Source organism: Serinus canaria, chromosome 1 (assembly GCF_022539315.1).
Source record: "Serinus canaria isolate serCan28SL12 chromosome 1, serCan2020, whole genome shotgun sequence".
Taxonomy (NCBI): domain Eukaryota; kingdom Metazoa; phylum Chordata; class Aves; order Passeriformes; family Fringillidae; genus Serinus; species Serinus canaria.
In genome coordinates this window covers 54,102,298-54,174,106 of record NC_066313.1, presented here as the reverse complement: position 1 = coordinate 54,174,106, position 71,809 = coordinate 54,102,298, and the positions used below count along the sequence as shown (strand labels likewise).

The 71,809-nt window shown below is 42.5% G+C and overlaps 2 protein-coding genes and 1 long non-coding RNA gene across 3 annotated transcripts in view; 2 read left to right on the top strand and 1 right to left on the bottom strand.

Annotated features, from left to right (window-relative positions):
- Window positions 1-12,635, top strand: part of LOC127060216 (uncharacterized) — a 16,924-nt gene extending 4,289 nt beyond the window's left edge. The window contains exons 2-3 of the long non-coding RNA XR_007778967.1: window positions 3,700-3,791; window positions 12,531-12,635. This is a non-coding gene — a long non-coding RNA (uncharacterized LOC127060216). The remainder of the gene's footprint in view (window positions 1-3,699; window positions 3,792-12,530) is intronic.
- Window positions 12,636-33,624: 20,989 nt separating this feature from the next.
- Window positions 33,625-54,879, bottom strand: NUFIP1 (nuclear FMR1 interacting protein 1). The gene is given in 12 exon segments (XM_050971997.1): window positions 33,625-35,759; window positions 38,307-38,539; window positions 39,414-39,542; window positions 41,044-41,306; window positions 44,954-45,046; window positions 51,480-51,556; window positions 51,891-51,953; window positions 52,584-52,688; window positions 53,823-53,911; window positions 54,217-54,715; window positions 54,718-54,761; window positions 54,764-54,879. Coding segments are annotated over 12 exon segments (2,019 nt in total). The 5' UTR covers window positions 54,849-54,879; the 3' UTR covers window positions 33,625-35,420.
- On the top strand, window positions 54,850-71,597 carry GPALPP1 (GPALPP motifs containing 1). Its single transcript, XM_009102963.4, has 8 exons — window positions 54,850-55,015; window positions 60,441-60,585; window positions 61,598-61,693; window positions 65,533-65,641; window positions 68,144-68,278; window positions 68,505-68,669; window positions 69,091-69,189; window positions 71,267-71,597. Exons 1-8 carry the CDS (start codon window positions 54,931-54,933, stop codon window positions 71,483-71,485), a joined length of 1,053 nt encoding a protein of 350 aa, XP_009101211.2. The 5' UTR covers window positions 54,850-54,930; the 3' UTR covers window positions 71,486-71,597.
- The last annotated feature ends 212 nt before the right edge of the window (window positions 71,598-71,809 follow it).

Sequence of the window (71,809 nt, the reverse complement as noted above, 5' to 3'; positions counted from 1 at the left end):
TACTGGTGGAGCCCCAGATCAAGTGCAAAAACAGCTGCTGTGGACGTGTTGGGGGGAAAACAAATGGACTCCAGCAGTTCAGGGAGGTGCATGAAGACAGTCCCATTGGAGGCATCTTCAGGAGGGTGCCACAGACAGTGAGGCCTGGTTTTGTGGATCTTTTTTCCCTAAAAACCCCATTCATGCAGAAAAAGTGCTGACATTGTCACTTTGTTTGTTGGTACGCAGATGCAGAATAGAAAGGAAGGGCAGGTAGCAAAGCAGAGGGGAGACATAGCCCAGGGCTATAAAAAAAGAGAGAAAAAAAAAAAGAAAATAAGACTAATTTTTAACAAGCAGTGCTATTTCTGTGTTGCACAAGTCATGCTGAGCCTTCCATGATTGGTATGCGTATGTTTAGACCAGTGTTTGGGGAGAGGGCAAGAGAGAGTCCCAGGACTGTGGGAGACCTTCTACTTATAGCAATGAATTAATTCTAATTAGCCCTGGAAATGGGTCTCTCCGGCTCTTTGTTCTCTGAAATTGTGCTTTTCAGATGTGCACTTCTCAATTAGCAGCTAATTATGATGGTCTTGCCTCCTTGAGGCTAGATGGGGTATAAAAAACCACACACACCCCCGAGAGCTGTTGGAGTTTTGCCTCCAGCTTGAGCAGCAGAATTATGGATATCAATTTCAAGGGTCTTCCACTCTTGTCCAAAATCCCTCAGCTGAAACATTGCTATTTGTGACACTACTGAGAATTATTTGTTGCTGTGGAAAATACATCACATTTCCAGCCCTCACCAAATGTAGTGAAAACAAAAATAGGCAATATGTGTGTCCAGCAGTCTGTCCCTCCTCTGCTCTCCTGGAGCACAGGAAACAAGGAATCCATATGCAAACCTCAGCAGCTTTTGAGGAATAACTAGGTGTTCCTAGGCTGTTTTGCTATCACAAACCTTTCTCTTGAACTATTGTTAGATAAGGGTCTAGAGGTCTAACCTGGATACAGATCAAGTTTTCCTTATGCCGAGGACCCCAATTATTCATTTCCCCATTGGCTAGTTCCAGTTCTGTAGAATATTGCAAGCTCAGCAAAGAGCCTTTTTGCCCTTGTGACAGTGGTTTTGGCTCTGGAGTCACCGGCAGGGCAGATAGTTAGGGAGGAGAGGGACATGAGTGTCAAACTCGTGCTGCTGGGCCAAGGTCGATGGCTCACCTTGCCCCACCTGCTGCCTCTGTTGATGCTGGCAGGACATGCTGCACAGGGAGTTGAGTGAGTACAACTCTGCTTTTTCCCTTTATGGACCTGTTGTCCATGAATTTACCCAAGGGCTTCTTGAACTAGCTGGTAGTACCAGTGCTCACCATCCTCTGCATTAATAAATCCCAGAAGTCCATAGCTCATTGTGTAAGAAACAGACTTTCTTTCATCTGTTTTAAGATGACCTCCTAGTTCAAGCATCTTTTTTTTCAGTGTTACCCCTCATTTTAGGCAGCATATATTTTCTTCTACATGCAGGGGAGAAAATGTTTCATTTGTTCTTTAATCTCTTTCTTTGCACAAGGGTCTGTACAAAATGCATCTGCTGAAGGACGTGACAGGATCATAAAAGCATCACAATTTTCAACTTCTTGTGGATGCACAGTTGTTCTCAGATAACAGGAAGTACAATCTGCTCAGCAGTTCTCACGTTCTTCTTGCATGACGATTTCACTTCAGATCTCCATGGAATAGTTATGGTCTGATACTTACTTGGTAATACCAAGGGGGATTAGCAATACTGAAGGGACCCTGTGAAAGTAAAGTTTTAAGATAAAATTTCTTTGCAGTAAAACCAGAGATAAGACAAAGTCCCTCTGAAACTGGTCAGAGGCTTTCCACATCTGGGTAAGAACTTCATGCAGATGCTCATTATTTCTGTGCTACAGTAGACAGGCTCCCCAGACCTGGACCAATTTCAGCTCCAACCAAATCACACATCCTCAGCCTAGAGCGCGTCTCTGGGAAAGGAAGAAAGCCTTACACCAATAGCTACTTAATATCCCTCCTTATACACATATAAAACGCAGCTATGAAAAGTTGTTTCCTTGTTGCAGACAGAAAAGCTGTGTATGCAATGCTATTGTAATAGCTCTTGGCTGTAGTTTTTCTCTCAATGCAAAAATCTGGCTCCTGAAGGGGAAACAATCATCTTTAAATTAGATTACAGAACAGTTGTGTTATCAAATATTCTCTATGAAGATTTCTAGCATTTCTCTTTCCTACAGAAAATTGAAAGGATCACAGCAGCAAATGAATGTAGTTCGGCTGGTTTGGGCTAAATTGTGTATTAACTTGTCCTCAGCTACGTATTTCAGATCAGATGGAGTGGTCAAATGCAGGAAAGTACACAGGAAAGTTGTCTGGAGAGCTGGGAGTTTGCAGCAATGCAGGACTTCAAAAGCAAGTTAAGCAAACACCAGCCAAAAAGGGCAGGGATGCATTTGATCCTGCCCTGAGCACAGAAAGGAACCAGATAACTTCCTCAGGTCCCCTTCCGGGCTAATTTGTGTGATGACATGAAATAACAACAAACTAAGAAAGCAGAAGTCTCTGCTTCCATTTCACATAGCACTTGTCGAGTGTGCCTTGTCTGCAAAGCAAACTTGCCGAGCCTGCTGCCTGCCTAGATGGCATGCTGGAAGCAAAAGGATAAATTACTTCAACGGGACAGCACAGACAGAAGCACTGCTGTGAACAAAAACCTTCCCAATGATTGCAACATCCAAATGCTCATCCTCAGCCACATAATTCAAACTGTGACAACAGTGGAAAAACAGCCACAAAGGAGAAAAAGGAGGAAGGGAGGGAGGAAGGTGGCAAGGAAGGCAGAGGAAGCAGGAACCTGGAGCACACCCCACACTTAGCAGAACCAGGAAGGCTCCACTCCAACAGCTACTGCTTATCAGAGTAAGAGGAAGAGGGCAGCTCATTGAATGCAGAAACTGCAACAGCCATCACTGATGGCAAAGAGCAACAATTGGAGAGCACTGTGTGGGTGTGAGCCAAAAAGAATAATTTACTGGAAAACACTAGAAAAAAGAGATACTCTTAAAGCAAGTGTATGTGCAGTTGTGAGAGAAATGTGTACAGTGCTCTATAGAGTTCTTAATGCTCTGTTTTTTAAATCACCATATTACAAGCCTTCCCAAACAAAAACCTACTGAGATCTTTTATAAAAGTCAGAGCTATTGCATTTCCAATACACTTGTATAGAGCCCCTTTCTACTGACACAAGCCTGTGAAGTAACATATGCATTTAGGTCTGTTTTCTGCTCCTCCTCCCTTGTCAGCCCCATTTTATGATTATTCCCTGACATAACAGTGCCAGTGTTATTGCTGAGCCCTAAAGAACAAGTTTCCATCCCCTAGAAGTCACTTCTCCATCAGCTGAGCTGTAATCATTGACCCTGCATAAGCATTTGGGCTGCCTCCTGCAAACTAAAACCCAAGTATTTAAGTGAGGCCATTTCATCTGGCAATTGAGGCAGGCTGAGCACACACATGGTTAATTAGCATGGTTCAGCCAGCAGGCAATAACTCATTAAGCTACAGTAACTCAACTATGTTTGATCATGTGCTTTATGCCCCCAGGCACTTCATAAGTAAAGCAGTAAAGTCAACTTATCTACCATCTCAATTCCTCTCTCCCTCTCTGTTTTTTTCTAACCACAGAAAACCGTGGCTAAACCACAGAGGATAATTTCTGGACAGAGAACAGCTCACCACCTTCCTCCTTTTGGCAGACTGACTGCTCTTGAACACTGGTATTGTGTCTCAGTTTTGTTTCAGCTTTGCTTACCCTAGGCTAAATACAAAGCCTTTCACTCTCCTCTCTGGAGCCTTGCTCTCCTTGGGACTTCCAGTCTTGCCTTTCCCAAGGTGGAATGCCAGAAACCAGTCCCAGTGATCCAGCTAAAGGTTTTATCCCCCACATCCAACGTGCAACATCCCCATCTGTCCACCCCAGCCCAATGTTCCTTCCTTCCTTCCACAGCTGAGTCATTGCTCCATCAGGGCCTCCTTTGCAGCACAGCCTTATCTGGCTTCTCGCTCCCACCGTGTGCCTGTGGAGCTGATTATTTCAACAGAGGTGCAGATTTGTGCTTGTCTTCACTAAATTGCATCCTGTTCCTTTCCAGACCATTCCTCTAATTACTGAGATCTCCTGAGCACTAATCCCCTCCTCCCTGGTGTCTCTCGCTCTTAGCTGAAACTCTAACAAAAGGGCTCTCTACCCTTTCATCCAAATTATTAATGAAAATACTAAATAGGTCTGAACCCAGGCCTAGGGATATCCCATGGGAGCCAGCTCAATAAATCTTTCCCATTTGACAGTGTTCACCTGGTAACTGCTCTCTGAGTACTCTGCCATTCCATCTGAACCTTTTCGCTTTGATTTTCATAGAAGAATGCTGTATTTCTAAAAGCAAGATACTGCAGCTACAGCTTCTCCCTATTATATGGGCAGTAAGGAAATTTTTATTTTTAATGGTGAATGCTAAGAAAGCATGCAGAGGGGAAACTAACATCCATGTGTCAGAGCTGATTCAGCTGGCTGCTGTCTGTGGAGGATTAGGATGTGACCAAATGTCCCAGTTTGCCAGTTGCAAACCCATTCCAGCATTCACCAAAAGCATCTGCTGGTGATCTCCTCTGCACTAAATAGGATGATGGACTAAATGGATTTGGGAATAATTTAGTGTACCAGTTGCTAAACCGTGGGCATTCTGATTTCCATGAGATTTGGATCAGGCCTGTATGAGCCCAAATTCACTTTCCAGAATCAAGTATAAGGGATTCTACCAGCAATCTCCATTCCCGCACAGGTAAAAATTGCAGAGCTTCAAACTTCACATCAGAGTGGAATGTTTGTTTTATACAGCGGGGAAGGAAATCATCTAATTCATTCCCTAGTGCTCTAGTAATTTTGTGATTTGCATAATGAAATATAGAAAGATATGGTAACAAATCCACATATACAAAGAACTTCTTGGTTTTGCTTTTCACATCCTACTGGAGAGCAGGTGAATGCATGAAGGCAGAATAAAACCCTAAGCACGTATAACACTGTATGGTATGGTAATAAAATACTGCTTGCTAAAGCAAGAGCCTTTGAACTGCTCATTAGAGAAGCCCTTCCCTCTCCACTGGTTTTTAGAGGCAGCCTAGGGAGATTATGTGCTTAAGTTAGTCATTTAAATTTAGATACCCAGAACAAACATTGCAGACTGCCCTCCTCCCTTCCCAGAGCAAACTCTTCATGATGACACAAGAATCATTCTCTTTTTAAAATAGAACTGGTACCACAAAAAAAGAGTTGATGAGAAAAGAAGAAGTATTTAACTCGCTTTTTAATGTGGAGGTTGTTTGTTTGTTCTTCTCACGTCAATGGTGCCTAATAACTGGACAGGAACCGATGCAAATTAAGCAAGGGCATTTCTGATCACTGGCTGAGCATTCACTTTGTGCTAACAAGAAACTGAACTGTAAAATCAAGTCAAAATATTTTTTCTGTCATTCCCAGTGGAAGTCAAAGCTAACACACACTTGTACTTCCGCTTGCTCTGCAGGCGCCTTGGCGCCCCTTTCACTGACATTGAGTCCTGCCAGAAAAGTCCATCAGGTCTTTCAGGTTCCCACTGGCAGGAAAAGTGCCCCTCTCACTGCACCAACATTTGGAAAACAGAGAATGTGCTGAGTCTCAATGTCCTTCAAGCCTCCATAAATCACTCATAGAAAAGAGCGGAGATTAGCTGGGCAGCACTTTGTATGCTCAAAAATCAGAGCTGAAGCTGGACCTCCAGAGTCGCTATAGAGGGATTTCATCACGAGGGAGGGAGGCTGAGCAAACAGCAAGGATGCCTTGTCACAACAACATCCTGTCCTTGCAAAAAGGAGAAAGGCTTTTGAGGGAATGACAGAGCTTTGGATCTCAGCTCCCTGAGGCAAGTTCAGGCAAGTTCAGACTCATTACTTTTGTGCAATGGATGGTTTGGGTTTATTATTAGATCGAACGCAAAAGAGCCTTGCCAAGTCTGAAAGTTCATGATGTTTCAAGCGAAGAAAGGAAACGTCTTTACCTCGTGGAGAGGCTAGTCTCTCCATTATGGAGCAGGCCAGGAGTTACTTAGCTCTCATTCCAGAAGATGAATGGAAGTTGACTGAAGAATAGTCTGCTGGAAACCAGAAGCAGTTCTGCCCTTCAAAGCTTGTGAGTGAGGGCACCGCAGCGTTCTGACTCCGACTGAAATTCCCATTTCCCAGTTTTGCATTTTCTGCTGTGAATGAGATAAACATTGATATAGCACAGAGCAAACAGAGTCCGCTGTGAGGCTCATCAAGGAATTGCTGGCTATCAAACAGAAGAGAGGGTGGGAATTAAATGTACAACTTCAAGTCTTGCCCCCTTGCTTACAGTTCTTTCTTGCCCTCCTCAAAATCCATCTTCATGACAACTGGGAATTTGCTTCTGTCTGAAGGCTGGGGGTGTCCCAGAGCCTCACTGCTCTCAGGCTGGAGACATCCTCTCATCTCCAGCCTTAGCTAACAGCAGATACTTCAGACACATTTGCTTTCGTGTAGACCATCTTAAATAATTTGTATCCCTCCTTTGGGGTTACCTGCATTATTTCAATAGACAGCAACCACAACTATTCACAGCCCCAGTTTGGCTAAGGAAAACAGACCAAATATTTTATTTACCTTTCACCAATTCAGTATTTTTTCTTCCATTAGCCCAGTTTATGTCCTTATCTGCACTTCATTTCAGTAAAATATCTCTCTCAGGAAAGTGAGTTGTGTAAGTCAAGACTTGCCAGCATCTTTATTAGGGCTGACTATGTCCTTCCTCCACGTTGGCTTTTGTACTATTAGGTCTGCTTTGCATTTTCACAGACACCTTGCATTTGTTCTCCACAGTCAGGTCCAGTGCTCAGGTCTGTCCAGGCCAGATGCCTTTCAATGGACAAATTTCTCAGAGCACAGCACCAAATGTCCTTTGTGCATCACTTTGCAGTTCTGTGCTGCCCTGTCTCATCCTGCACATACTAACCTGCTCTGCAAACTCTGACAGTTCTTCACCAAAACCTCCCTGATCCTGCTCTGTCATGACAGTGCAATAAAGAAGGGTTCACCAGGGTGCTCCCACTTGTTTGTGCCAAAAGCAGTCCTGTGAGTATTGCAGAAAAGCAAATCCAGGACCAATATGTAAGGAATGCCACTGGCAGGTTCCCTCCAGCTTGATGCTCTGTTAAAACACAAAAGCTGTTTCTCACTGTGAGCCATACCTTCACCTATCTCATCTTTTTTACACTAATGCCTGTCTTCTTTAGCTTCCCTGGTAATTGTCCAGCTATCTACAAACCAAAGTCATCTCTTGAAATTCAGCTGTATTGGATCCATTTAATCTCTCCTGTGTAGAAAATGAACTATCATTACCAATTATCTGCCCATCTATTGTTTATCATTCAGACTAGTCTGGCTTGAGCTGCCTCTGCTAAACCTGAATTTCATGGGTGGAGGGTTTTTTTCACCCTGAACACCCTCTTATTTTTATTTGCCCTTCAAATTTTGTTCTGGGCCTTTCCTAACATCCAGGCCACAGTGGCCAACTGGCTAGGAATAATTTCCCATTTTCTAAATCTGGCTTAGCACCTCTGACTGAATAGGCCTAAAGAAAAAATAGTTAACATTCAATTAGAGATTTCATGCAAACTAGTGAATGAGGCTTTAGGGGTTCTGGCAGGGAGATGATCTTACCTCTGTGGTAAGGTGCACTGACTGGCTTTGTTTTTATCTATGCTGTTGCCCCTTGAATTTTCAGGCCCTAATTCCTAAGAGCTTCTCTGGTTTTACCCTGAGTATTTAACATCTGCTGATAGAAAACTGAATAATGGTGGGTTTTTAACTTGATACACTATCTGAACATCTCCTGCCTCTTTCATCACTGCCACATTGCTTGCCTCTTCTTTCTGTTTATACCACACCACAGAGAGAACTTGGCTTCTTGCTGTGCTTGCAGGGTCTAACTCAGCTTGATTTACAGCAATTTATTTTCTAAATCAGCCCATGGAGACTCCCTTGATTTTCCCAATTTGTTTTTGGTCCTTCTTCTTCACCAGCATCCCTCTGTTGCTTGTCCAGGTAGGTCTGAAGTCTTCCTTTGCAAAGCCCATTCCAGTTGAAAACTGGAATGAGTGACACACAGCTTTTGGCATGTCTTGTTTTACAAAAGCAGTGACAATGTCAGCCCCAGCCCAGGGGTGGAGGGAGGGTCTGAGAGGCTGAGCACACAGCCTCTCCCCAGGTGGGGAGGTGCCACCTCCTCCTGCACAGCTCTGTGACACCTGTCCTAGCACAGGAACAGCCTACACCCCTGTGCTCCCCCAAATTTCTGGCTTTTCTGGTTCTCCAGCATCTCTGGCTCATCTTAACCACAGAGCAGCCTCAGAGCAGGCATTAAAGCAAAGTGTGGAATTTATTTCCCTGCTTGACACTTCCAGGTTTACTTGCTCAACAAGGTGCATCCTTCTCTGGAATGGCTCTTGGTTCCCACAGGCTCCCAGACTTGGCTGAAGGAAAGGGGAGCAGGTGTGTGTGTCCTTAGCACAGGGAAGTGAAAGTTGCTTTTCCTTGTTGTTTTGACAGCCCTTACCAGTGGCAGCAGAATTCTTAGAGAGCTGGAGGCTTGGAACAAGGGTCTGCTAGAGAAGGCTGAAAAAGTCAAATCCTCTTGTTGCAAATTGGGATGCTCAGAACAGCCAACAGAGCCTGACGCAAGGCTGTGCTGTACTTTTTGGGGAGATTTTTTCTCATCTTCTCTTTTTAGGAAGTTCAGACCTAAAATGCCTTCTGAATGATCTAGGCCTGATTCAAATAATGCAAGGTTTTACACAGAAAAGCTTGTGCCACTGCCATCCTTCTATCTCAGCTGCAGCTGCCCCTCCCTTTTTTCAGTGGCTGCTCCTGCAAATTGCAAAGGTTTTTTTTTTTTCTTTTCTGAGGACCCCTTTCCATCAGCTGTCCTGCATCTGGGGAGAGTTCCTGCCTAGAGCATCCTTCCCTGTGGTGCTGTATCTGCAGCACTGTCCCACAGTAGTGTCCTGTTCTGGGGGGGCTGAGCAGCAGCTGGGTCTCTGCTGGTGTCTCTTTTCTGGCATGCTAACTCTGAATAACGATGTGGTAACAGCACTGATGTTACATGCCAGACCAAATGAATGGGAAAGAAATATTTTCATTATTTTGAAATGCCAGATTGATTTCACATCCAGCTGGCACTACTTATCTATCCTCCTGTTTCCCCCACCTCTTTTTTTTAAAAAATACTGCCCTGATTTCCCAGGCAGTGATTGTTTCTGCAGCCCCTTCTCAGGCCAGTGCTCTTTTGAGAGAAAGAAGAAAACCGACATGCCTTGGGTTTTTTCCTGCGCTGACATCATTAGCTGCCCATCACTTTCACAATGAATGTGCTAGTGCTGTCATAAGGCATATGCTGTCAGTGGGGCTTTCTTCCCACCCCTGCTCTTTAAACAGAGCAGAAGTTCCCCTTTTTCTGTAATGAGAAGCTGAAAAAAAGCCAGCCAGAACCAGCACCAGCACAGGCACCAGATCTGTCCCCACTCGATAAGAAGTGAGCAAGCAGGCTCAGATAAGCTCAAACCCTCAGAAATCAGACCTTGGCTGTCCTTACTTGGTGCATCCGTCTGTCCCATGTCCACACCAGGGTTGATTTTGGGTTTATTAAGTGGTTATCTTGGCCCCAGTTCCTTCCTGTGAAATGCAGTGGGCGCCCTGCCAGCCTGCTGTGTCCCCTGGGAACAGGAGAGGCTGAAGACAATGGAGATGTGCTGGCAAGGGAAGCAGATCACCAGATACCAGGCTGGGGCCCTCAGACCCTCACCTTCCTCAGTGCCACCACGCTGCCAACACTGTACTTCAGGAGAGTCTATTTCATCTTGCCTTGAAGACACCTCCTGTTGGAATCTTAATTACCTGCTAGGCAGAGGCTCTGTTGTCTGATGTCCTTCTGGTGGGCATTTTTTCCATGCAATGTGAAGTCAGGTGGGCTTCAGTTACTTCTTCCTCTTTCTCTGTTTGTGGTAGCCAGCATTAGAAGTTGTTTTTTAATTCCACTCAGGTGTTGCCCACCCAGTACCCCAGTGTATCAATGTGGGGGGGAAATTGAATTTGTAATTGCTGTTTTACAGGCTTTTGCAGCTGCACGTCTTTTATTCAAACAAGAAACTTCCAAGTTTCAAAACTGTAGGAAGGACTGCCTATGAAAATGGAGATAAGACTTTCAAATCTGTAAAGGCAGGAGGTTTTGGATATGTGGACAACAGCCTGCAAAACAAAGTGCACTCACATACTTTCAGAAACTATTCAACACCCATCCCAATGTGACACAAGCTGAAATGTCTGAAAAAAATTACTAGAGGAAAACAGAGTAGAAAGAGAACATGAAATATCTCTTCTTTCTCAATTCCTGAGGTTTCAAGATAATGCTGTTAGAGACCTTAAAAGTAAGCAGGAATGCCCTAAAATTAATAGGAAATTTTATGATTAACCAATGAAGAGATTTCAAAGCCAAAGTAATCTGATTAAATTATCTGAATCCAGCTGGCATCCTCCCATATCACTCTGCATCAGCTACAATTTCTTAATAGCATAAGCTATGAGGTACAAAAATAATACACCACAATGGCACACAGTTCTCTGAAATACAATTAGACTTTCATTAGTCAAATTATCTCATAAGAATAATAACTTTTGGATGAACACAGTCATATTCCTTAGTGGTTTTTATAAGTCTGATCTAAAATATCTTACATGGTAAAAAAAAAATTATAGGCAGAGCTAGAAAACCCCCAAATACAATGGTTATGAAAATCAGAATTTTCTTGAGGATGTGAGAAGGGGAAGGGAAATTACCTAAAAAATGTGTTTGGAAATTCAGCACCTTGGCTTCAGATTGGGTGGTTTAAGCCATCAGAGAAGCAAAACAGTGGCTCACTTGCCTTTCTTTTCTTCTCCCCTTTTCCTTTTTTTTTTTTTTTTTTTTTTTATAGTTTTGATAAAAACCTGCTCTGTTTAAAGGGAATGAGCACTCCTACGTGCTGGTGTACTGGAACCTGTGACGTGAGAACAGAACTGTTTTCATAGCTCAGGCCTGGTCTCTCCACGTCCCCCTGATCCTAACCAGAGGGTGTTTGCTGAGGACGTTACTTGGCTTGTCAGAACCTGGCATCTGGCACAGCAGAAACCAAATCTTCCTCTGAAATCTCCAGCCACGGGCTTCCCACTGCAGGAGGCAGCTCCCCTTTTGCTCCTGTAGGAAGGGCAGAGCTCAGAGCATCCTGCCACAAGATAGGAGTGGTGGGGGGCGGGGTTCAGCTCCAGCCAGCCTGCTCCTCTTTCATGGCTTTAATAAATCCCAATAAACTAGATTTGCCCTGGAACTTGGAAGTTTTACTTATTTTTGGATGCTTTACATAGTTTCAGCAGCAGCAGCTGAAGGCACCTGCCATGAATGGATTGCACAGACTCTTTCATGGTATTGATGCACTGATCCTCACAGAAAAATATATAGGAACAAACACACCATGCCACAGAACAAAATTAAAAAAAAAAATAAGGGTGTCTAGGCTTGGTGTGGGAAAACATCAGGAATGAAATGCTGAACCACACCAGGTGTTTGTGAGTGCTGTAGAAGCAGCAACATGCTCAGGGGAGCTAGGGAACAATTTACTCATCCAGGGTATTTCCTGCCACATTTCAGGACCTGAAACACATTCTTAGGTCAGCAATAAGGGAAATAGTGGAGGTAGTACTTGTGGGAGAACTATTTTTTTCCAGCCCAAGCCGTTGGGGTGGAATTGGGGTGCCCCTCAGTGCATCCAGCTGTGCTGGAGGCAGCCGTGAGATTCCTCCTTGCCTACACACCTGAAAAGACCCATGGATCCTCCATTTGCAATATTTATTCAGCCATGAAGGGGTTTTTTCCTCTCCCAAGGCTACTATCTGCTCTCCTTTTTTTGTGACCAGCTGCAGTCCCTTAGAAGTACATGACAGATGTGTGCAAGGCAGGCAAGAAAAGGTCTGAGCCTGGCCCCAGTCCCGTGGCCCTGGACACCCAGAATCCACTGGACTGATCAGAACCTTTCAGGAGCTGCCTAACCCCCAGAGCACCCAACATGCCCTGTCTGCCTTCAAGAAACCTGGCATCCTACTCCTCTTGCATGTGACTCCAAGGAGCCCCACTGTAAGCAAGTCAGGGCTTAGCTCCACCTAAGCAGGAGGGGAGTTCAGCTTTGCCACAGCTTCCAGGGCTGCTCTAGCATTTCCTGTTGAACATTCCTATTCTGCCTGCAAAATACTTCTGGCACATTTCTGTATGGATAGGAAAGATAGTTGCTTTAATGGAATATCAAAGGTCCTATTATTTTGCAATGCACAGAAAATTCAAAATATCCAAGATCTAAAACATTGTTTTTGCCTCCTGACAGAGGCAGAGTACCATGGACTTCAGGACTACAGCATTAACTCTGGTAGCTAACAACTGCTCAATGTCACTTCCACAAACCCTCCTGGAACAAATCACACACAGTTTTGTAAGTATTTGGGAGAAAAAAAGGAGATTATTAGCAGCCAGCATGCATCAAGCAGATCTAATTGTATCGAGTTCTGTCAGACCAATCTAAATGTTTCTTTCATTACAAGTTAGTGGGAGAAACAGTAAATGTCATATATCTCAACTTTTCACATTTGGGAAAGTATTGTGTAGATTAAATAATTTGGGGTGGTTGTAGAAGTGTCTGGGAAATCGTAGCTGGAGAGCAGTTCTCAGTGCCATAGTCTCATCTCACAGGCTGAAGGGATGCTCAGACAGTAGCCTGTGGTCTGTTCCAAGTCTGATGGCACTTCACATTTTCAGTAACAATCTGGGAACAGAAAAGAAGGGATTTTTGCTAGTGACATATGAAGCTAGAAGAGGTTGCATTTAGGTTAATGCATAGACTAAGAATTTTTTAGAAGTAATAATATAAGAAATATCCTGGCTCACATTTGACTGGTCAAATACAAAATTCTGCATTGCTCAGCAAAAACACCTTTGCACAAACCCACCAGGGAATTATCAGGTCAGGAGGAGTTTTGGGGAAGTGGGCTACAGGTTGAACACAACTCAAGAATATCTTGTTGCTCTAAAAAAAGTAAATCTTGTACTGGATATATAAACATGTGTCCCAGTGTGGAAACACAAGGTAATTCTGTACTGCTCCACTTGATGGTCTTCTCCCAAGCCATCAGTGGGACTGAACTGCCCAGTGTGGGAAGAGTACTACAAAGACAAGCTGTAGGATGGATGGGCAAAAGGGCAGTCAGAGAAGGGCAGTCAGGTCTAGTAGGAAAGTATTTAATGGTAAAATTGAGAAATTAGACCAAAGGAATAGAAGGTTTTTAAAAGGGAATATAAGGAAACACTGGAGAAGACCAAGAAAGCTGTGGTTTCTCCATCACTGAAGGTCCCCACTGATGCCAGGGGGGCAGACACCTGCCAGGAATGATGTTGCCTTCGTGCAGAAGATGGACCAGAGATCCTTCCCCTGCAGAGCAGGTGCATGCCCTGGGAAAGGCAGCGTTTCGGAGAGGTCACAGCATGAAGCCACAGTCTGGGTTCAAGGGAACCAGAATGCCAGTCTTAAAAATGTGGTAGAAGCTCTCCACCCCTGCCTTCAGATGTGCTGCAGATGCAGCCTGCTGCAGCTGTGTGCTCCATAGACAGCAGATGGACCAGCTCTGGAAGATAACTGCTGCTGGAGAAGAAGGGCTGTCAGCAGGACAAAGAAAAGCAGTGGGTAATCTCCAGGGAAGCAGATAATTGGTTCACCTCCCCCAGCATGTAAAGTTGGGCAGGACTGTAATGTCCCACAGAGCTGTGTCAACAGTGACTCTGAAGTTCTGCCCTGGCAGCAAGAAGGCTGGCTGGTTCAACTACAGACCAGATGCACCACAAGAGTTTGGTGATGCCAAATCTGACAATGCAGAGTAGGGCTGAGGCTCCCCAGGCAGGGATAAAACAAGGGTTGATGTCTCTCCCACTCAGCTGCAGAGCTGCTGGGCAATGATTTTCACCATGACAAGGTTTCTATTGTGTGGCTAACCACTGCATTTCACCACTTCTCAGCATACACCCAGGGGCAATGTCTGCAGGCCAGTGAAGATAGGATTGGCTCTGGATTGGGAATGGTCACCTGCAGCCACCTCTGTGCTCAGACAACACGGCCCTTGTCTCTGAGCCCATCCTCCTCCATCCCTCCTGTTAGGCAGATGTGTTTTCTGGCTCAGACTTCAGACCAGGTACCCCTTGTCCCAAAACACCCTTTGAGGATCACTTGTCACACGAGGTGGTGTTGTCCAGGTAGAGCTCCTGCCCTTGCAGGGAGCTCTGGTGAGACTTCCTAAAAATAATGTGTATCCTTGTGGTCTTTGCAATTCAAGCTGCAACAAGTGCAAGAGGACACAGGTGGGCAGAGATGGACAGAAACATTTTTTTAGCCTTCTTTAGTAAGCACATTAGGAGAGATGCAGAGAAACCCACATGTCTGCATCAAGACATATTTTTTTCATCCTGAAGGAAAAAATGAAGCTGGTTCCAGTTTGGGAGGTGAAAATCATGTGGTAGCTAGCTGAAGAGTGCATGTGATTAATAATTTAGGAACTGAAGCCTTTACACAGATGATAGCAGGAAGGAGTTAAAGGGAGCCATGAAAGCTGCTCTGGGGGATAATGCTTTGCCTAGGTCAGAGGGGGAAATGATTTACAGCTGTTTAAAGCTGGAATACTGAGTTTGGAAGGAGTATCAAACCTTGCTAACTACCATCATTCATCTCTTCCATCTCCAATTTTAAGTCAGTTTGTTTTAAAAGCCATCATTAGGTTTTCGATCTCCAAACCCTTCCATTTCTCTGGAGAACCAAACAAGGAAAGAAACCCCAACTTTTCAGAGCCCATGAGGAAATGATGGGTTTAGTGTGATCATTTCCTTCTAGGAGGTGGGTAGGGAAAGGATTTCCAAGAACAGACTCAAATCAGCTGTGCTTTGTGCTCAGCAGTATTGCTGGGGAATTTACACACCTGTCACCCGGTTGCCACTTCCTTTGTAAAACAAAATGACAAGCTCAAGGCACTTACTTTTATTGTGGGGTTGGCTTTTTTTTTAATTTATAGCAAAGTGCTCTACACCCTTTTGGAAAGAAACAGCAGATTTCCTGCATGCTTTGGGATTCAGCACAGGCTGCACTTTTCAAGATGTAAGTAGAGTGAGTTTCCTTTGGTATCAGACAGTGCAATGTATTATTAAAATCCAATTTAAACTTCCTAGTCTCAGGTGCCAGATGGCCAAACTATGTTTGCAGTCCTGGAGGAAAGCTAGGGTGGGCCTCTCACATGCCTCTGCCATTGTCACATCTATCTAAATAGATATTTCTAATGCTACTTTGGTTTTTAAATAGTTGGAAGCGTGTTCATTTCAGCTTTAGCACATATAAATGCTCTGAGTGTCTCCATCACAAGGCACAAACATTCCCGAGATTGTAGAGGTCCTGCTTACTTCTTGCAAAACTGAGGTTGTCCTTAGCCAAATGGAGGCACCATTAATATTTGTACATCAATATTAATTTGTATATTGCACTGGATCCTAATATTTGTATCTTGTTCCATTGCAAAGCCATGAGAAAACAGAGGCTCAACATACACAAAGAGAAAACAGACACTCAACATACACATTTCCAAGGTCTGAGCAGCTTGAGACCAAACATGAGGGTGGAGACTGCTTGTTAAACAATAAAAAGAGAGAGAAGTGAAGGAGAGAAATTTCTTACACCTCCAGGGTTCAAAAGGTTTCTCCCAGGAAAGTTTCCTTATTTTTTCATCTGAACGTTTTTCTCACTGGTGTTGTCCATGCTCCATTACATTTCTCATTGCCTTGTAACTGAAGTTTTTCGAAGATGAGAAAAGTTTGAAGCTGGCAGGGAAACAAGGAGTAGATAATTTTATAAGACATGGCTTGGATGGAATTTAGCCCAATGACATCCTGGCTGCATCAGAGCCTCTTCCCCAAAAAACAAAACAAACAAACAAACAAAACCACTGCATCCAGATATCCAGATCACAATGGAGCTGGGCACCCTCTCTGGAGAACTGTCCTGTGCTGTCCCTGGGACAAATGGGATGGGGCAGACGCAGCTGCAAGGTGATTACAGGGAAGGTGGGCATGGTCCCACAGTCCTGTGGCTGGAGCTCCTTCTCTGTGCTCAGCTGTACTCCTGCTCTACTGCTATGGGCCCATAAAGAGCACACAGGCTCTTCACCACTGAGGGCTCCATTGCCTCTGAGTACTGTCTGCATCTTCATCAGAGAAGGGGGCAAAAAAATCTGCCTCATGGGGATGTTTCATGAAGTCTCCTGCAGGTTTTCTCCACGTATTACTCTCAGAAAAAAAAAAAACCTACAGTTCAAACTGGATTTCTCATCTGTAGTCGGGGGAAAGGCAATTCCCCATGGGAGGGAGAAATAAGAACTGCAATCTTACATGGGGATCATCGTGTGAGGATTGGGAAGCCCTCAAACTGTTTGGAGGCACAACCTGCCCCTCTCACAGCTAGCTCAGCGTGCTCAGCAGCACACTAATACCACATGGAGGGATTAACCACCAGCAAGCAGGCAACAATAATGGGCTCATTGAAATTCAGGGAGAGCTCTGTTTAAGCACACTGAAATACCCCTTCTCCATTTCCAGCTTCTCTCCCCACTGCAGGAGTAGGTGCCCTGCCTGCATGGCACAGACCAGTGCCCCATTATGTGCCAGGCGTCACCTGCATCACGCCTGTACAGCACGCTGCCACACTAGAGAAGTCACAGAGCGATGTGGGACAGTGGGACAATGGCAGGGGAGTCCCCAAGCCATCACGAAGTTGGGGCAGGAAAAGGAGAGCGGGAGAAAGTGTGAAACTGGCAGCAGGTGGCAAACTGGGATGCAATTCTCAGAAGAGAAGAGTCTGAGGGACGCAGTGCTGAGAGGGGATTTATCCCCTCCTCCTCCTCCCTGCAGGCCCCAGAATAAGTTAAACAAGGCGTCAGATGTTTCTATTTTAAGAATAACCAGGAAGGCTGGCAACTACAAAAGGAAAAGGAGGGGAGGGCAGAAGTTGTCTAGTAAAATTAGCAACACGTTTTCCTGCCTGCCTTCCAGAGAGCGTGCCCCCTTCCAGCAAGCCAGGGTCTGCACAGCATAAATTATTGCTGTCTAAATTTGAGCCTCTGCTGTTGTTTCTGCCAAGTGTTTACTCCTGAATGCTATATTTTTTCAGCCGCAGATGACACTGGGTGACATGTGTCATCACAGTACATGCCCCTGAAAAACAGGCGCTGTGAAATTGCTCTGACATTCTCCAGGAAGGGCTGCTCACGTGTGTGGACACAGGAGTCAGAAGGTCTTGGTGAAGAGACGAGTCTGTCTCTGAGGCAAAACCAGACAATGGGCTGGGGAAGATCCCTGCTGCACGTGGCACCGAGTTCGTGGGTCACCACTGAACTCTGCTTGTAAGAAGATGAGAATTCTGGGCTCCTTCTGCTTCAGATAGCTCTGCACTGCTGCTTCCCCCGTGAATGAGACCTGTCCTCCTCATGGCAGTGAGTAAAGCCACAGCTTCATCACCTGCCACAGCTCCATAATAACCAGAAGCTGCATCAGGCATGGCACAGTGATTGTGCACCACTAGCAGTGGCTGCAAGGATGAAAGAGGTGCTGGATAAATATTTGACAACTATTTTCTTTCTCCTGAGACCATGTTACCATTAATCCTTTTTGGCCATGTCACCTACCAGCAGCAAGCCCAGAGCTCTTCGAACAGATTGGATGATCCCTTTTTGGTCAGATTCAGACTGCTGAAAGCCCAGATCTGTGCAGTGTGATTGACAAACCAAACCAGTCAAACAGTCAGTTTTTGTTGTGGCAGGCAATAGACTCTTATGGCTGTGGATGCAGTGGCTGTATTCTGCCATTGAAACAAAGAGCTCTGGGCTTGGCACGCTCACCTGGTTCCTAATCAGCTCTGGCCTTCACTTACAGGTTTCTGTTCAACCTAAAGCACACAGATTAAAATAAACCACACATTTAAAGAGAAGGCTTTATAACCCCAATTAGGAAAAAATGTTTTATGTTGGTATCTTAAGCCCTGGCATGTCAAGGTTAGAAATGTTCTTGTTTCATTGCTCTGACAACACATGGCCAAAGTCAACAAGAGGCTGATGTAAGAGTTTGATATTTGGCAGCCCAGAATGATCTCATCATTGGCAGGTCATGGGATCAGAGCATGAAACAGTCAGATATGATCAACGTTAGGTACTGTATCTGTGTGAAGATGTACGGGTCTGTCACTGTGATTATGGATAGAAAGCCAAAGCAGGAGGAAGGTCAGGCTGTTCGGACAGCCAAACCTGTGACATCCTGCCCTGTGTGGTGCCACTGGTAGAGCAGAGCCACTTGTCCCCAAATGCCTCTCACTGCCATCAGCATTGCTGTGCTGTGCAGCTCAGGTTCACCCAGCACACCTGTCTGCTCTGAGAGCATGCAGCAAATGGAGCAGGACATCTGTGCCAGGGAACTGGCTTCTGCCATCCTCTGCTATTTTTACATGGTGGCTGTGAAAGCTTCCAAAACGAGACGCATTGCCACAATTAAACCCAGAGCGTTTAATAGCAAACTCAATCACAAATTGCAGAGTGAAGCCACTTCATATTTCCATGGGGCTTCCTAGAAAAATAGCTCCAATTAATGAAGCACATTGTAGACTTGTTTATATTCAGCTGACTCTGTTTAAGCACCAAATTATCTGTGTGTGATTATGAGGCCAAATTCACCCTGTAATTTTTCATTTAGTGTTATTTTATTTCCTGGCCTGTTCTGCTGAGCTGAGGAGTTACTCGTGGAGCAAAACCTCCCTGTCCTCACTCCCAAGCTTCTGGGGACTTTACAGGTGTTGTACAAAGTCACAACCTCCTGTAAATAGCCACCACTTGGTAGTATCATCTTCCAGGCTCAGAGTTAGCAGGCAGAGGGCTAGGTCACCCTTCTGGCTTGATTGGCTTCTCCCTGGACTCCGTAACCAGAAACTAATCTGGAGTCAGCTTGGATTGGTAAAATTAATTTCACAAGCATGAAGCAGCTCCAGGCAGAATTTGGGCTTTGACATTTGGAGGGAAGGGCCTGATTTGCTTTATCACCTGCCCCATGGCATTCATGGAGCAGCACATTCCCAGTATTCCCAGGCCATCCAGGTCCCAGTGCTGTAAGTGAAACCACCATGCCATGAAAAGCAGCAGAGGCTACATTTCACCCCTAATCTGGCAGTGCTGTTCACAGCAACAAGTTGCATTCCCAGTGAGAGAGGCGCAGGGAAATTTTTGTGTGCCCTTTGTACAGCCACATGGGAGGAGCTCTGGGCAGAAGCTTGTCCAGTCTTGAGTATTTTGGGGCAATTCAGGCCTTGTGATGATGTTTCACTGCACTTTTTAGAACAGGCCATGTCCCAGCCACTCATTGCCATGGGCACACTGGGATTTCTGTGCAAGCCATGATGGAGCAAGGATGAAGAGAGACAGAATAGCCCTGTATTGCAATTCCAAATCAGGACAATGTCTCCAGCCCTTATATAGTGCCTTCACTTGTGCCACACAAGCATCACCAACCTCAAAGCATCAAGCTTCTCTTTTCCCTCCTCTAAGCTGCTGGAAGGCAGATCCATCCATGAGAACACCTGCATCCTGTGCTTACCAGGGGTGCCAAGCACAGGGACAGGGACCCCTGACAATTGCACAGGCCAGATATTAATAGCCTCCCACAACTGTCCTGAAGAGGAAAAGATCACATAAAAGTGCCAACCACAGGCTGCATCTGTGTGACTCCACTTGTTGCTCAGATGCCTTTTATTTTTGGTGCCTGTCCTAGCAAGCAATCTCCCCCTATCCTATTTCTACCCCAACCCTTCAGGCACAAACTGACAGGACAGAGTCAGGCTATGAGTACAAACAAGCCTGTACTTATAATCTGAGATGTGAGTGAGGCCAGGCCACTGGAGCAGGCTACACTTTCCTGAAAAACGAAAAGATACCTCAGTGGTCCCTGGGACAATCAGGAATGGCCTGTACAGTCCTGCAGGGCTGGGTCTGCAGGTTTGCACCTCACTCAAGGGCTGGGTGGGGAGACACTTGGTGGCTTCACTGCCACTGGGCACACCTCAGCCCCTCCTTGGGCAAGCCTGGGCCTCTCAGCAGGGCTCAGCAGGGGAAAGGCAACCCTGCCTAGTGCTAAATTTAGGTCAGATCTCGAGTCTTTGCTGTTTCATCTCTTTTGAGTATAGTGGAAACACCCCATTTTGCTATACTGGTAAAATCATGTCAGATAACATTCATCATTATTACTTCCACAGGATTAAAACATGGGTACTTTTTGTTATCTAAGATTTCCCCCTGTATCACAATTTGTATTGTTTAACCATTCCTCTGCAGCAGTAAAGTAAAACACAGGCAGACATTAGCAAGTCATACCAGGAGCAAACTTTCTCAGGAGCATTTCTGCAGGCAAAGCACACCCAAGTGCCTCCTTTGTTTTTAATGTCCAGAGACGTTTTAATGTGTGGGAAAAAATCCACCTCTTAATCTCTTATGTTCCACAGATTCTGTCCATTTTTCTCTTGGAGCCATAATCCTTTCCAGTGGCAACTAGTTGGGATGTTACAAATAAAGGATTATACCCTTCAGGTGAGGCAGAGCTTCTTATGAGCTTACTGCTTAGCCATTAGAGATCCTGTTCTCATGCAGAAATTGCACACACATAAGGACATGTGCATTATTTAAGATGGAGCAGCAAGACTGCAGATGGATGGGTCTCCTAGCTGAGGAAATTCTAATTATTGTTCCTCTCATGTAGCCATCCAGAGCTGAGGTGGGGGAAATGATGCATGGGGCATTAGATGGTCTCACAGACACACTTCTAAAGCTCACTGTTCAGCAGGGAAGCAGAAGTTACTATCAGGATATGTTTCTCATAGTCAAGTGGCCAATGCCGGGTTTGGGTTGATGTTTTGACAGGTTGCAGTTGTTAACCCCACAGTCAGGTTATTCCATTTGGATATTTCTGGCGTGCTGCAAGATTTCAGGAAGAAAGTGCACTTACATTTTTAATGTGCATCCTGCTGACACACCACCTTTCCCTGGGGGAGAAGCAGTGCTTGAGGAGGGAAGGCTAAGAAAGAAGATAAGTAATTTCACTCACTAGGATAACTCATTGATTTCATGTGCACAAGGTTAAAAAAAAAATTTGAAGTCGTTATTGTAATGTGTTTATTATTTCAGTGAGTAGAAAATGTCATTCTAAAAATAATATCAATTTACCATGGGAAGTCACATAATTTTTATCAGGATAATTGATAAATCAGACCTCTATCTAATGCTTCCCCTCACAGAAAATTACAGCCTTGGAGCAGAACATTTATTGCAGAGAAAGAGTGCACACTGAAAAGCTGACAGCCCAGGCTGGAGACTGAGATTGCTTTTCATGGACAAAACAATATTTTACCAGTGCTAAACTGATTTGGACTGCATGAAAATCAAAGTAACAACATCTGAGAGCTCAATCTGCCCTGCAACCCAAAGAGTTACAAGAAGATTGCCCTTTCACCACACTTATCATTGAAACACATAATATAAATCAGAATACAAACTTAGAGGAAGCCTCCAATGATCTGTTGCTTTCCATCCTCTCTCCCCTGGATAAGAAGGATCTGGATAAGAAGGATCTTCATCTGACAGCAGATGAAGCCATTCCTGGCTCTTGTTTTCTTGCACCACCTGGGCAGAAAGCTTGCTGTGGCTGGTCTGCAACTGCTTCTGACAGCCTCAGTCAGGGCTCCTTTTTCCATTTCCTCTCTCCAAGAGGGAAGACAGACAGCTGTTTAGGGAGCCTTGAAAAAAATCTTGTGCAAGAATTTAAAAGAAGAAGGAGCCTGTGAGAGTGTGTGCATGTGTGTGTATCCAGGTGCTGGCCCATCTCCAGCTGGCTGATGGTATGGCTTTCTTCTTTGTTTCCAAGATGCAACAATAACCATAAAAACCTCGAAACTTAAATAATGCATTAATGGTTTGATTAATTTAACTTTTGTTTGTGTATCCCAATGCGTGTGCAGCCTCAGAGACATTTTACTGTGGAACTCTAAATAAAGGAGTTCTGTAATTGTGGACGATTACAGAAGCCTTGGTGTGAGTTCAAAATAGCAAATAACCCAAATAACACGCTACTCTTCTATACCTACAGCATGTAAAAAAGAAAAAAAAGATATTTCATTTCAGGGAGAATTTACTGTTCTCTGAGTTTTTTTCCTAAGTGCTGAGAACAAAATAAAATACAAATAAGCATTTCTAGGAAGACCTGAGAAAATCTGCATGTGCTGCCTTGGATTCCCAAGCACACTCCTGTTTCTTCATGGCCCTGGGTGCTACACAGTAGAGGAAAAGATGGATTTGTACTGTTCCTGATGATCTTAGGATGATCATTCTGAAGGCCAGGACAGGTTTTGAGAAACTATTTTCATAAAAAAGTGTCCCAAGGAAGGCAGTATTTTGTTTTGCTCCATTGCTTAGCTGAATTCTGGTTAATATTTAAAAAGATCAATCCAGAATCACTCAAAATTAATGTCGCTGTTCAGCTCTTCAGAAGGCAGCATGAATGTTGCATCTTGTCCTTGACCTGCCACTTTGTAAATTCCCCATAAATTTACAAAACTAAACTAAATTTAATTCAGTTGAGCTCTGTGTCCAGCAGAACACACACAAGCATGCACACGGCATTTTCAGGGACACAAGGAGCCACTGCCTCAACTGATAGGCACCACAGGCAAATATCTTTCCATGATGCTTTCATTTCTTCTGCTTGCAAATGATTGCTTCTCACAATGCATTCCCCAGATCTTACTCTTATCCTGTCACCAAGCTGCAAGAAGTCATCTGTCTTCTCTCAGAAGAAATCTGCAAAGAAAGACAGACAACCTAAATCCTGACTCTGGTCCTCTCACAGAGGGTAGCTGTGTTAAAGAAGTGTGGTTTGACATAGCCTACCATCCAGCTGTATTTTGTGCTTTGCTGGCTCTATCGGTAGTGAAATGTCCGTGCAAAGCTCAAGCACCCTCCCAAGCACTTTATTTGCTTTGCTGTGAGTTTTTATTCTGCAGAAGACCAAAGGTAGAGCAATGCTAGATGAGCCACTCAGTCTTTCTCCAGACATATTCCTAGTGCTTTTGCTTTCAGAGTCCACCAGAGCAGCGTGATGCCCTTGCCTTTTAATTAGTTTAAGCCAGAGGGAGCAGAGATCTGAGGTCTGGGGCTATAACAGAGAGAATGAAGAGCTGAGGCAGAGCTGCTGCCACCTGCCATAACCCCCCCTCACCATCAATGTGAAAATCAATGTGTTAACTTCCCATCAGTGTGTGAAATCAGAACCTTTGTGCAATTTTTATCAACAACTACTTGATAAAAGTAGTTGTTGATAAAAACTACTGTTGATCACCCTATTTTTGTGCAGGTCTGGTGATTGTAGTGCTGTCAGGGAATGGGTGAGAGGCTGGAAGGGATCAACCTACTGCTTAAAACCAGAGTGTAACAGCTAGAAGAACTGCATTTTTTGCAGACAGCATTTTTTTATTCACGGACTAAAATTGCTTCGCATTAAACAAGCCAGGCTAATAGATGTGGCAAATTAAATGCCAAGTCAAGCCTGCCTTGACCAGCCACTGCAGCTGTGAATCTGATTTTTGCAGCCACCAGCTTGCTGGGCAGCATGAACACAGTTTGCTGGATGCTCTCATGGCTGGTGGTGCAATGTAAGCACAACACTTGGAATACAATCCACCAGTGTCTCCACGCCAGATCCCAAAACCTACTTCCTAGGCCTGCTGCCAGTGTTGTGCTATGAGTCACGAAGAGAAACAAACACAAGGAATGTCAAATTAAATAGGACGCAATGCTTTCGCAGGATTTAAAAGCAGAGCAGTTGGGCTGTGGAGTACAAACCTCCCTGGACTCCTCTTGGACTGCTTCTCATCTTGGTAATAAGAAACATCCCTTTAATTAGTTCCACCTAATGAAATTCATAAGTCAGGGAGTGGGAGTTTTGCTCCTGGGTAGAAACCGAAAACTTCTCTTCACTTGATCTGCCCATTTTCTGCAGCAGTCATTAGCAAATTTTATCAAATCTCTGCATTAAACAGTAACAACTATTGTTCACTCAGAACACAAGTCCATTTATGAGCTGCAATATGACACATCTTGGAAACCCCAGACTGAAAGGCACTTCTGAAAAAGAAAAAAAAAAAGATTAGGACTGGCAAGGAAAAATAGTTTCAAATTGTCAAGAAGAAATAATAGAGAAACTTCTACCTGATCTTTCTGGCTGCTGAGATCAGAGAAGTTCCTTTACCTTTCTGGGTTTGGGTAAAATAATTTACAGAATTTATTTGTATTTCCTTACAATTAAGGGGTACCCATTACCTCTCCAACTGAAACTCTGGGTACTTCATTCTCCTTGCATTCGGGACAAGTAAAATAATACGAGGAAACCTCAAGCTGTGCATTTGCTCCTATGGAAATATTGACCCACAAACATCTGTTTGAATTCATTTTGGTTATGTGTCTCTCAAGACAAAGAGATATCCATGGCAACAAACAATTTCACAGCAGAAGAGGGAGCACATCCAGAAGGAGCGTGTAATCGCTCTGTTTATCGAGGACTAAAAGCCTAAAACCACAAAGTTTGGGATCTCAGGCACAACACCAATACTCTGCAGCAGGCCTGGGCCTTTATCAGGACCCTTTTGCAAATGTCTGTCACAGAGGACATAGAGGGAAACTGAAGCCTTGCCTGCTGTTTTATTTTCCAATCTTTTTTTGCAAAGAGATGTTTCACTGTGCAGTTGTTGCTGCAATTGCACTTTGAGAACTTTTACAGAGGAGAATGGGACAGAGGAAGATGATGTTCTCCTACATTTGGAGGCAGCAAAAGCACAAATCACCACTAAGACCAACTGTTAGGACAGTCTGGGGTTTGGCACAAACTGTTTTCAGCACCTACAGGGGCCCCTTGGTGTATCTGCATGCTTCCCTCAAAGCGGCTGCTGACCAATCCATCCATCCCGCTACTCCACACTGGGCCCCATAATTACAGAGCTGATTTGCAGGGCTGGTTATAGCTGCTATTATGGGAAGGTACAATGTTGGACACAACTGCAGTGCTGATGGGGGAAGGAAGGAGGAAGGTGGCACGTGGCAGCTCTTGCATGAATGCTTGCTGACTGGAAAGTGTCAGCAGAGAAAAAGGAGGAGGAAGCCACAGCGCTCCTAGGGTCGTCCCAAGAATCCTTCACACTTATAAAAGCTCTCTTTGATTTGGGCTGCATGGAGCAATTTTCTAGTTTAACACTCAGGGGCAAGAGCCTGAACTGCTTCTGCTGTCAGGGTATCCTAGAGAAAGGCTTTGGTGCAGAGTGCACCCTGCTACGGCCCTGCAGGAGCTGATGGACTGCTTTGCAGGCTCATGCATTCTAAACCAGGAATGTCTTTCCTTGCCCTGAATCCCTTCCCCTCCAAACCTGGCTGCCTGATAGCATTTGCTCTGCTCTCCAGCCTCCACTACCTTGAGACAAAAAACTCCCACCATCATTGATCAAGGTCTTCAAGAAAATTTCCTGAATTTTTGGGATCTTGCTGCCTGCAAACCAGACCCAGCACTCAGTTATAGCCTTAAACATCTGTGGAGGGCAATATGAGCTTGCCTGACAGACACTGCTGGGGAGACACCCAGAAAGAGACCCAAGGACAGATTTTTCAAGCAATGTCTCAGCGCCATAACCCATGTAAACACTACACAGCCACTTGCAAATGATGTGATTGATTACAAATTACATCAACACCATCCCATCAGACCTTCTTGCCCACAGTGGTGCTGACAGAGCACTCACCAGCTTAATTTCTGGGAACTTATAAATGCAAGAACTCTAAGGTCAAAACACTCACAGGCAAAAGAAGGAACCCTTGTTTTGAGAGCCAAAGCAGCCCTATTAGGAATTCAAGGTCAATGTCCTCAAAGGGGCACACACTGTCCCCTGAAGGTGTATCCAAGCTGAGCATACCTCCCACAGAAAACACAAAGTGTGACCCTTGCTTTGTCAGGGAGGAAGGACCAGGTTAATGTTGTACTGCACTGAAGGTTTCTTTCAGGGACTTGGCTTCTTACTCTGTGGTTTCCTGTCCCAAAGAGAAACAGACCCTACTTTCTGGAGGCCAAACCTCATCCATTGAGGACAGCAAATTATTTGAAGATCAATACTGAATTTAGTGTCAGGAGACGATTTAGAGATTAGCTTCACTTGAGTGAAAAAATTGCAGAGACACTGCCTCCCCACAGCTGACCCTCCCATATCTCCTTCCCTCCCTCCCACCACCAGCCCTGGGAGAAGCCCTGTCACTGCAGGGGTTTCATTTCAGCTGCAGTAGAGGGTGGCCTCTCTCTCTGCAGCAGCAGTGATGTATTACCCACACAGGTACTGACCAGGCTCCTCACATCAGCTTATCTGCCAAGGTCTGCTTCCATGACCCTTTGTCCCTGTTTGCCTGCTGAATTTATGCCCCTCCTCTGATGTACTGCTACATGCAGCTGGAGCAATGATGAAGGGGGTGCAGCTAAAACCATGGAGAAAAAAGCTAAACTGTCTCACTTCATCAGGCTCAGGTGGGATGCAACCTTACTCTCTTTTTTGGAATGGAGCAAATATCAGTTGATCAAAATGGCTTCAGGTACAGCATTTTTGACACAAATTGGAAAAAGCTATAAGAAAACATCCACGCTGTCTTGGGAGGATGCTGGCCTGAATTTAAAGAGACCTCCAAGTGAAATGAACTCAACTACATGGGCTGGAGTGAAACTCTCTCTTTCAGTGACTCTCAGTGGAAAGATACAGTGCCAAGCTAGGGGTTTATTATAGTTAACCCTTTTGATGCTTACTGCTGGAGTTAGGGATTCAGATGCATATTTAGATGCTGCTGGTGTAAACAGCATCTTCTTGAGTCCAGAAACTGATGGCTGGTCTCACAACTGTCTCTTGGGTCTTTTCTTCCCAGATATAGTGGGTATTTATAAGTCACTGCTCTCTCAGTAACTTGCCCTTAATAGGGCAGTGCATTCCCAAAGCCATCTATCAGAGCTGGGCTGGCCCTGGAGACTGTGCCATCTCCTGATTTTCCCTCCCCTCCTCTTTCACATCATCCCCTATAATGCTTCTCTTAGAGGTGGCCAAGATGCTGCTGAAGGTGACCGAATTGCAGACTACTCAGCAATCCCAGCTCCCAGAGGAGCATGAGATGCAGGCTGGAGAATCCTCTTCTGTCATTACTCCCTGGAGCTGCTAACAGCCAAGGAGTGTTTTTGCTGGATCTCAGCTCATCTCCAGTTACATCCCCACCATCCGTGACCCTAAGCAGAAATCCTAGGCTTTTAAAGTTAAACAGGCCTTTCCCATGAGTCACCCTGGGACTCCATGCTTGGATGGGATCAGGGAAAAGAGCAGAGACACATCTGCTCTGGGAGCAGTGCAGAAAAAGCAGTGTACAAATACAGGCTCCAAGACTCCCTAGTCCCAGTTTTTCTCATAGCTGCAAGTCAAACTGGACACAGATATAGCACAGTAACCTATTGAACCAGATCTCGTTAGCTAACTACAGAGAAGTCTAGCAGACCATTAAAATTAAACTAAATATAGGCAGACATCAAAAAGCCCCAGTGACTCTAAAGCTCTGTGCCTAATTCATCAGGGAGCAGAAAATCCCAGCGCATGGGATGTTCTTCAGACGCTGCAACTGCCGCTCTAGTGAGACAGGAAGCTTTAACCAGATCTCCCCAGAAGCACAGGGAGGATGCTGAGCCTCTGCTTTGCTGCCAAGAAGACCCAGCTTCCTGCATGCCTGGTTATTTTCTACACTCGGCCATGTGTAAGTTCACACAGCATCCTAGGGATGTGCTACCCTCTCCAGCCTCTGGAGGCTCACTCCTGCTTTCATGGCTGCTCCGGCTGGGTAGCCCGAAGGACAGAACTGTTCATTTCCCTCGAGACCAGGAGTGTTGGTGGCAGTCAGTGATGAGCAGGACAGGCAGCTGTGGACACCTTTTGAACAGCTGGTGTCACCAGGACAACCTCCTGGTCTAACCCTGTGAAGCCACTGATGTCACTCCTGCTTTTGTCTCTCACTGAGGCAGTAATGACACCCGACTAACAGTGCAAAGAAGGCATCTTTTAACTGAGAGACTCTTGTGCAGTGGGCTACGCACAGAGCTTGGCAGCAAGAACTGTCCCTACCTACAGCCTTTGGTTTTTATCAGGTTCTCATGGGGGCAGAATGAAGGAAGGAGACCGAGGAGAGACTCAACCAGAAATAAAGCAGGACCTTCACAGTAGTCCCACGAGGTTAAATTAGTTTGTGTGGAGACTTCAGAATCACAAATAATCTCCTGGTTCAAATCCCCAACATTACGTGAGACATAGTGCTTTGACAAGGCTGAATTACTCCAGGAAACTTCAAAGCCATCAAAGAACTTGTGCTGGGTGACATTTGTGTGCAGTGCTTTGAGTGAGTTTTCTCCGCTTTCCCCAGTCACCGTGCAACAGTCAATTAAAAGCGCTGCTCTCTTTGTAGCCTCCTCTGCAGTACCAGGTTTATTGTCCTATTTATCACCATTGACTGCCTTGGGCTGAATTATTTATAGCACTGGAGCAGATGAATTAAGTAGTAAATTCAAAGTGGGTCAGAGGGATGTTGACTTTGCCTTGAGACACAGACGGGTCAGTGGGCTGGTTTCTTGGCCTGCCTTGCTTAATGGGATGGAGCATCATCACCTGCACTCCCACCAAAACCTTGAGCTGCCTGCTTGCAGCCAGTGCTCCTGAACCACAGTGGCAGGAGGCAGGTAGCAGTAGCCTGCATTTTCCTCCACAGGTGACTTGCCCCCATTTTATCTATGCATGCTGTGGTACCTCAATTAAGAACAATTTGCAGCACCCTCATCAAAAAACTCCAATACAGAGCTGCATTTTTAGCACTTGATGTGGCACACCAGTACCTCACACTGGCATTGACGTGATGCAGGGTGAGCCAAAACACCCCAAAAGTTCAGAAAGTGGCGCACTAGCCTGAGGATTTTAGTTTTTAGTGTAGCAACAAAACAGCTACTCAAGCACAGGGCTTTTTAAAGGAAATCCAGCATGTATTTCCATCTCTAAATCCCAACAGAATCTTGTAATCCTCCACCAAGAACAGTCTGTGCTCCACATTGCCTCTAACTTTAATGATGAAAATAAATCAGTTGTTTCCCAAAGAGAAGACTCACTTTTCACATTACTGCTGGTTTTATGCCACACCTGACTGCATAGCAGAGCAAGATGCTTATGCCAGGGTTGCCCCAATATTTTCCATGACAGAAAGTGAAGAGCACTCCTGCAGGCAAAGGGGATGGGGGTTCCTGCCTGGCATGGCCCTGGAACCACCAATATGAGGATATTAATCTCATAAATATTGAAAATTTACATTATTTTACTGATATATATGTTCAAATACGATACACAAACACTATTTATATCCACTTTAAAAAATAAGTACATACAGGAAGCAGAAGACTGCTCCTTCCACACACCGTTGTTCTTGGAGAGCACCAGCTTTGATTCTGGTCATCTTGGGGTTTTCTCAGGGGGTGTCACAGAAGCTCAGACACCAGCTCTGAGCTCCCATGTGTGGGTGGAAATCAAGGGCTCACAGACACCAAGTTCTCTGAAAGGGTCATCTGAAACTGAGATGGAAATTGTGCTCCTGGCCATGAAACAAAAGGTCAATAAAAGAAGATTCTTTTTCCTGTATTGTTATTTTCTCTCGATGGTGCAAGGGAGACAAATTTTATTCTCTCTTGTGAGAAAATGTCTATCAACAGTATCACCTAATAACACAAAAGATCAGACAGACACCAAAATTCAGAATGAATTTTAGAAGGGTGGGGAGAACAGATCTACTTTCGGAAATCTGCAATAACATTTTGTTGCTATATGATGCAATCAGCTTCTCTCCAATGTTGCCTGGTACAATACTGACATCTTGCCCTTGAAAGTCAAAATCTCTTTGCTAAGGGACCAAAAGAAAATAAAGAGGGTTTAGATTTAAGCACAGCAGTATTAAGAGTTTTACAAACCGCGAATTTGCTGAGAAATGTGTTTTTAAGTAATCCCACTGCTATTTTCCAATTCAGGTTGGGTTTACTTAGTAGCTCCAGCAAATGAGAAAGTGTGGACTACACTTCCCATCCCTGCCAGAGGAGGAGCAGGAGGAGGAGGAGGAGGTGAGGAAGCAGACAGCTTTGATTAACAAGAAAATTAATAAAATACTTGCTCAGGAGACAGGCATCCCAACAGCATGAAGCGTCCATGTGTCCCTGACCGGGAATACTCCAAACATCACCTTGACTCTCTCCAGCATCCTCTGGCTTTGTTTAAGTTCCATTTTGCAGAGGTTTAGCCTCCCAGGCAAGAGATGCAGCCCCTCAGCAAAGCATCCTGGTACTCTCCATCAGGAGACAAACATTGTGGCCAAGTGGAGCCGCGGAGAGGCAGGAGATGGGATCAGCCAGCTCTGCATGCTCCAAGGGGGCCACTCCAAGCAGCCCTCTCTTGGGAGCCTGGGAGTGGGGAGTCACCTTCTCCTGTGCTGAGAAAGATCTGCTCTGGTTTCCTCATTTCTGTTTTAACAGAAAAAAAATGCTTTTGTCCCAAGTGAAATGAAAGGTTTCAGCAACCTAAAACCAATGTTCCACAAAAGTAACACTCTGGACAAACACAAGAAAGATTTCTCTTCTGGAATCATTATAAACAGGTGTACTTTGGCATGTTTCAGGCCATTTCTGGAACTAGAAAAATACCCTTTTTGCCCAGATCCATCTATAAGTCAGTCCAGTGGGAAATCTAGTTATTTCACCCCAACTGTTTGCCAAGGAAACAGAGTTCAAAAGGGACCCAGCTCTGAACCTATATGCACTAGTCAAGAGAGGATGGATCAGTACAGACAAATATTGGTGCAATTTTCTTTCAGCTTCCCCAATGCCAATTATATACTTATACCATTTAAGCACATCAGCCCGTGCTTACAAAGCAAGATGGTGAGACTGGAGGGGGGGAAGCAGGTTTAACAACTCAGTACATGGCTTTCTGTGACAAATAGAATACAAACTTGTTGTTTCCCTCCAACTACACATTGCACTTGTTCCAATTTCTTGTTTCTCTTTCCCCAACAAGTACCCATATCAGTGTTTTCATTAAGAATTTAGTCAACCTGAAAGAAAATTAAATCCACTCTGGATTTCCACTCACCCAAAACAATTGCTCCTATGACCACTTAGGGGTTTTGATATGTCAGATACTCCTCAGCACACAAGGTTTTATTTTTCTGAACTAATATTGTTTTCATACAAGAGCCCATGCTCATACATAGTCTATAAGCTTCCTTTATGTATACAAAAATGATGGAAAAATTATGCCCTGCCAAGAAAGCTGCCTTGCCAAACAAGAGCCACCCCCTGAAGGGTATATTTAGAAATCAGAGGACAATTTAGGAAGAGAGTCACACAACATAAGCCAGAAGAGTAATGAAGAGTAGGGCGAGTGGGAGTTTCTTTCAGGTATTGAGCACTCCCAGACTACTCCAGTGAATACCCAGACCAACACAACTCTTTTTCACCTCACCAAGTAACAGCAAAACCCAACACTTACACAGCATTTTTCATTCATCCATCTCAAATTGCACTGCAGGGAGAGTTAAAGTGTTGGATTTAGCATCCCTCTCTGCAAATTGATGCATGGAGCTGAAGTTCAAGGTTGCACAAGGACAAACACTGGGGACAAATGCAGGCCATGCAGTCGTGTCAGCTGTCGCGGGTGCTGAGCTTGGACCTTCTCTTCAATACTTGATGCAGTCCATCAGCCTTGTGCAGGCAGGGCAGCCCATGGGATGTGTCTGCTCTGTCATTTCATTAGGGACAGTGCCTCACAGCAAGTGTTTTGCACCAACAAGCAAATCTGAGCAGGACATCCACTTCAGCCTGCAGAGTGCCAGCAGAGCTGAGGCTGGTGAGCACCTCTGCAGGTCATCCCTTCCAGCTCTCACCCACAGCAATCTGCTCAGGGCTGCATCCTGTCAGGTTTTGAATACCCCCAAGGATGGACATGCCACAACATCTCTGGGCAATCTGTGTCAGTGTTTCAGCCCTCTCCCAGTAAAAACATGTCTTCAGATATTTAAAAGAAATTTCCTGCATTTCCTTCCATTAGGGGTGCTTTTGTCAAGTCTTGTCCATGGGCACTTACAGAGGAAATCCTGGCTACTCTTTTACTTTCAGTGCAAGGACTGCAACATCATCATGTAAAATCAGCTGCAAAAGCCCTCACTGACCAAGGAGTCACACAGATTAGAAATGCACCCACCACTTGTTTCCCTCACCCTCCCAGGAGCAGCTGTGCTGTAGCGCAAAGGATTCTGCTCACAGTCTAAATTGCCTAAGCTGCACCTCCACAAATGAGTAGTCTTGATTTTTTTCTTCCCTCTCTCCACTCTTCTAGCTCAGTAGGTGAGATGGGTTTAAAACAAACAAAAATCAGCAAAGCCCAAGGGAACTGAATTTAAACTAGACGCCTACAACTACATTTTCAGTAGCTAAGTTATAAAAGAAGAAAGATAAAAAATAAAATTTCAGAAGTGTGAAGGTTGTCACTGGAATATTTTTATCTTAAGTGAGTCACAAAGACTAAACAGTAGGATTCTTTTTTTCTTAATAACACTGCAAAAAAAAACTTTAAGAAACTACCACCCCAAATCAAGAGAATGAGAAAGCTAAAAGCTACACAAACCACTGGCTCCAGCAGCATGCCGGAGACAACAGTCTCTTCTTACAGACACAGAGAGGTATTTTATTTGAGTGAACAAAACCCACCTCTGCTAACCCAAAGCAGATAAAACTGCAGGGATCAGAAAAGCCTGCAGGCATTTGAGAGTACCAGAGAAGGTCATTATAGCACCTTCCCTCTACAAAGGCTGAATCCAAAGTACTAAGAAAGCACAATCTTGATGAGCAGGAAGGGGTCTGTGAAGTCTGAACATAGTCTGGAAGAACACAAAAAGAAAAGTAGGGGAAGAGGAAAGGACAGAGACCTCCTACCATTGACCAAGACTGCGATTCAGGGTTTGACATCACTGCAGTGTCTGTCTCCACATGGCTGCTATACATGTTGGCAGAAATGGCTTGTTATAAGAAAAATAGCAGTTCTTCGTGTATGTAACCAGTCCTAGGTTAAAACTTCTATCTATATGAAACAGCTTTTTAAAAAGATTCTTTTTCTGACAAAGTTTTTGGTTTTGTGTGAAAGTTTAATATTCCTAAGTCATAGTGACAACAGTATAAAGAATTCTTGGTAAAGGTTTTCTCTTTTTAAACACAAGGTCAAAGAGTACAGTCAAAGAAACTCTGCCATCACCTTGATAGGACACAGGGTTGTTTAAAGTGCAATTTAATAGCAAATTTAAGACATCCATTTCTCTTCCTGCAGCTGTTACTTATGCTTTCAACAGCACTGGTACCACTCCACTGTGAAACCAGGTTCTGCTCGAGTGCCAGATCTCCGTGGCTGAGTGTTCCTCGTTGGTATTTTCATTGCAGTAAAACTGTAAGAGCCAGAGGCAAGTCAGTGAGATTGAGATGGCTCGTGAGATCATCATGGGAAGAATGAATCATCTGCCTTGGAAATATAAATGTTTATGATCACTGCTGCTATTCTGCACATATATCCTTGAGACACACAACTTTTACCAGGGTGTTGGTATTTATATAATTCCATAAATTTAGACAGTGCATTACAAACACAATATGCAGTTGTAGTTATAAATAGCGGAGCAGCAGGACAAAATTTTCAACTACTTCTTGTTTCCTATACTCCACAAATGAGATGTGTGGCACAAGTTAAGGAACTAAAGGAAAGAAAATACAGCTATTAGGCAACAAAAAACCCTCATGTGAATCTCCCTATTTCATGTGGTGGAATGGAAGGCTAGAGTTCTACCAAAAAAAAAAGAAAATAAGGCCAGTCCCTGAAAGTTAACGGCAACAATTAACCATGACTAAAAGACAAAGAGTAGATTCTGAAGTGGAGGTTTTGAGAATAGACTATTTTTGTGGTGTGTTTTCAGTATCAATGTCACAAAACACCTGCCCTTGATAAGAAGCATTCTGACAAACAAATGCACAATATAATGAAAAGACTAAATTTGTTTCTAAACCTTGGCTGATGTTTCTTTTTTAATGTTCACAACACTGTTTGAATGCACAAACCCACGAAGAAAACCAGTCGCTGGGTGCTGTAGGAGCATTGTGTCAATATACCAAGGCGTTCTTCCAGAAGGCCAACCAAAAAATTCCCAATGTATATGCAAAAGGTAACCAGTAACTCTTGGTAAGCTTTCTAAACTTTGATAATGATATTGAGGGCTTGCTTCAGGAGTTAATTTGTCAGGCAATAACTGTAACAGAAGTTAAAGTTCAATACTGGGTACCTGAGTTCAACCAGCAAACCAGCCCTGATGCAAGTAGTTATAGTATCTTTTTCTTTTTTTTTTAATAAATAAAACCTGCACCCTCATTTCCATTTCTCTGCTCAATTAACAACTTAATTCAGGGAGGAAGAGGCTCCTGGCAGAAGCAGTACTTTTTGAGACAGGTCAGTAATATCTTCCATATTTTACGCTGGCTATATTAGATTTATATTGGATGTATCTTGTGACAGCTGAAGTGAAACAATGTGTGCACTGAATTGCCATTTTGAAACTACACTGAAATACTTCTGGACGCTCAAGATACTCCACACATACTGGACCATGACTTCACATGAAGAAAATCCATTCTACTTGGCTCTGGGGATGGACTCACACACATTCCATAAGAAGGTAAGACACAGAACTCTGAAGCTCTAGAGCAGGAATCTACATCTACTCTAGGGAAGGTCATATTCTGTGCCACTGCTGCCTTTATGCCATGTGGATATGGAATTACTCAACATGTTTTCCAAGGAAATGGCCACCTAGGGCAGAACAGATTAGGAAAGTGGTTTTAACAGCTCTCAGTATGTACTTTAATGATTTTTTGTTACACTGATGTCTTTCAAAAAGCATCAGTTGAGTAGAAAATGTGAGCCTTTACTGTCCATAAGAGACATCCTCTATGGTGCTCCTTCACACTGAATTGATGGGGTTTCCCATGTGTCCTCATCTGCCAACTGAGCCATCTGTGAAGTCTGATCCACAGGTTCTTTCTCACCCTGGGCTATTAATAATGCATCTTCTTGTCCTCCTTCTAACTGAAGGTCAGAGCTACAAGAACAATTAGATTGATCAGGTTTTTCCATAGAAGGCTCTGCTGTAGGTGTAGAGGACTGTTCAGTTTCTGCTTCAGCCTGTGGTTCTGTTTTAAGATGAAGTCCAAACATGTTATTTCTGATGAGGTATCGAACACACTGCAAAATCACATTCCTCTCGTGCCGGATGTCCTGGGCCAGTAGCTGGAAATTAAAAAAAAGAGAAGATGATGCAATTTCCATCTATTGCTCTGTAGCTGATACAAGCATAGCAACATATACTGATCTACTCAGTGATTTCCAACATCTTTCAAGTTAAACAGTTGGGTCTCTCACACAGGTCCTGGGCACATGGGGCTGGAGACTGCCACACCAGAGACAATGATGTTCTCAAATCACAGACTCTAATACCAGGCCATGCATTCCAGTACAGCAGGTCTATTATAATTTTTCACACTTTGAGTTATACTGTATCTGCAATTTCATATCCCATGCATTTTTAATTTAAACCCTCTATGAGTAAAAGATAAATACAAGGAAAGGGCATCTTTCATCAGGTACCAGACCATGGATTTAAACAGCAGTAACTGGTCTGGGCTATAATACACATACCAACCTAATTCTAGTAGCTTAATGTGCTAGAGGCCTTTCTCATTGACTTTAACATCATTAAGGTTCACTTTGGTAGCAAGAAAAACAACCCTATCAGCCAGAGAGCCGAATGAACCTTTTTCAATGTGAGTGTCAGCAGAACTAGTAGTATGAACAAACAAAATCTGAGCCAAGAGGCTAAATTTGTAACTACCTTATCAGTTGCACTAGAGCTGTATTACACACTGCAGGAGAATTGGCTAAGCTTGGCTAGTAATGTCATCAAGAAGCTTTTTTTGTTGTTACAGGTTTCAACAGTGGTTTAACCAGCCACTTTTAAGCCTGAGTATTTCTACTTAGATCAGTTGTGAAGAGGTGTTACAAGCAGCTGACACCTAAAATGAGCCTTCAGAAATGTTTCATATGAACTAGGAGATGTACTTCAGGGCAGACAAGGGACAGAGTGATGTTCACTTTGTTTGACAGGGAAAAACTGGTGAATTCCCAAATGGCCAAATTAGGGCCCAGTAGGGCTGCAGAAATTACCCTATCAAAGACTGTATCTTTGTATTTCATTTTTTAATGCAAGGATGGGTATCAGCGGAGTGACAGTACACAAGCTTTTGATTTTGTCAGCACAGAGAATGACTAAATACACATTAGTGTTAGCATGTCCACAATAAATATGTTTTTGTAATGTCCAAGCTCACTGCTGAATGACTGCCAAGAGATAACCTGCAGCTATTCTCCTACCTCCCCTTCTTTTTTTTTTTAAGCATCATTTCATTGATACAACAACCTTTTTTTAGCATTCTAATGTACTTTCTGGATCTATTTTGTAAAATTTCAACCTTGCTCCCTCCCAAGGTTTTTGCTCACTAACCATTTCTAATGACAGTGGAAGCCTACCTGCAAACCTCAGGCCCTCCTCTGTGATTCACAGCCACAGTACACATTCTTAAAGAACAACTCTGAGCAATTTGAAGAGGCAAAAAAACCTCACTAAAATGCAATTTTAAAAATGGACTATACTGGCAAGCTTCAACTCAGGTTTCCTATGTACTGCCAGCTTCTCTCAGTATGTGGGACTTCATCTGACTTTCTTCCAGAGTCGTCATTGCTTTGATCACCAAAAACTTTGAAGAGCAAGTGATAAAGGCAACTGCATGCTTAGGGAGCCACACAAGGGACAAACACTTCCTTTTCAGTCACTAGGAACTTTAATTCTCGGCAGCAATAAAGTACTATGTGCTAAAAAGACTACCGAGGGATTTCTCCCACATCAGCAGCTTGAGTCGTACCTTATCAGGTATCTCTTGCTGAAACATCCTGTGCTATTTCAGAGCTCTGATGTCAGTGGCACCCTGCTTTCTCCTGTGTTTTGCCCACTGCAAGTTTTCCCTTGATGGAGGAGCTTCATGCCATTTATAGAATCACAAGAGTAGTACTGCTTTTGAGTAATAAATACAATAAAAGCTCCAAGGTTTTGTCAGAGCTTTCTAAAGAAAGACACCAAGCTTTGTGGGTTGCTCTGCACTGCTACTGGGAATACCTTGCACTCACCCCAACAAACCTCCTTCTACACTTCTGAAACAACAACCTGCTGCTCTTCAAGGTGCTGTCCCTCCCTCAGATTGATCAAAACATGCCTAGAGAAGAAACCCTTCTGCAAACAGGTTGCAGCTAAACACCATTCTGTATTTTAAGTCACCAACACACTTCTCAACAAGATGTCTTTGCACGTGCAAAAAGCACTGTGTGCTCTTCCAGCAGAGGAAGGTGGCTAAACAGCAAAGCCGGAAGCAAAAAGATCAGATCATGGCTGCTGGGATTACACACAACCCAAGCCTACTGGATACTGACACAGGGAAGGGATGAGAAGAGGGAGGAACAAAAGGTTTGTTCCTTGTGCAGCTCATTTCAGACACATGATTCAGTTGTCATCTCTTGCTTACCAAAGTGAGTTGTTACCTGGCTGCATGCCAGGGTATTTCTATTTGTCTATTAAAGCATCTTCACCTTCTCCAAGTGAAACACTCACTTTACTATTCTTAAGCCAGGCTCTGTGCTAACAGACTGCTCTAACTTCCCACAGGGAAGAGGAGAAACATTCACAAATAGTTCTACTCTTACACAGGAGGCATTATTTTAGCCTCTTACCATTTCCAGCAGAGTTGGACGGCGCTTGGGAAGACGAGGTAATGTTTTCCTGCCCCGCTTATCAGGCCCTCTGGGGGGACGTGCATTTGAATTCGAGCTCCTTAACGCTGTGCCTGCGCATTCTGGGCGGTTTTGATTTGGTTTCCGACTCTGAGGAGCAGGGGTAGTTTGAGGCGTATTTCTGAGCACAGTCTGGTTTCTCTCAGCTTTTGTTTCAGTCTTGACAGGGATTTCTTAAAGAAAAAGAACACACTTTCATCTCAAACTTAAAAGCCTCTTCAGTATGCTCATATCCCCATGCACTGGCAGTTCGTTAGTACTATTCTTGCTCACATAACCTGATGTGAATATGTTCAAGGTTTACTTGGAGGAAGGGAGGGTTTTTTTAAATACAAAGAATAATCTCTAAACATTCACAGAAAGGAAAACAAGGTATTTCAATTCTACAACTCAAAAAGAAAAATAAAAGGAATAACACCTGATTGAGATTTTCAAACCTCTGCTCTCTTATCATTTAAGAAGTACCTTGCTTCACATTATAGCTTGCTGCAAATTTGGCTGCTGAGAAAATCATGACACAGTTAGGGCAGAGGATGCCCAAGTTCAATTCACTGTCTGCTAGATGCTCTCTAACTTTGGGTAGGCCACCCAGGGCAAATAAGGCTTAGTAAATATTTGCAAAAACAAGCAGCATCAGCAATTCCTCGCCACACACTGATTCATACACTCAGAGAAGCACAAAATCCAAGTAACAGAGAGTTCAAGTCCTACTGCAATACCCAGCAGTCTTCTGTGGAAAAAGCCCTTAAGGATGTGGAAATTAGTTCATGGAGTGACAAAAGCTTTTTCCTGGCACTATTCAAACATGATTTGAAGCAAGACTGAAAACAGGTTCCTTATTTTCCCTCAACTAGGGAAGAAAAGGCTTGGGAAATTTGATGACACACAACTTAATCAAAGACATTTTATGTCTCCTCTCTCAATCCAGGACATGCTGCTGAGAAAAGGACAGCAAAAAAAGCCACGGTCATGCTTGCAGTCCCTGTCACTGCACTGTGACACAGGGTAGAAGGGGAGAGAAGAAGGGCAGAGGTTGTTTCCACACACCTTCGGGCTCGCTGTCAGATGCGCTGCCATAGTTGACCGACAGCGCGCTAAGGGCAGAGGTCACCTGCTTGGGGACAACTGTCGTTCCCAGTCTCCCATCCTCCTCAGCTGCCTCATCCTTGTCAGATTCTGCAGGGAAAGAAAAGGCAAGAGGGATTTTTCCCGACAATCCTGCCAACAGCCAGCCTTGCTGCCAAGTCCCCATCTCAGCACCACACACAGCTGATGTTGGGCACCATTGCTCAATGGTGCTGTGGACTGATGGAAAACCCCCCACACCTGTCTACCCTCTATAGATAGGGGGAGGCAAACTGGTGCCTCCACTGGTTTACAGTCCTGACAGCAAAGCTACTGAAACAAAAAGTTTCCTGAACACAAGTTTCCTGAAGCTCAGCAGAAAGCTGAGCTTTCTGGTTCCTTCTTTACATATCAAATATAATTATAAGTTTTGTTATTAAGTGTAAGTAAAGAGAGAGAGAGAGGATTTCATAATATGTTTTGAAGTGTTGGTGGATTTAGTTCTGAGATGCAGGAGAAGAATTTAGAAGCCAATCAGGGGGAATTAAAAAAAAAAAAAAAGAATTAAAAAGATGCACCTATACAGTAAAATAATAGATTTGGGCTGATTTTTTTTTTTATTCTACTTAGTTATATTCTGTTTGTTATTATTTGTTCTGGCTGTATTTCTCAATTGTATAAAAAGCTGCAACTAGTTTTCATATTATGTAATTAAGGGGTACCACATTACCTACTATATACCTACTATAATAGAGGTCACTAGCTGTACTTTGGCATAATTAGACCTTTTATCATTAAGTAAAACACAGATGCTGCAGGGAAATACAGAGATATTTAAGCATACTTAAGTTTCCCAACATGCAAAGATTAATGGAGCAAACAAATTGCATAGGGATGCTGAATTCTTGTTCTCACTAATTGAAGATTATGTTTTCAAGAGGAAAAACTCAGCATCAGACATCTTTCCAGGGAATGTATTCTACCCTTGTTGCTAAATATAGCCAGAGTATAAGTCAGCTTACATGCCATATTCTAGGAGTACTGCATCTGACTGACTATATTATAAATAGTTAGATCTGAAGAATTTATATTGCTGCCAGTATGAGGAAACAAGACATGCTCACAAAAAAAAAAAAAAAATAAAAAACCAAACCCAAAAAAACTAAGCAGGAATACTTCAGAGAACACACACATATGGAGAATATCAAGAGTAATAATACACCAAAAAACAGAATTAAAAGTAAAATACTGACATTTTAAGCAATTCACTTAACTCAGACAAGGAAACCCATTTGTTTTCACTTTCTAAACTGTTGTTTTCAAAACCACAAAGGGATATTTAACAGTCTTTAAAAATAATTTGGCTGTTGAAGTACTTCATACTTTTTCTGGTTTCATAAATACTTTCTTATCTCTCTTATGTTAATTTAGCAACCTACATTGGTGCTGCATGGCCTTTAGACTACTGTACAATATTTACATCAGAACATGTAACCCTGAAGACAAAGTTCATGTCAGACTTCCAAAATGGTAACTAGCAAGCACCAAGTCTCAGCATGTAAACTTAAAACAATCATTTAAAATAAAACTTCTCCAAGTTCCTTCATCTTACCAACATCACCGTTTGCCAAAAGGCCAAGAGGGTCCATGTCTTTTTCATATGCTTGGCCTGCCAAAGCATTTTGCTTTTCATGTTCCTTTTCACATGTGCTGTTTTCTGGTCCATTGGCTTCATTTTGAGTTTTAGGTTCATGATAATCGCCACCATTTTTCTTAAATTTCTTCCAGAATGGGCGCCATTGTCTTCTCCTGTGTCTTCGTTGATGGCCAAGAGCCTCTCCATTTTCTGGAGGTTTCCACATCCCCTTCATTTTGCTGGAGAATAGAAACAGAAAGCTCATACAGATGATAAGCTATGAGAATAAAAACAACTGATGTAACCAAATGGCTCAGGCACTTGTTTAAGGTTCAGCAACACAGAATGATGCCAGGACTTACACCAGCTCAGCTAACATGAGGTGACAGACCATGAAATCAGTCACACCTCATCTCAGGCAGGGCAATGGGACAAAGCAGGAACTGAATGAACAGTTTTGAAGCTCATGACTTTTAGTTTTTAGTTTTCAACAAGGCCAAGGGTACATGGACTAAGAAAGTTCCTTGATAACCTGCAGCGCGAAGACATGGCATTCTCATTTCAGATAACAAAGTCAACAATACACTCTTCACTTAAGCATTAAAGTAATTCAAAACAGAGGCAACGTGAAGTTAAAAGGAAAGCATCTACTATAAACACTTTCACTGCTGAAGTCCCTTTTTTCTAGTTACAGCTCTGAGAAGCATCTTGCTGCACCAAATCCATTCAGCCATCTGACACCATCAGCTGTAATGACTACCTACTCCCGCCTCCAACCAACATGCCATTCATCTTTCCCATTCCAAGAAAAAGGAATAAAAGAAATGTCCATCAGGATAATGCATTTTTTTAAAAACTGAAACAAAATAACAAGTCCTGAAATACAGGAAGAGCATAGCATGCTGGTTCCACTTATCTTTCAGAGTTCTGTTATCTTCCAGGTTATCCTACAAACACATGTTGATAGGAAGATACCTGGAAAGCTTAACAAACTGGTTGAATTCTATAGATACAAGAATAAATGTGACCAAGAGAGAAAAGCAAATATAGAAGGGACAGCTGAAGCTTTCTGAAAATATTTATTTCCAAGCAACAGAAACTTAATTCAGCAAAACAGAACTGTAACTAATCAGAAGTACACTACAACAGAAAAAACAACACAAGATCTCCTGTCCTCAATGAACCCCATGGTTTGTTCTGACCCATCCTCCCTGCCTCAGCCTCACCTACAGCACAGCTGAGGTCCTATTATTCCTCATGTGGGATGCTGACTTCATGTCTGGCATTGCTAAAATCTTGCAGCAAGGTGTTAATATTTTGTGACAAAGGACCTTTTGTTTGTCTTCATTCTGAGGTCTAAACAAGTCATTTAGTAACCTATTCTTCTTGAGCTACAAGAATCAGTGTATAATTACACTTTATTCACCTCTTGCACCTATGCAATCTTTCTAGGCCTCCATCACACAGCCCTTTCAAGCCACCCACTACTTTGTTCAGAAATGTTCCTGTTACCAGCATTCCTCTCTTCCATGCTTTTCTGCTTTATCAAGTCCTTCTTTAGAGAAGAACAAGGCCAGTCATAACACTCAAAATTACTTTGTATCACAACAAAACATATTTAATTTCATTCTCCAGTCACTTCATGACAGTGTCTAACACTGATTGCTCATCCCTGAAGGCATCACCCACCACAGTGTTCCTGTGGTACAAGTGGCAAGCCATTGCCTTCTTGTGCATCAGTCCCTCACCCACAAAAGAAGACTAATATTATCTCTTATGATTCAACTCCAACAAGAGAGAAAACTGCATTTCTGAATTTGCCCAACCACACTCTAAATTCAGCATGTTGTACAACCTAGAAGACATTGAGCAAGTACAGGCTTAATTAAAGCCGTTGTCCTTGACCAAGGGTTAAAACCAACTTTCTAAATTCTCTGGGGCCTCAAGCACCCAGAAAGAAACCTCAAGGTCAAAAACATGTCCCAACAAGTATCAGCCTGGTATCTGCCTTCTTACATTCCCTTGTGGAAGACATCCTGCTCTTTACTCTCCATTCAGAGGGCATGGAGAGCTGTGCATTACTCAGGAGTTGTGAGATACCAGACAGTATTCCATAGCGGTCCTTCTGCATCTCTGATCTCACACGCAGGGATGCTGAGACTTAGGAGTTGCAAAGCACTTCAGACAACCACAACTAGAAAGCACCATGGAAGTGTTAAGCATCTAATCCTTTCTAAATCTTACTTAGCCATTTGCTTTAATAGTACAGCTTGCAGGGAACAAGCTGTATTTTATTTTTTCCTCACACATCAGTAAATTTGCTAGATAAGCACCAATTGCAGAATCTTTACGGCTGATATACAAAGCAGAAATGACAGATTATGGACAGCTCACCAAGTCTAGAGTGCTAAGGGGAGGGAGGGAAGAAAAAGAAGAGATTTCTAGAATGAACTAGAATAAAAAGTTGCTACACAGAGGTAAAGAACCTGAAATTTTGAGGGCTTTTTTTTTTTCCCAGTTTTCCAGATATAAACCTACTAACAAATGTAACAGCATGGAATTGCTGATGGACATTTTAGGCTACTTGATGCATCTGACTCACAGCCACAAAAGTTTGCAAATAAAACCTCTAGATATCAAACAGTTTGTTACTGTGACAAAGAAATGTCACAATATATATGTTTATATATATATATATATATATACATATATATACAATATATATGTTGGCATCTTTAGTTTCAATGCCCAGGTTTGATTCCTTGGGTGCAAAGCACTCCTCCAACTTTATATCCTTTTATGGAAGTTTTACTTCAGTCTTCTATAAACCTTTCCTTCCAGGCATGAAAGACAACTGGTTGAGTGGGGGCAGGCAAGTGCTGGATCTTCTGAAGAACATGCTGCAACAAGGTAATTTGCACTGTCCACATTTAATAAATTACACTAACTTCTTATTCTGCACTAACTCAACCATTTTACCATGGCGTAAGTTTGCAAGTTTTGTTTTGTTTACTGTCATCCCTTACACAAAAAGCTAGGCAAACCCCAGCTGCACTTCCATGCAGCAAAAAAAATGGCATTTAGCAAGAGCCCCTTAGGACTGAGTCCACTCCTGCCTTCCAGCTCAGTCGTTCCAGTTTAAACAAATTACATTTTAGGAGTGTGGCTGATTATAACATCTTTCTTTAAAAAACAATCTTCCCACAGGTCCTAAAGCAGAGCTAATGAAGTTAGCTGGTTCCACCTAACAATGAAACCGAGAGAGAAGAACAAAACCATACTGGAAAATCATTTATAAGGCAGTGACCAGATAAAAATCAAAGACAAGTAAGCACTAGCTCAGAACAATGGAAGCAGATAGAATTAACCTTATTTTCATATGGTTTTCATTAAAACTTAAGTAGGGCTGCTTCTTTTTTCTGCCTTCCATCATCTTTATCTTCTTCCCCTCTTCATTTGACTACTGATTTATCATCAGAAAGAAGAGAGAGCAAGAATAAAATCTCTATTGGCCATCTTCAGATAATAAAGGATTAAATCCTGTGGAATCATTATGTTGCATGACTTTTGCCCCCATTACTACTTCTTCAGAGACCAATGTTATGCTGATCTAATGAATGGCCACTAGAAAGTGGTTTTCTCAAACAAGCCAGAATACCAGATTTTTAATGTAGTTATTGTTTCATTTAACTGAAATGGACTTTGGAGCACTATGAAGTAAACAAAAGAATATTACATCAGCAGTTTGTCAAATGGCCTGTCCTCTCTTAAAGGGCAGCCAGATTCTGCATACAGTGGAAGCAGCAAGTGCTAGGAGACCAGAGTAAGAGAGCATACTTTTGAAAACTGTGGGAGGAAAGCAAAAAGCTTGGTTCAAAACACTTACCCAAACTGCTGGGTAGTCAGCACTTCTCCCCTTTCCTCCTTCTGTGTCTGCATTTCCTTCTTCCTTTCAATGTTTGCCAAAGTAGGAAAATTTCTAGAAGAAAAAAAAATTGTTTCACTGGCTCTTAAAGGATCCACTATAGCTTCTCAATTCCCCCTTTACCAAATCAGCTTCCTCTATAGACATTACAGATTTTTAAAATTTTTCAAGGAAGTTTAATAGGCTGTTTCTTCCTTAAAAAGGCATTAGTGAGGAAAAGAAACCTGAGTGCATTTAGGCTTACATATCCAGATGCAACAAATGAAACAAAACAAAAATTAAAAAAACATATCACATTAGCATTCTTAGATTTACCAAACCACCAAGCAAGGTACAGACAAACAGTTTGGTTATAGCCATGGACCCTCTCTTTGCCCCAACACATAACAGCACAATTTAGTCCTCCTATATTATTTCTATGGAGCTTCAATTGGATTATTTGAATGACAAATAGCAATCTAGCTTTAGCAAACTAACTGCTGAGTTCTTGTAAATTTAAAGGTTATACGAACAGCTTCTGGGTGCACAAGATTCCTTTAATGTGAAAGGGAAAAGAACACAAATTCCTTCTTGAGCAGTATTTAGCACTGTGCTCGCACACTGACCTCAAGTTCACCAGAATTACTGCCCCTTTTTAATTCCAGGTTCAAGAAAAATTGCCAGATCATGCAGATGAAAAGAAATCTACTGTTACAACTACCTCTCAACCCATCCCATCTTTTCTATTCCCCAGCTCCCTTAACATCCTTCCCTCCAGACAAATGTCTCACTGGTTCTAACACACAGAGCCTGGGCAGAAGTCTTTTTACCATCAAAGCCCAAAAATGGCTACACTACTTGCTCTGCAAACATTAGTTAGCTAAATGCCAGTGCTTTGAGATAAAGGTGGTAAATGACAAACACATGCACATGCTCCCCCAGCTTCTGTATAGAAACACAAAGAATAAATATTTGATATCTATTAAAATGGAGTAGACAGAAACATAGAACAGCTTCTCCCTAAAAATAACTATCAAAAAGACATGTATCTTTCTTTAAATATTTAATCTTATCACATGCATTTCCCCCATACTACAGCATGAATGCTAAGTGTCACATTGATTCAAGACAGCTTCAACCACATACCAAGGGAAAAAGAGAAGCATCTTCTACAAGACAAACCTAAACACACTACAGAACTAGTCCCCTTTAAGAGGATTTGAACATGAGCTGTCAACATCTATTTTCTTTGGATTTCTCCCAGAAATCTGCCATATAGCTCAAGTGAGCACAGGGATGTGATGTTTTACCTCTGCTCCTCCCTGTTAGTTAGATTTGTTCATCCATGTTACAACACTCCCAGCACAGAGCAAATGTGCAATGAACTCTTTAATCTCAAAAGCTTCATATTGACAAAGACCCCTGTGTGCCACAGTTTAGAAGGTGCTTTCCTTCAAACACAAAGGCTCCCAGGAGGACAGCAAACCATAAAACAAGTAGTTATACTCAAAATTTCCCCAAGCTTATTGTAGAGATTGTAGGGGGGAAGGTGTTTTAAATATAAGGGAAGACCCTAAATACTAGAGCAAAGGAGTCTTCAAATGCTCCAGCACTTATGCTGATTAAGGACATATTCAGACACGCTCTCTCAACACAATTTGAGACATGAATGCCTCCCACTTTCATTCCTGTGAGATACCACTCCCTCCACGAGCCACCGTAATGGACTGCACCAAGGCTTTCAGTTCCATTTAACTGCCAAGACTGACAGATTTCTCCTAAACCACCCTTCCAGCTGACACAGGCAGTAACTGACAGCTGGCGAGAGCTCAAGTCACAAGTCCCAGTATGCCTGCAGAAGCACATCTGAAGGCATCTGTAGCGGCTGTGTTTATCTTTTCCATCTCTTCTCAAATGTTAAATGGCATTTTACTCACTGCCTTCACCTCATGCCTTTACTGACTGAGCCCCTCCACATAAAAGGCCATATGCTTAAATCCCAAGAGCCGACTTGGGCTTGCACCCTTCTAAGATGACAAGCCCTCCTCCTTTCCTAAGAAAATGATATTCCTAAAATGTTACCTACAAACACCACTGAAGCAGAAGTACCCCAGCACTTATGCCTTGCAAACAACTTGTCAGAGCTTGAATACAAAGAGCTTCATCAGTCCCCACAGTGCTTTACAAACCTAAGCATCTTATTGTGAAAGGGAGAGTTGAACCAGGATGTGATGGTCTGGCACAGCAGACTTCATGAAGCCAGTACAGCCTGAGAAGGCAGCCCTCTTTCATAGCAGCTGCAGGTCCCAACAGTACACACTTCTACAACCCAAAGCTTTGCAAAATAAATTGATAGTATCAGAAAACTGTTTTTCAGGTTAAGATGAGTATATTAAATATGTCCCAACAAAGTGAGACATGCAGGTAAAGGATACCCAAAAGCTTCTAGAGACAAGGAACAGTGACACTGAGCCTAATCAATAACACATGTGTCTTAGGGAATAGATCTTTTTTTTCTGATAAATGAGCACACTAGCCAGAGCCATGCATTTTTTTATAGGCCAGCATACTTTATCTTGCTCTCATAAACATTGAAGTAAAGCAGCTCTTAGCAAGCAGTGAAGAAACAGAGCTTTGCCAACATCTAACAGAAAAGAGACCTGTTTCTATAGCAGTTTATACAAGGAATTCCTGAGTCAAGAGCTATACAAGTTCATCATTTTAATAGGAACAGCACTGAGAGCAAAATGCCTCAAAAATTTCTTGAGCTGGTCTTAATTGCATATACACAGCCAACAGCAAAGGAGACATGGATAGCCCAAAGGGAACAAAAATGACCCAACAGAGCTGATAAAATCTTGGCTTAACTTTCCCACATCTGATTTAACCATATGTTAGCTGAGGCAGTTTCACTACTGATCTATCCCAGCAGATCAGAGTAAACTTTATTGCATCTATGTGTACCTTGATCTATTGACTCATTCCTTCTACTTTGCTTTGTCTTCTCTACTTTTACCAAGTCACAAAAAATTATTTTCCATACTACATGCTTCACTACTATGAACACAACACCAGGGAGGATTCCAAACTACTCTAGGATTAACATTATGCAACTAGAAAACCACAAATTAATTAAAAGTGGTGTGTTTAACACTACTGGACTTCAAGCACAAAGCACATGCTCAGCCTGTGAGATGTATTGCAAGGAAATACAACCTATCTGAACAAACCAATGCCAAGAGAATAAAGAAAGTGGGGCAGAAAGGGGAGAATTTACAAGCAACACACAAGCTCAAGAAAAGCCCCCAGTGTTTTATTAGGAGCTAAGCAAAAGTAAATTAAATTATTCACTTTAACACTAAAGCAGCCTTGCCACATTCTTACTAATAACCATTGCTCAAGAAATGTTGGTGAGAAACAGATGGGCTGGCAGGACCCAGATCTTGCTTGTGGAGTAGGGAAGACAGCAATACCTCATTCTGACACATTAAGGAAATGCATTGCAGATAATTCTCTTTAAGCTCATGTTATAGAAAAAATATGCTGAAGACAGCAGATTTCTCAACACTTGGAAGGGACAAGACAAATCAAAACAACAAAAGTTGATGTCAGACTTCACAACCATCTGTCTGCAAAACACAGGGAAACCCTGAGATCCCATGGAACTTCATCTCTATTGCTCTTTACTTAATTAGATTTCTTGGCTCAGCAGGTTCAACAGGAAAACAGCATTCCAATCCAGCATGCTTCATCCAGAGATACTCCTTACCACCTCTCCTCCTCCTCTTTCCTCTATGAGAGTAAGCTACACTTTAAATACAAGCTCTTTCTTCAAGATTTTAAGCAGGATACACAATTAAGCAGCACAGCAGCTAATTAAGAAGAAAAATCTCAACTCTGCAAGTAATTATTTATAACGGCTGAAAGAACAAGCAAGACAGGATGCAGCATGGAAACACACATATTAAATCACTGCAACCTAATTAGGAACAAACTATTAATGACCTAAAAAGATTCATTCTTAGCTCTGATTGGAGCTTCTAGAATGAAATAGGTTTTTTCCTGTCGCTGTAAACCAAAACTGCTTAATAGCTCAGACTCCCTCTGGTGTCCCTCTTTTCTGTACAATGCAGTGTTTACTGTGAGTCAACAATAGACCTTCAGTACTAAACTGATGCTTTGCTGGTGACCCAATTAATGCTGCACAAAAGTTCCAGCTGGCTTTCTCTCTCTGCCTGCCTCCAACCACCACCCCCCCTTTTTTTTTAATTAAAAAAAGAAGGATGCTCATAGAGCTTTCTCGCTGTACAAAGAGTAACAAAAGCCACCCAGGTAGTCATTCTACACCCATCCATCACGGCTAAATACGATGCCCACAGAGGGCTTGAAGCACCAAGACGAGGCACTACTCCATCTAGTGGCCTTGGCTCAGACAGTCCTAATCCCATTCCGCCTTTTCTGGTTGGTGCCTGTGACTACGACTTTCTGTCCCTTGATTTTACTGTGCTGCAGTGAGCAAAGGCTTTCTGCAATGCTGTATCACAGCCAAATCAGTCACCTATAAAACCAACTTCAGATCCTTCAGAAGCTCAGCAAAACCATCTCAGGCAGAGCATCACCCTTACAATTAAGTGTAGATAAAGGCTGCTGTGATTTGCAGCATCCACTCCCCACACAAACAAAATCCGTAATTTTACATTCAATTCCCACTTCCCTAATGTTCTAGTAGAGTGCATACTGACCTATGCACCTTAAACATCATTTCAACACTTAAACCTCAGCATCAGCTGCTAAACAGGAACTCTCCTGAACACTTCCCAAAACAGGGAAGTGTATGAAAAGTTGAAAATGAGTAGTAAAGCCTCTCTCAGAGACTGCATACAAATATGGATCTTCTTCCTTGAAGCTACCATTAGAAAATTAGGTCACCAAACAACCACAACAGTAATATGTAGACTAAAAGCTACATATAAAAACAAATAAAAACCAAGGCCTCAAGCATCTTTTGAATAAAAGGAAGCCTTAGAATGAAAACTAATCTAGCACCAAAACTTGCCTAATCTAACACCAAACTTATATTTGCAGAGATCACAACTAATTTCTGTCTGGTTAATGATGGCATTTTAAAAAAGGGATAAAATAATCTCTCGTTTCTCTACCAAAAAAGCTTTTTTTTTTTTTTTTAAGAACCTATGGATTATTTTCATTTGTAAAAAATGAACAGCAGGTGCAACAGTTGACTGCTGTGATGTGCTGACATAGTGGTAAGATACCCTGTTGCCTTCTGGAAATTTGCAGAAAAAGCTGAAACCATGTACAAGGAAAAATTGAAACCTCCAAGAATGTAATTACACGGGGAGAAATTTTGCTTCTCCATACAGGAAAAAATGGGTGGGAGGCAATCAAAAAATTCTACAATAAATTCCATTCATCTTTCTTTTTCAACAAAAACAGTGTAAAGATATATTAAGGGAAGTGAAGTTCAAAGCAAGAACACATTAACATTGCTTTCTGACATGGATGCAAGGTGAATACATTAGTAAGATTCCATCAGACCATCAGCAAGATACCATCAGGGTTTTATTTTCACTAAAAAAACTCCACGTGACTAGTACACTGCCCTAGGTCATCACCACTGATCTCAAAATTAAATTTATATCACTTCCCATTCTGCATACAGGACTCTTGCTCATGGAAACAAAATTCATGCACTGATCACTTGCAAGACTATTCTAAATTATCAATAGATGTGAGGAAAGTCTGCAGCATCTCTCTCCTGCTGGGAAAGCTGCTGAGAAAGTGTGGATCTTAATCTGTTGAACTCTGAAGGGAAAAAAAAACAAATCTGGGAGATAAATACTTCAATCCTGGTCTAGATAAAAGTCACACCCTGTTACATCACAGGATAAGAAAAAGTGAGAAATACTGCTATATAGGAGAATTTTACCTTGCACCCTGCATACAATGTAAATTAGTCTACCCGAGAACAGTATCATTCATAGTTTTTGTTCTCTTTCATTTGAAAAGCATCAAGCAACACAGAAAGCCATTAAAAAATTAGGAAAACTCCCTGGTGTGGTCTACTGGGACAACTTACCATGGGGAAATGTGCACACAGTATTACGAGTATAATCAGTACAATAGTTCCAGATTTTTAAGCCATTAAAAACCACCACACAAACATTTCTGACCTAAAATGTGATCCGTGGTGAGGCTAAAAGGAATGAGATATTCGCCTAACCTGGGATACCACATCAGGCATCTGGGAAAGCTGCTTCCTTCTCAGCTGATACCTTGCCTTCTATTATAATCTTTTAAATTATTATAATCTCTGCAGCTCACACTGTCCTGGCTCATGCATCCTGACACAGACCACTGCTGCAGGAGTTTTCCAGGGTCAATGTGACAGCAGAAACAGCAGTTACGTGCTGCTCCTGCCCCTCAGCTGTCATCTCATGCTCACACAGGGAAAATACAGTAAAACAAATCCATAGGCCACAAGTCTTACCTTTTTCTTTCTTCTCTCCATCTAGCAATCTCTTCTGGACTATCTAATTTTATTCTTTTAGCACCAGGTGCATGGGCCTAAGGAAAAAGTATTTCACAGGTGTTTAAAAGGGGAAGGAAAAAACCCACAAATTAAAAAAGAAAACATCATTATGTCAGGTATAGTGGTATCACTCTGTTTTCATCTCCAAAACTGAGAGAGACTGTACACAGAGATGATAAAATGATTCCATTAAGGAAAACCCCATAGTATTTAACAAATTTTCATCCACAATATTGTCTTGAAACAGATTCTCCTCAGAGGTGATATATTTTCTTTCCAAACGAATGAAAGGAAACCTCTGAAGAATGAGAGAAAGGGCTATGGTAAAGGTGGCACAGATTCCTATTTTGGGCCCAGAGGGTTACCTACATTCTTCCAGTGTATCTGAACAATCTTCTCATGGGCACTGAAATTGCAACCTTCTTCTGAGCACTGCAAGATAAGAGGGTGAATTTAAAACATACCAATTTACACAAATTATATACAAGCTTTTGAGCACACTTCAAATAAACTCACTGCCAGTTGCCTGTACAGTTTGTTGCACAGGCTCTGTAAGTTACCCTGTTTGCTAACAAAGGTGATTGTAAAAACAGCAAGCAGGGATAATGTACTTTTATATTTCATCTGGTTTTAGAATAACCAGTGTAGGCAATGTATCTGATAACTGAAGAGAAAGTGAAGTTTACCTAAGATAAAAATTTGCAAGACTCTTCAATTTCAAATTTCGATACTTGCAAATTTTGATAATTTTTTAACAAATGAAGTTTTTTAAATGTTTCCACACAAAAACTGTACATGCTATAGAGGTGTCAATGAATTAATTCCTACGACTTAGTAATACTTCACAAGAAAAACAGTTTAAAAGGTTTCAGTAATAAAATCAAAAATACAGCTGAAGCCTCCCCTATATACAGCATTCATAAAAAAATCCTCCACTAATACTTGACAAAGCTCTGGAATCTCATTCCTATGTCTTCTGTTCAAAGAGTGACTACAGCTAACTGTTTGTCAGGCACAAAGGAAAAAATCAAAGTATGAATAAAAGAAGCCAAACTCATTAACCTGTTTATGCTGTGAAATGTGTTCATCGTACTTCTCCTGGTTTTTATAGCCACGGTCACAGGTATCACAGTAGTGAGAGAACACTGGCTCTTTTTTCTTTTTGGTCTGAACAAAAAAAAAAAAAAAAAAAAAAAAAAAAAAGAAATAATCTCAGGATTGCAGTTACAAGATATAGATATTCCTGTGTTTAGTTAGTCATGAAACGTTATTAGTATTTTTGTTAATAAAGCAGTTACATGTTTCAAAAGTTTCAATGACAAGCTAACATAATATAATTAAATTCCAATTACTTATCTTCTAAGCAAAGTGTCTAAACTCAGCTCTTCCCACTACCACCTTTCAATCAATTATTGCTTCTGCAAACACACCAGTCTGCAGGCATGGACTTCAGAGGGCTGTGAGATTTAAGCTAAAGCCCCATGTCTGTTCCCTACCAAGACAGACCATGACTGTTCTCCCACGACAGGTACAAGTTCAGAGGGCTGCACAGACCCTGCCTTCTCCCACTACACACATCAGCATCATCTGGCTGGCTGGTCTTGACCATGTAACAGAGCACAAGCAAAATTTAGGTCATTGGGCATCACCACAGTAGAGCAACATAAACTTGTATAAGAATTGGGTTGACAAGTATCTTTCAAGAGTTACAGATTGTCACATGTTTGCTCTCTTCTAAGGGCAAGCAGGTCAGACAGGAGAATGGGATCTCTATAGTACCTTGGAACAAGTCCCATAAGACTGACACCATCACAGAATGCTTTGGGTGGGAAGGGACTGTCCAAGATCATCTGGTTCCAACCCACCCCCACCATGGGCAGGGACAATCATGACTAGATCAGGCTGCTCAAAGCCCCATTCAACCTGGCCTTCAACACTTCCAGGGACAGGCCAGTCACAGCTTCTCTGGGCAATGTGTGCCAGTACCTCATCCCCTTCATAATAAAAAAAGTCTTCCTTATGTCCAATCTAAATCTACTCTTCTTCAGTTTAAAACCATTACTCCTTGCACTACCACTACAGGCTGCACTATGAAGTCTGTCCCAGTCTTTCTCCTAAATTCCCTTAAAGGATGATGTAGCTTCTACCTAAAGCCTTCTCTTCTCCAGGTTGAACAACCCCAGCTCTCTCAGCCTTCACAGGAGAGGTGCTCCACCCTTAATCATTTTCGCGGCTGGAAAATTATTAGGACCCATGCCAACATGTACATGTCCCTCTTGCACTGGGGACCCCACTCCATACCTTTGGCTTGTTATTTTCTTCTGGACAATGTTTACTAAATGCAGGCGCTTGCTTGCCCTGCCGTTTCTGAGAGAAATTACCATTTCCACCTTCAGAACAGAGGAGAAAAAAAAAAAAAAAAAAAAAAAAAGATGAGCCATTCACAAATACACCTGGTAAAACACCTCCCCCCCCCGCGCCCCCACCTCGGTGGGCAACAGAGAAGGATCCAGGCAAAGAGAGGGCTGCATGACCAACATGCTTGGAGGAGAGTCCTGCAGCCCCAATGGTTCAGGACAGCCCCGGGGCCCCTCCCTGCGTGGGATGGGATGGGATGGGATGGGAAGGGAAGGGAAGGGAAGGGAAGGAGCCCACAGGCCCAAGAGACGGCTTCTGCCCTGCCTCGGCCCCTCACCAGCGTGCGGGCCCTGCGGTCGCGCTCCGTAGGCCGGCGGGAACCAGGCGGCAGGCGAGCTGTAGCCGTGAGGGGGAAGGAAGCTCTCGGGCTGCGGGTAGCTCTGAGCAGGCGGGTAGCCCTCGGCGGGCTGGGGGTAGCCCTCGGGCTGCGAGAAGTTCTGGGCAGGCTGGGCATAGCTCTCGGCAGGCTGGGAGTAGCTCTCGGCGGGAGGGATGCTCTGGGCGGGATCCGAGTAGCTCTCAGCGGGCGGGTAGGACTCGGCGGGCTGCGAGTAGCTCTTGGGCTGCGAGTAGGTGTCGGCGGACGCGTAGGTGCTGTCGGGCGGCGGGTAGCGGCCGGGCGGCGGGTAGGGCACGGGGGCAGCCCAGAAGCTCGTGTCCCAGGAGGGCGGCGGGCAGAAGAAGGGTGGGGGGATACCCGGTGGAGGCAGTCCCGGTGGGGGCGGAGGGTACCAGGAGAAGGGGTTCATGTCTTGCCCGGAGAGGCCGTCCGGGTGCGCAGACCCCGCTCCGCGATGCTCTCGCACAACCACGTGGGGCCCTCCGGTGGCGGCCGCTGAACGCGTCACGTCCGGGCTGAGGAAGGTGAACCGTCCCTCCCTCCTTCCTTCCCGGCGGGCGTGGCGTCATCCGGGAGCGCCGCAGGGGCGGGAGCGGGGAAGGGGAGCGGGACGGGGAGGGCGGCTGGGCTGCCCCCCGAGCCGGCCTCGCCATGGCCCGCCAGCTCATCGGCCCCGCGCTGCCGCCCGGCTTCCCGCGCCGCGCCGAGGCCGAGCCGGGCGAGGACTTCAGCCAGGGTGAGAGCACGGGGACGCGCCGGCGGTGGGAGAGCGGGGCCCTGCGGCCCTTGTGCCGCAGCGCGGGATGCTCCGTGGGGACAGAGCGGGCCGGTGTTCCGTAGCGTGAGGTGCTCTGCGAGTGGGATAGAGCGGCTCTGCAGCCCGTGTTCCGCGGCGCGGGGTGCTCCGTGGCGGGGATAGCGGGGCTCCGCAGCCCAGTGTCACAGCGCGGGGTGAACACCGCCAGTGCGGCGCCTGGATGGAGCTAAACTCACCGGGAGGGTCTTACAGTGACTTTTTCGGGGGTGGGGAACCACAAAAAGCAAGCGCTGTATGCGATGGAATGCTAAAGATATGAAATACTGTAAAACCCATTCCAGAAAAATACCGCTTTTAGTCACTTAACTTTTGTCCCGCTCAAGTCTCCCGGGCGCTTTGAAGCCTGTGCTATTCAGCAGCTCCAAGAGTGCAGTTAGCGGGTAGGAAAGGAGGCTCGGCCGGTGCAGCGTGCTTTCCTTTGCCGAGCCAAACCACCTCGTCAGCTGTGGTTTTCCAGGCAGAGTGCCTCAGGATGTGGAGCAGAGTGCCGGTCAGTGGGGCTGTGGTGCCTTTGCTGCCAGGGTGTCTCATGTCGAGAGCTGTCACATCCGAGGTGGGATCCCACCGAGACCAGCTGACTGCCAGGCTGGCTCTTCTGCAGTGGAGCTTAGCTTCCGCACTAAAATTCTTGCATGTTCTCTGTCAGTAATATCTCTAGAAGCGGTACTTTGAGCGTTTGTACTCCTTGCCTTTAATCCAGGTTCAAAGCACTAGTTCATATATTCAGTTTCTAGTATTCGGTTACTCCAAAGAAAGCAGCTCTGATGGGAAAGGTTTGTCGTGCTTGTCTGCTGTCTAATTTTTTAATCCAGAAGAGGGAGCAATAGCAAGCGGGACAAAGCTGCTGCATCAGCTGACACCATGGCAACATCAAGATCTGTGTCCGGATCTCAGCCTTGTGCGGAAGTCCTGACTGCAGGAGCTGGTGTTGCCTTTCCTGGCCATATCTGTGTTAATGGCTTATTCACTTTCCATCAACACACTGAGCATGCTGCAAGTATCTGTATTGTGTATGAACAAAACAAGTTAAACTTACCCTTAGGCCGTGGGTTTGTGACATTGGGTGTTTGGCAGTGTCTAGTTTAGGTTAATCAGCTGAGTTTGTCCCCTCTTTGTCCCTGTGTAAATCAGTTCCCTCCTATTACAGTTGCTCTGGCACCTGATCCAAGATCTGCTTGGAAATTCCTGTGTGAAGTGGGTGAAGGAATTTATTTGCCTTTTAAACAAACAAATAAAAACCCCAAACTCCAGCTACTAGTAGGTTGTTTGTTTTTATAATTTTCACAAACTTTTTCTGACTTAGTCTTAGGGCAGCTTAGTGTCCCTGCTCACCCCATGAGGCAGACTGCTGCAGTGCAGAGGAAGAAAGGAGAGCAAGTACTTTGGCATAACACACTTTGCTGTACAGAACTGCAGCTCCGTCTGGAGCCCTGCACCTGGAGTGACAAAAATCACACCGTGGGGCTGCCACCAGCACCTTCTGTGCTGCAACACTTGCTGAGTCTTGAGTCAAATGGGCCTAGAATTTGTTCTGTAACAGTTTCTCCTGTGTGTTCTAACTATTTTAAGAAATGCTTCACCTTTGAAAGCTGAACAGCTTTTCCAATATTTTTCTTGTCACAGTAGTCTCACTGATATTTGAGCTGCTCATTGCTTGTTTTGAAGAGCACTGGTCTATTTTTAGTCTACTTTCAAAGTTTCTGTCTCGCAACAGCAAGAAAGTAGGACTTTGAGCAGTCTGTGGCAGAGAAGACTCTTAGGCACAAGAGAAGGCTCTCAGACAGACACAAGAAATAGGAGAGTGACTGTGTATGATTATGATTGGATTTATTGCTAATACATTCCTTCTGGGGACAAGCCACCTGGGAGCTCTCTGCAGCCTTGGGAGACTAGTTGGCCCAGTGTCCAGCAGCATTTTATACCCTTGTGCAGGCTGATGTGCACCACAGTCAGTAGCAAATATCTCAGTCCCCTTGAGCCCCACTCCCACCACCCCTCTGGATACAAGCATCCAGACACTTTGTCCCACAATACCCACTGGCATTCTTACCACAGGACAAACCACATTGCCTGTGGTGTCAGGTTGCTAATAATACGTCTGTGACGCTTAACTGGGAGCAGGATGGAAGCAAATGGTAGCTGGACAGACCCAAAAGCTCATCCCTACTAAATCCTTTACCTTCTTCAGCTTGTCCAGCCCATGGGATGCACTTATTTCCTCATTCTTCACTTCATGATGGTGCTTTGAAGCTGGACTAACTGTGTTCCTGCTGGAAGAATTGTACTTCCTTTGGCCCATTGTCCCTGCCTCTGGGCTGTCCTTGTACCAGCAGGAAAGAAGTGCTAGGGAATGGCTAAAAATAACCAGAGACACAGAAGGGAGTTTTGTCTGTTTCAGCATTTAGGCCACATATGGATGTGTTGATATGTCTGAGTTGATCTACCACTGTGCTGGAGCTGAAAGGCCTTGTCTGTCCTTGAGAGCTTCCCAGTACATCTCTGATGGTGTGGTAGCTTGCTTAGAATCCCCAAATACAGCAGAAATAACCCTAACAAAACAAAAAGTAGTTTTTAATTTGGTTTCTGAATTGAATTGACTTAATTTTCAGGCAGATAGTCACAAGAGCCACCTCATTAATAGAATGGTCACTTCTAGTACTGTGAAACATTCAGTTCAATCTCACTTGGTTCTGTTTCTCTCCTCACTATCCCCATCATTTTCTTATACATTTTTGTCCCATTGTTCAGTTCTGAATTGTTACAAGCTCTGGTTACTTTGTCATTTTTCTGTTGCTCTGCCATTGCTACATCCATTTATCCTCCTCACCTCATTAGGTTTACTTTCCTGACTCTTTGAGCTCTCCTCTGTTCCTGCTTTCATCTGTCTTTTTCCACTTTTCTGTGGCTTTAGGGGAATTTCATGGACTTCTGATTAGATCTTGGCCTCCCTCCTCACCCTTTTCTTTCTTTCCTCCCAGAATTTACAGTTAGCAAATTCCATTCCTACCTTTCTGCTCTTTCTTGTGGCTCCCCAAACCATCCTGATCCATAGCTGTATATTTGCCTCTGCTGATTGTTAGTCTCAGTCAGTACCATGATCATATTAATTTTTAATCCCAAATCTCTTTCCCCTCCATTTTTTTTCACCATGTCCAATGACTTTTTCTTCCTCAGGCTTTAAATGTGTTTTTCCCTTCATTAGTCAGTCTCAGTCTCTGTTTAATTTCTGGTTGTCCTGCTTAGGCTGCAGTTCAACTAACAAACAGTTCTTTCAGGGGAGACCTGTGTTTTGCAGTGTTATTTTTATGCCTTTTAAGTTCCCTGATCCAGCTTATTGCATAGCCCATGCAAACAGTTTTGCCAACATAATGAAGAGGAATTGGGATAAAAGTATGTGTGTTAGCCCTGGTGTTGAACAGCATGCCAGTGGGACCAGTCTCCTTCCTTAAACAGTTTTGGTTTTACTAGTTCTGAGCAGCTCACAAAACGACTCCTAATTTCTCCCTTCCTCTCTAGTATCAGACTCATCAAATTGTATCTGTGTTTGTTCCTTCCACTCCAAGTCTTTTCTTTTGCATTTAGAGCAAATGAAGTCTGCTTGCATGATGTCAGGGCACCAGGTGACTGGAGAAAGCAGTTGTGCAGGTTTTGTCTGGTTTTTAAGTGTTTTTATTCTAGTGGTGCTTTTCGTACCACAAGAGGAAACTTCTTGATAGCAGTTTTTATTCCTGATTATCATTAATCTGTTTCCTCTTGAACTTATTTTACCTTTATAGGCTAGGGTGTTGTGTTTGGGTTTTTTCAGGGTGGGAGAAGTGGTTTGTTAGGTTTTTTTATCCTTTCTAGTGCTGAAATGGATTTGTATGTCCCAGTTAAAGTCTTTTCCATTAGAACAGGAAACAAAGAAGTGGTAGATCTGCCTGGGTGCTTTGTAACTAGTCTTGTGCAAAACATGATTAAAAGCTTTGTGAAGCTCACTCCAAGGACTTGATTTCTGCCTAGCCTTTGTCAGCTGACAATGGAGCCATAATATGCATTAGGTTGTATTTTGTACTATCAAAAAGTTGTAGTTCTTCAACTGAAGATCTAATTTCCTGGTACCATTTATCTTTTCATCTGACCCTTGACTATTCATAAAGGGAACAATATCTTTTCCTCACCAAAGCACCTCTCTGTCCTGCAGGTCTTGTACTCAGTGCTTGAGATATTAAGAGCAGGAATGGTGTCTGTGTCTCAGGATGTTAAATCATCAGTAGAATCAAATCTCCATTACATGGCAACACGGGCTGTTTGTACTGTGTTTGTGTAAATGGGTGCCTTGCCCTGGATTGGGAAGGCCTTTTACCTGGGAACCATTGCTGGTTTTTGCTTGCTGGAGCTGACCCCTTGTTGATCGAGCCTGTGAGCGTGTCTGTGTTAGAGGTCTTGTTTGGAGGGCATTTGCTGTGAGGGTCAGTGACTATGCTGCTTCTGGACCCACTGCACATGGTGCTATAGCCAAATAAATCTATAAAGATCAGTGTCTGTTTGTGGGCACAGTGCCAGAAGCAGCCCAGACCCGTTAGCAGTCTTAGTGTCTGAATTTTAATTTTGCTGCGATATTACCCCAGAGCTTGAAGGTTTTGCTGGAGCATGAGAGCTCCATCCACTGACCTGGCTTTCTGACAGCAACTATTCTTTGAATTCATTTTCTGAGTGCCTAAATCATCCCTTTTTCAGCAGAGTACTTAAATCTGTCTGTGCTGTTCACATTTAGCTGAACTGGGAATAACCTTAATCATTTAACCATTCCCAAAGCAGGCTGGCAATTAATTTAATACTTTATGGTCACGAATAGTCCCCTTTAATAATTTATGGTCTCCCATGCTGTGTATGTACAGATGATGTGTTTCTTCACTAGTAAGCTTCAAATGCTTCATTAAATTGTTTCTTTTAAATATACTGGTTTATGCCACATCCACTGTACATTAATTATTACACAAAACAGGGCTTTCTACTTCTGTTCCAGAGATGTTCATGTAGTAATGGATTAGCAATATCCTAAGTCAGAAAAGTTCAGGGTAGGTTGTTGACAGAAATAAGGTGCTGAAAGAAGTGGCTTCTAGAAATTTGTTTACATATCTTCTCTAAATGCTGGAGAGAGCAGTGATTAAATTTGCTTAATTCCAAGTAAATATGTGTTTTGGAAATGCCATAGTAGATCAGATTTATTTGAAACATTTGGTAGGTATCCTTATTTAACCTGGTCTATTTAGAAGGGGATTGGAACTAAATAATCTTTAAGGTCCTTTCCAATCCAAACCATTCTGTGATTTTATGATCCCAAATAACTCTGGATCTTCAGTTGCAGGACCAGCACTGCCTCCAGACTACAAAAGCAACTGTAGCTCAGAAACTCCTGACAGTGATGATGACTCTGAATCTCTTCCTCTACCCAGAGACACAAACAGAGATTCTGAAGAGGAGGCAGAAGGAGATCCAGCACTGAAGTGAGCATGTTTTTGGGTTATTTGTATATTTACAAATTGTATTTCAAATGTTATATGTCTAACTCATGAAAAAGGGACAATGTTGTATAAAAAAAGGTAAACTCTGTACCTGTGTAAAACTTTTGATTACATGTTCTGCATGTTCTTCATGGCCAAGAATGTTTAGCTGACCTGTTTGACACTCTACAGTGGAATTAAATTATGTGGGGCAGTCAGATCTCTCTATTTATATGTTTTATTTTAGTTCTGCAAATTTGCATGTTTATTCTAAGGACAGACACCACTTACCACGTGCCTAAATATTTGGTACTTGAGTTTTTGCCCCGGTTTTGGTATACTGACTCTCTTTGAGAGGCCATAAGACGTCTTTATGGACATGAATTTATGCATTCAGTTAAATCAACTCTAGTGAAAAAAACCTGAATTGTTTAGCAAGTAACAGGAGTCTGCAGATGCTCTCATTTGTTGGGTTGATTACTCACAATTGCTGTGTTAAGAATTTGTGTGTGTTTGCTCTAAGCCTTGTATAAGAGACTTGAAGGCCATTATGCCATCTTAATGAGTGCTAGAGTAATTATTATTCAATTTTTTTCTTGTTTTCTTGGTCAATAGTTTTTCAGCTAATTAGAATTGAACAGCAAAAATACTACTCAGAATGCAGACAGCATATAAAAATGGAGAAAGTACTGAATTTTAAATTACTTTGTGACTAGAAAATGGTATTTCAACATTAGACTAAACTTCTTTCTACAGCAAAAGCATTCTTAATGTTGTTTTTAATTTTTTTTTCTTTTTTAAATGTCAGAGCATTTTTAAAGTGAGTCTTATACTCGCAATTTTTAATTGCTTCAAATCATTTTGGATCCTTTTGCACTGTTTCCATGGTAACAGCAGGGTATTTAGTACAGAAGACCCTATGAAATAATTTTATGTGGGTTTTTTTTTCCTTTTAAAAATGTAGATAATTGCTATGCTTGTCAAGGTAATTATTAAGTGAAATTTGTATTTGCAGAAAGCCAAAAAGAATTCATGAAGATGATGATGATGATGGCTTTTTTGGGCCAGCTCTTCCTCCTGGATTTAAAAAACAGGATGACTCTCCAGAGAGGTAATTAAAATGGAATTATATTCGGATTCTTTTCCTCAAAACACAATTATTTTAGATTAAATGTTTTGTGTCACTATTACAGAACATTTCAGTTGTGCACTTGAGATTGAGATGATTAGAGGTAATGCTTCCTCCATGTTCTGAGAACAAGAACAGCATTCCTTTGAAACAGAGTACCAGCCCTCTAGGCCAGGTTGGAAGGAGAGTAAAAGAAATAATGCAAATTTTCTGAGATGTATTTCGGATGTCAAATTTCCTCCATTTCTTTTGATAGGTCTCAGATCAGTGGAGAAAAAACAAATTATAGGTACCAGGACCTGTAATTCTGTAGTGTTCATTCAGGTCTGTGAGGGACTGAGGCAGTGGTACATGTGTGGTACAATACCATGTCCTTTGCTAATGCTTCAAGGATTATTGTTCACATGTCTCCAGGTACAAAACTACTCTGAACACTGTAGGTTTCTAGAAAAGAGGCTGTCAGGTCTACACAAATAAACATTCTTTATGGTCTCTATCAGGAAGCTTTCCATTTGATTGCTTACAGTTATAAAATACTCTGCCCCCCAAAATATTATATAGATTTTCTATATAGAATTCAAACAGTGTCTCACAGCCTTTTAGTCTTCACATCAATCTGGGCACTTCCTTCTATAATTTGAAATTATAGTCCATAGTGGAATTGGTGCTTCTAAGGGGATACTTCCTGATGAGAAGTACAGAAGTCCTTGATCACTTTTATGTTCCTCAGAGCAATAGGAGTTGGTAGATAAAATAATACTTGCCTGTCAGGTATGAGTTTTCAGTTCCAGGAAAGTGACTCAATTTACTGTTGAGCTATGTGTGTAGTATACCATCTCAAAAGACATTTCAAAGTTAATGCTTTTTTTTTTTTTTTTTTTTTTTTAGTTTGCATAAATTTTTATGATACTTGGCAGCATAAAATTTATGTAACTAAGCAAGAATTTGTGTAACTAAGGTTATTTGGAAGTATCTTTCTCGTGTGCATTTGGCTTCACTTTGCTGGAATCAAAAAACTCTTTTGTAGTTGTGGGTATCATGTTCAGTGGGATCATTTGGTGCTTTGATGGTCCCAAAAACAACTATTTTTTTTCCTTTTTCTTGTGTTGTGAATGCACAAAATAGGATTTTAATTATAAAATTTACCAGGTCATTAAAAATAATGTATTCTCTATTAAAAAACTAAATGCTTTTAACTTCTAATATCAGCAGAGGTAGCCTTCTTACTTTCTTGATTTTTGACATGAATACTCATGGTAAAATGGAAGAGGAAGGGGCCATTCACTCAGGGGTTGGACTTGATGGTCCTTGTGGTTCCCTTCCACCTCAGAATATTCTGTGACATTGAGGCAAGAGTCTGCTCTGTGTCTGTGATAGATTAAAGCAGTAGAAGGCACTTGGCACTCACTGTATTGTTTTTTCCTACCTTGCCATACAGTTGCTCCTAGCACACACTGAGAAAGCAGATTGAGGAGAGCTGTTTTGCACCCAGCCTGATTCCCTGAATAGGTGGGAAGAGTGAGATGTGTGGGAAGAGCCTTGTCTTTTTTCCACCCCCGCACACCTGGGAGTCTGGGAGGCGTGTGAGCTGTGCAGGGCACAGACACAATGCTGCTGTCTGCCTGCTGCATTGCCCTTAGCCTTGAGCAGATTGCCAGCTGCCAACTGAGCCATGAATAATTGAAACAAATGCAGGTCGTTTGTTTCAGTGTATGGACAGGCTGTTTATCAGTTCTGTGTGACATACTCGTTCTTTTAGGAAAGCTTTTATTCTCTTACATCTTTTCCAGACTTGTCAAAGCAACATGTTCATGATTGGGGCAGCTCGTGTGGCAACCTGCAGCTTGTTGGAAATGGTTTGAATCATTCCAGCATAAAATATAGATATATATGAAAAGATTTCCTTCAACTTTGAAGATTATATTGCTGTTTATCAGTGTTAGGTAGAAGTGCAGCACTCATAAATATTTCTGAAGTGTTCACACATCAAGGTAAAGAATAAAGATGATCTTAAAAATTTTTATGTTATACATCAGAAGAATGCTGAAACAGCCATCTCGAAATGTGCATTAGCAAGGACTTCCAAGTCCGAGAACAGTCTTTGCCATGTATGAAATGCAATAGTCCTTAAATTAACGCTTAGTCCATAAGTTTGGGGGGTATTTTTGACATGGTAACAGGTACTGAAGTTACCTACAGCAGTAAAATGTGTTTACCAGTTATTTATTAGTAGTTAAAATATTATTAGAGTCAATGTATTATCAGAATTAAAATATTGCTAGTATTTAGATTCAATTCACCTCTTCAGAGACCCTTTGGACATCCAGGAAACTGACAAGGATCATGTCACCTCTGTATTGCTGAGGAAAGACTGAAGAGATATTCATGTAGTGAGAAAGAAAAAGCATAAAGAATGGAAAGGATGGGAAGGAAGAATATGAAAACTACTTTTCTGTTCCCTAAAGGGCCTTTGAGCTGTGACAGAATCAAGACAGAGCATTTGGGATTGGTTCTTTTTCACAGGCTGCAGAGATACAGCCCACAGAAGAGATGTTCATACATATATATTTCAGTAGAGAGCTTTTTTTTATAGTTTGATTTCTCTGTCTCTCCATGCAGATTAAAGGTACTTGTATACTAAAATAAAAGATTCTTTTTGCTATATCTGTAGAAGTTTAAACTCTTTAAATTACATTAGAAATTTAAAACATGGTCTTAACAAGAAAGTAGTCAGGAAAGAAGGAAGATAAAACTGTAGCAGCTAGGTGGAGATGGAACTTCAAAATTATCCTAGATTTCTTGCCTAGGTTTAGAACCTCACCAGTGGCCTTGTCGTGGCCTGAGCTCATAATTATTGCTCATGTGGGCATATCTGTGGTTGGTTCTTCAGGGAGACTTTGTGTCTTTTATTTCCCCTCTTTACACGCTGGCAACAATATCACTACATCAGGGCTGTCCTGATTAGATTAAGTGAGATTGAGTAAAGGCCATAATTAGCAAATTCAATTCAGGAGCTGTTACATTTAATAACCTAAAGCTCACATCTGAAGGTCATAATAAACAAAGTCTACTCTTATATTGTGAGAATACTATCAACTAGATATCTCTTCAGGTGACAGTTGTTTAAGTTTTTAATTAGTTGTCATTAGCTTTAAAGACTGTTATGGTGGATTATTAAGAGGAACGGACATTCAAAAGACTTTCAATACAGCAAGCACAATTTCTTTGAGCTCAGTTTGTAGTAGTCTTGTCACCACTCAAAAGAGATTCTCACCTTTCTGTGTTTGTGGAGACAGCTGATTACCATTTCTTGCAGAGCTGTTGCTTAAAAACAAATCAGTGAAGTTACCTGGACTACAAAACTTTACTTCTCTTTCCCATTCCAAGGTAGAATAAAATCAGAGCAGTTCACTGTTTCTGCTTATTAAAGGACAAAGAAACTGAGGTGCAAGACAGGAAGAACAAAATTTGGTTTGTTGATTGTGAAGGAGGAGTGTATATTTGTCTTATCACCTTTCATTGCTCTTGAATGTGGTGAAGGAAGCTAGGAAAGAAAAAAGTGGATTTCCTTGACTACATGCTGCAACTTTCCTGGTTGTGTCTTTTTTTTTTTTGCATCAAATCTGTCTGCACAGGTCCTCCTGGGAAATGGAAGCACTCTTATTCAGTTATTTTTACAGTATGTGTGCGCAGGGGCACACTTGGTGTGGGGAGGACGGAAAGTCATACTTCTCATTGATGTTTAACTTTTATTTTTATACTGATCTATTTTTCCCCCTCAACTGACAAAACAAGATTTTTTTTTTCCCTCTGCTGTCAAGGCCCATTATAGGTCCTGCATTACCACCTGGCTTTAGGAAAGCTTCAGAGGACACCAGAAGTAGCAGATGTTTCATAGGACCGTCTGTTCCATCAGAATCCCGTCCCCAGGTTTGTGCAAAGAGAAGCCCTTTGTTTTAGCACAGGCTATCTGAAATGGTTAAACAAGCTGCAGCCTGAAAGAGACTACCAGCCACTTCTCAGGATGACAGTTTAATTTTGGACCATAAAGTATCTGGCATATTTTTGCTGGAGTCAAATACTTGAGCATAAATAAGCCTTTAAAAAAAAAAGAAACAAAAAAGACTGGCCTGGTTTGTTGTGCTTTTGTTGTTAAATAGATGGTGCACTCACTGAACACAAGCAATCTTGGCATCCTAAAGTACAGGCAGAAAACACATCTTCACCTCCTTAAAGATGTTTACTAGTGGCTACAACCTTTAAATAAGTTTATCCAAAAGAATACAATCAAGAATGGCATTACAGTGTCACTAAATTGTTCTTAGCAATTGCAGGACAATACCTGTAACTGGGAGTGAGGTGCAGGACAGTGACACTGATGTGCTTTTTAGGTTCACGCTCTTTTGACTTTTCTGGTCATGTTAGGTAAAAACTAGGTGGAAGTTCTGGTTGCAAAATAATGCATGTGCTACTAAAGAGCAATGAGGAACAGGAAGTGTGATAAAACACAGCTATGGGGAAGGTTGAACTCCCTGAACATGGGCTTCCAGTACCATTCTTAGGGATCCAAATTGCCTATGGGAGGGCCTGGCAGGTAGGGAGCAGCACTTTTAGAGAAGGTCGTACTCTTCTTGAGTCAGGCAGGAGACCCTAAGACACCAAAAATGGTGCTGGATACCAATGCTTAGGCAAGTGAATCTCTCTCATGCCGTGTTAAACTGAATATTTATTCCTTGGGAGAATTAATGGTTATTCTGTTTATTTTAGAAACACTTACATTTTTACATTTAACTCCCAGATACTATGGGAGATGCTAGACACGCTAGGAAGGAAGGATGCAAAGACTGCTCTGAGACTTTACTTTTTTGGTTAGCAGTTGCAAAGCGTATAATTCTCCAGCCTCCTACAGTGAGTGGTGTTGTAATTCATCGTGCAGAAAGATTATCTGACATTTCTGAGGTACTCATCGTCTTATAACTCCAAATAATGATTAAGCAATTTATCATACTGACAAATCTCTTGAGGCAGAGATGTCTGCTGTCTGCTTTTATATTTTGCAAACAAAAAAGTCTCTCTTCTCATAAATACATTTTCTAGCATCAGCTTTTTTACAGGTATTACAGAACTTACCTTTTTTCTCTCCCTAATAGTTATCTTTTTGTTACCTCTTCCTAATAATACTCTTTTTCTTATTTTTTAATATGAGTAATTTCTTGTTGGCTTTTAAAAAAATGTATTTAATTATTTTGTATTCAAGTACATCTTTAGAGGCATGCTGACTCTTCACTTTGCTTTAGTGAATCTAATGACTCACCACCTTGTGTATTCTCAAGTGATGTTTTGTGCTTCTTGGCTACACAGCCTTGTCATCCTACTCCCATTGCTTTATCACACACAGTCAGACTGTAGCAAAATCCTTGCACTTTTGTAGATATTGGGCACCTTAGCTTTGTTCTCAGGGCACTGTGGCATCACAATTTTCTGTCTAGTTTTGCTTCCATCCACATCTGTACTGTTTGAACTTGGAGGGAGGCACTAGTGACCTTTCTGTACAGCCCCTGGCAAGTAGGAAGATTTTTATTGACATCTAGTCCCTAACAAATTTTGTTTTTTAGCCCTTCTCCAAAACATTCCATAGAATAATGCAATGTCAGAATCATGGAATCATTAAGTTGGAAAAGACCTCCAGGATCGTTGAGTCCAACCTTTGACCCATCACCACCTTGTCAAATAGACCGTGGCACTAAGGGCCACATCCAGTCATTTTCTGAACACTTCCAGGAATGGTTACTCCACCACTTCCTTGGCAGCCTGTTCCAATGCTTCACCCTTGCAATGAAGAAATTCTTCCTGAAGGGATCCATGAGGGATTGAAGAAGTGAATGACAGGGCCAAAGGATTAGTTGGAGATGCTGTACTTGCAGGAGCATACTACCATGTGTGCCACCAGTACCCTACCTTGCACTTCATTCTTTCTGACATCCTTACAGCATCTGAGCTCAAGACAGTTCTTGCAGCGTGAAATTGTGATCCTTATTAGGGAAATGCACCCAAAAGTTGCTGGTGATGGTAAAGCCCAAAATATGGAAGTTGTATGCTTGTGTGTTCCAAGCTCACCCACAGCCACAGAGGCCGCGTGGCTGTGTGCAGAGCAATGTAAAGTAGCAGGGCTTTGTGTGCCGCCACTGCCTTTACCAGCAGTCTTGCCTCAGACAAGAGGTGCTGCTTTTGGCAAAATGGAGACAGAGTATCCGTGTTCAAGTGCTAGAACAGGTCTACTCTGGAGTTCTAATCCCGGTTTTTATTGTCTGGGAAATGCATTGCATTAGATTTATATGCTCTTCTAGACAAAGTCATTCTAATTCTATAAAGCTGAAGTGTTCCTTGATGCTCTTAGCACTGTGTTTGAAAGAAATATTTTATTTTTGGAAGCTGACAGATAGTAGCGAGGACGAAGACAATTTAATAGGCCCAATGCCTGCAAAAGGACCAGTGGAGTCTGATGTGGCTAAAGAGTTTGAACGCAGAGCTCAGAGAATGAAAGAAAAGCTTACTTCAGCAGACAGCGTGAGTTGGATTTCTTTATTTATAGTATTTAGTTGCTGGAGTGCATTTGTCTTTCTCTTTGCCTATTTCTGTGTAAACCTGGTTGCAGTTCTACTTGTGATGCTACGTGTGTGCAGGTGTTAAAGAAGAAAAGTCTATGATTTCTGCTGGAAGCCAAGAGATTCAGACAGTAATTTTTGATTATGCTTTTTTCACTCTTCCCTCCCCCCCTACTTCTTTTGCAAAGGATGAACCCAAACAAGTTACCAGGGAATCGTGGATGACAGAGCTTCCACCTGAGTTGAAAAGCTTTGGATTTGGCCCAAGAACATTCAAGAGACGAGCTGATGACAAATCAGGTGATAGATCTATTTGGACAGATACTCCAGCTGACAGAGAGAGAAAAGCCAAGGTGAACATTTATTTATTCATTCATATACACTTGCAGGCGGTAGGTGTTACTGTTGTTCTGTGAAAACAAAGTAAAGATACTGTGGGTTGGTCAGTGAAATTTTCTTTCCCAGATTTTTCTTTGTTGTTAAAATTTACTAATTCAGGCTTAAAGATAAAGGCAATAAAGTAACAACATTAAATAACATTGATATGCATTTATTTCTGCTCCCTTTTGTCTGTTGTCAGATACTCTGTATCAGTTCATTGACTTTCCAATTAGCATGTCCAGTTTCTTCTTCCATCAAGCTGAGTAGAAAATATCTGATAGCCTCTATCATGGCCTTTACTTTAATTAAATCTGGAGGGTAGGTATAGATTTGCTTGCTTTTTACTTCAGACATTCTGATTACTATAGCATGTGATTTTCTTCTACTCATCAGGAAAGAGAAGAGGCAAAAAAGTCAAGCAATAAGGATAATGAAGAAATGGTATTATCTGGGAGGGACAAGAGGCTTATTGAGCAGGTGACTTCATACAATGTAAGTGTAATCATAAAATACTTCCTCTATTTCCTTTAGTTCTTCACTTCTCTTCTAGTGCTTCTGGTTTCCATGGTGATGCCACTACAGTTTTCACTTTTAGTGCCCAAACCTACTGCTGTTTTAAGACATTAAAATGTTGATCTTAATGCTTTTGCTTGGCATTAAGATCAACAAGAGCAGGATTGGGTCTTCTGCAAAGTGACAGAATTTGGGTTTGTGTATATTGCCTCAGTTTTAGATGGTAATTTCCTTCAATCATGCTCATGTCAGCCATGGTTGCTGGGACCTTAGTTCAAATATTAGCTTGCTTCACCCAATTACTGACATCCCAAGAATAAAACAACAATGCAAGTTTAACTTTTAGGCCAACATATGCACTATCCTAAAAAAGGGTTGATGGGCTAAACAGGTCACTGCATTAATTACCCTCTGTCATTAATTACACTAACTACTCATTACAGGAACTTCACCACAGGTCGTTTTTCTCCATCTCTACAGGAGCAGATAATGTTCACAGACAGATGTTGATTATTAGAAATCTGAACTCCATGTCATATTCCCTCTCACTTTTCTGTCTGTCAGCTCTGTGCCTCAAAGTGTGTGGATCACTGCCTGCCTTACAGCTCTTACTTCCAGTTCTTCCCTGATGTATGACCTGAACTCTTATGGAAGGCAGTCTTGTCTCTTGAGAGGACAATTAACTTGGAAATCACATCTTTGGCTTATTTTACATGTTTATCTGATAATTAATATATTTGTAATTCATTAACTCATATGTTTCTCCTGACTTAGAGACTTACAATTCCAGAGCTATTAGCATTCTGTATTAAGGTTCTTCTTTAGTATCTGTTTCTCCTATCACTATGAATATAGTAGAATAATTTTCATGTGAAACTATGGGTTTTGCTCTCTGCCATTGGTGGAATAAAATATACAGAGGCCTTTGCTGATTCTAAGATTCATGGAGTTGTCTCAAAGTTTAAGAACATTGTTTCTTGGGTTGTTTTGTTGTTTGTTTTTTCTTTTTTGTTAAATCATCTGTTTTCTGATTTTCAGGTGGTTGTTGTGGCTATTTTTCTTTTAAAGTTTTTTCCTCTATTCTTTCCCCGCTAACATTTAACATTTACTAGAGCAGATTTCATTCTTAATGTGGTTTCTTCTTTCAGTGCTGATACAACATACATTCTCTGGTGCAATTTGTCAAGCTGGTACAGTTACATCATGAAAAATATCGTCTATTTTCCATGAGAATCCTTTCTTAACTCCTACATAAGCTATTATTTGCATTTGTGTTGTAGTAAGTGTTTGCACAGGAAGTGAAGGAAAATCATGAGAAAACAGAGCTGCTCAACTTCTGCACTTTTTGATGAGAGATTTGGTTTAGATACACAAATGCACTGTACCTGAATAGTTGAGGGGCCTTATGGTCTTGGGAGTGCTAATCCTGCTCCTGTGTGAAATCAGCAGAAGTTTTATATTGTGTTCGAGTTGGATCATGCTCTCTTAAGAAATCCAGCTAAAGCCACTGAGTTGGCAAAACACATGCTCCAGCTCAAACCTGTGACTTTATCCTGTGGGCTTTCAACAGATGATTCAAAATTAGGAGCACACATTTAAAAACCCATTGTACTGCATGAAAGATTGAAAGGGTGTCTAGCTTGTTCCTGCCCCTAAAAGTGACCAAATCCAGGTGCTTTGGGGATGTGTATAGGAAACTAGGCCTGTACTTTGAGCTAACATGGTATCTTCATTCTGCCAATAATGTCAGAGCAACTTTTATATTTCTTTTACATTATGTTTATAATTTATCTGCATTTTCTGTGAAGATTCAACAACATCATGGCTACCTACAACATTATGGGCATCTACATCAGTGAATTATTAGTATTTTAGCCTAGCCAAGATTGCTCACACTTTCTACTCCGTGTGTGCTAAATTTATCATTCTATATCCAGCTACTAAGCTGTCTTCTTTTTCTGGAATTTTAAGCCTTCCTGACTTTAGTCTTTCCATTTGTATTTTCTGTATGTTATTCTTTAATACTTTGCTTCCTCTTCCTCCCCATTTTTTCCAGGAGTCAAAGAGGTCAGAGTCTCTCATGGACATCCACCAGAAAAAGCTGAAGAGCAAAGCATCCGAAGAAAAGAGCAAACCTCAGGAAAGGAGGCCATTTGACCGAGAGCAGGATCTCAAAGTCAATCGCTTTGATGAAGCACAAAAGAAAGCTCTTATAAGAAAATCCAGAGATCTGAATAGTAAATTTGAGCACAGTAAAGGCAACATGTTTTTATAAGATGAAAGCATTAAGCTTTTTTGAAGTCCATTAAAATTTGAATACTTAATTTTTGTAAGTATTTTTCTGTAAATATTTGTATACAAAATAAATATCCTGATGTTTAACTATTTTTCCTTGTCTGTAAGTACTCTCTTAGGGAGGATCATCTGTACTAAATCTAAATTAGTAAAGGGAAGTCCTGGTATAAAAAAAATAGAAATTTGCTACTTTTAAGACTTTGATACATATATTTTTTTGTTGTTCGCATAAAAATAATTAATTAAAATAGGTGTGTTTTTAAGGAGCTCTAGATTTAATCTTGCAATGGAGTTGGCAGTTTTG

Coding starts and splice junctions, on each gene's coding strand:
- GPALPP1 (XM_009102963.4), top strand. CDS start 54,931: ATGGCCCGCCAGCTCATCGGCCCCGCGCTGCCGCCCGGCTTCCCGCGC. Junction 61,694..65,532: donor CAGGATGACTCTCCAGAGAG/GTAATTAAAATG, acceptor TCTGCTGTCAAG/GCCCATTATAGGTCCTGCAT. Junction 65,642..68,143: donor CATCAGAATCCCGTCCCCAG/GTTTGTGCAAAG, acceptor TATTTTTGGAAG/CTGACAGATAGTAGCGAGGA.